The 72089-nt window shown below is 40.4% G+C and overlaps 1 protein-coding gene across 17 annotated transcripts; it reads left to right on the top strand.

The window, feature by feature from the left end:
- Window positions 1-34796: 34796 nt before the first annotated feature.
- Window positions 34797-69982, top strand: ATP2B1 (ATPase plasma membrane Ca2+ transporting 1). 17 transcript variants are annotated; one of them, XM_059817175.1, is made up of 21 exons: window positions 34797-35020; window positions 39954-40151; window positions 41025-41279; window positions 41360-41485; window positions 41855-41998; window positions 44873-44899; window positions 45968-46129; window positions 47755-47969; window positions 49147-49389; window positions 51822-52063; window positions 54923-55160; window positions 56079-56258; window positions 56336-56423; window positions 56731-56837; window positions 58882-59073; window positions 59283-59496; window positions 59631-59842; window positions 61705-61812; window positions 63740-63922; window positions 64241-64327; window positions 68527-69982. In XM_059817175.1, exons 1-21 carry the CDS (start codon window positions 34816-34818, stop codon window positions 68836-68838), a joined length of 3738 nt encoding a protein of 1245 aa, XP_059673158.1. In that variant the 5' UTR covers window positions 34797-34815; the 3' UTR covers window positions 68839-69982. The 17 variants fall into 17 exon arrangements, with proteins under 17 accessions (XP_059673158.1, XP_059673157.1, XP_059673156.1 ...); XM_059817174.1 differs by having other exon boundaries at window positions 44861-44899; XM_059817173.1 differs by having other exon boundaries at window positions 44861-44899; window positions 64241-64354.
- Window positions 69983-72089: the final 2107 nt, after the last annotated feature.

Here is a 72089-nt window from a genome sequence, read left to right as displayed (position 1 = left end):
TAAGATTTACTGTAAATTTAAATTTGAATAGATCTGCAAGCCTTTTATGGGGATTCTTTTTTAAATCCCTTTTAGTAATCCAAGGTATTTTTAGTAACATAGGTGTCAGTTTTAGTAATTATTAAGCATGTGCAGCTCTTGCTGAATCAGTCAGAACTGAAGAAGATTACAAAACTGTCCATGTTTGGATTGCTGTCATGTGCAAAATATTTTTATATCTTTTAATCCTCTTCTGTCCTAAACCAAACTGCCTTTACTGCTGCATAACATGTTGTAGCCTGAAAATAACCTACAGCAGTCCTATTACTAGATGTGCCCATAACATGATATATTTAAACTCTGGTGGTTCAATACAAGCCTACTGTGTTATCCAGTTGACAAAAGGGAACTTTGGCAGAGGAAAATCCTATTGATCTTCTCTACTGGTACACAATAGGAATAGAGTTGATGTCACAAGAACTCAGTTAATTTTCCTAATTTTTATGAACTAACAAGCAATATTCTATACTTTTTTAAAAAGTTTGTTCCTACTCACTTTAATATTTACAGTTGTAGTATTGCCTGATAATAGAGACAATGGCCCAGTCAAGACTTTCCTCTTTTCACTGCCCATAATCTATGCTTAAGTACTCTAAGCATATTTGATTTTATATATACACAAGTATAAACATATTTTGTAATACTTTTACTATAATTTATACTACTATGAAGAGTGATTTATTTTAATGCTTTGATACTAAATATTTTATAACCACACCTTTTCATAGATATCTAAATTTTGATCTTGATAACCTTCAGATTTGCTATTTGTATTCTGGAAATGGTTATTCCTGAAAAAGGCTTGCTAGGCTGAGCCCAGAGTTTTAAACAATCCAAGTGAAATATGTCATTATTAATAGTTTTTAAATGTAATTTTAGGTAGGTGGGATATTTTTCTTAGTATCTTAAAAACAGCCAAGATTATTTCCAGCTCTATCTGATCAACAAAGAAAACAAATGATTTATTCAAGTATGTTCTGGTCATTGTTTATCATTTGAATGATTAATTCTTGATTAAGGTAGTGGGAATAAGATAGATAGTGCATTTTTTCTGATACTTCTCCTTGAAGGAAATGCAGAATGGGAGCTATTAGCTCTAATGACTCTTAAATGTTTCAAAACCATTTTGAACAATTGCCAAGGGGCACAAATGCTAATGTTTGCTGAAGGAACCTAAGGCTTAACTGAATTATCTATTTTCTTATCCAAAGGACTTTGAAGTAGCATTGCTAAAAGACAATTTATTGTTCTCCTCAAGACAATTACCCAGCACTGATGAGAGAGAGGAGGGGCTACATTTACTCTTCCTAAAACTAATTTTTGTTAGTCAGGAGCGTGACTCAGACTGGTCAGTGATGTTGATGTTAGCCTCAGAGAGAGATAGCTTGGTTACCCGTGTTGCTTCTTATCTTGGAGAGGGGAGGAAAAATAAACAAAACCCTTGTCACTTGATCACAGAGGAGCGGATCACAGCATTACAATTTATGAACCAGATATTCGGTCAGCACGAATTGGAACAGGCCCACAAAACCAGGGAAATCAATGAAGCTTCACAAACTAACATCAGCTGATGAGAGGCTCTCAAAGATAAGACCACAACTTCATCAGACAAGTTCAGCAGAGAAGCCTTAAAAAGCAACACATCTAAAAGTACCCACTGTAGCATAAATCAAATGAACTAGCACTTTTTATTTTAATGTGGAATTGCACATACCATGAACCCCCCAAACCCACATTTGTACCTTGCTAATTATAATGGATACTCGCACATTTTGAGTCTTGGGGTGATAAGTAAGCTGCCTGACCAATACATACCCATACCAAGGACAGGCATGGAGAGATGATGGCTAATAGCAGCTTCAGGGAGATGGGCAACAGCAGTGCTATTTTTAACAAACCCTCCTAGTGAACTTGACTGAACTGCTTCCAGGACAGCCTCGCTTGAGACTTTGGCCATCCTTTAGGAATTCAGCAATGAAGTGACAAAGGTCTAGCCATGAGGGAGAAAGTATCAGCTCCAAATTGGGGAAGTGCTACCTAGGAAAAGCCACTTCAGTGAAGGTAGCTGAGTGCTCACTGCATGTATTTTTGAGCCCTACTAGTACGCTATTTGCAGAGTAATAGCACACACTCATTCACCAGTCATTTCTCCCTTTCTAAGAGGCAGCCATGGCCATACTGTCTCATCACATCCATACTTGTTTTTATTTTTTATGTTTTATCATGAAAAGCTTCCCAAACATGTTTTTTTCCTGCTCTTTATAGCAGTAGAAAGTATAGTTATCCTACCCTGCTCTCTTTTTTTCTTCTCCTCTCTCTTGCCTTCTCCAAGTCCTTTAATTGTTCAGATTCTCCATCAATTCCAGGATTTTATGCTTTGTTATTTTTTTCTTTGCATGTAGACATTGCACCTTTGTTCATGAAGTAACTTTCTACTCTTTCATCTGGTCTGAGGCTGCAATGCTGCTGTGCTGTGCTGGCACCTGAAAGGAACATTGAAATATGTTAACATATGAAGTCCAGTGTATTTTTTCTGATATATTTCAAATATAATATATATGAAAAAGTGATTTGTGCAACAACTGTTGCTTCTTACATTCCTTTGTTTATTTCTTTTTTATTTTTCACCTGCCTGATCCTGCAGTATAGCGGTAAAAGAACATAAAACTAAAAGAAAAAAAAAATTGGGGAGGGAAATGGAATAGAGAAAAAAATATTCAAGTATTTTAAATTACTATACATGTTCACGACAGGAAACACATTATGCACAAATCCTGAGCTCCCGAACAGTCAAGAGAATGAATTTTGAGCTGATAAAAATACAAAAGTTTACAGCTAGACCTCTTTCCTGAGGGAGGGGTGGACGATTTCAGGATGAATTGAGTGATATTGTTTCATTTCACAAGGTCATTGCTAGGATGCATGGGTGGATGATAGAGCAATTTGGCCATCATGACACCTACCAGATGAGCAAGAGGTGAATTGTTTACTGATCTAGATGGCTGGCTGGTCTTCTAGGCAACAGATTGATCTGGTACGATGCAGGATATTGGAACCATCATGAGATGCATTCCCCACAGCCCTGCAGAATCGGGGCAGGGGCCCCAGCCAGGAGCACAGGGAACAGGAGTCTTCTCCAGGGTAGTCCATGGAGCAGGTGTTTAAAAAACGTGTAGACGTGGCACTGCGGGACATGGTTTAGTGGGCATGGTGGTGTTGGATTGATGGTTGGACTTGGTCATCTTACAGGTCTTTTCCAACCTTAATGATTCTGTGATTCTGTGATTCTGAGTGGTCAAACAGCAGTACTGGGCTGAGAAAGCTGACTGGGAGAAGTGTAGCTGGTGTGTAAAATGTTTGGTTCTGCAAGCCCCATGGAACCTTTGGACACTCATCTCTCCATGCTCACACACAAATATTCTCCCAACTTCTCACACTTTCTCCATGCTCTTCAGTTTCATCAAATTTAATTCATTGACTGAGCTTGAACAAAATCAGCACTAGCAGGATAGTCAAAAAAACAGTTTCAGAATGAAATAAATTTTAGATCTATGCACAAACTACGAAAAGTCTGTTTCCTACTTTCTCCTCTCAGGTCAAGCCTGACATGCAATTTTGCCTAAAGGCCCCTAGTTCATACAGGATGGTGAAGTGGTCACTTGGCCGCCTTATTCATTTTTGCCCAAACATTGTAATGATCCAAATACTCCAATTCATACTCTTTATGTTAAAAGTCTCATAGTAAGTAGATCAGATTCAGGCAACCCACTTAAATTCTCTGTGACACATTTTCTGCCTCTGTTAAAACATATGATACTTTCGTCATTAGAGTGTTGGTCACAGAATGAGTTGAGCTATTGTCACTGATTTGTCAAGTCTGGCCTTTCCAAATCGTCTACAAAGCATGCTGAATTTTCCTGAAATGGTAATGTTTCCTCAAAAGTTAAATGGAAGATCTCCAGAAATATTCCTTTGTGCATCTTGGTTTTGCTTGCTTTATGCAATTGGTGACCTACATTACATGGAATGTTTTCTGTTAGTCAATTACATGTCCTAACCTTTAGAAACAGGGGAGGTGCCTATTTTCTCACAAAAATCATGAAGACTATTGTAGCTCGAGGATTAATTTGGAAAACATTTTTAAATCCTCGGGGAGAAGATTGTCTAGAGCTAGAAGTAATTTCTTCTTACTTTCAGTCATGTGTTGCATATTTTTATGCTATCCTCGTATATCAGCGCAAGAGGAACATCAAATAATGACGATTTTGTGCCTTGAAAAATGAGAATTCTACCATAACAGTACCTAAAAAAATTAATGTTGATATGTACCCCTTCCACCTTTGCTTCCTTCCTGCGAAGAAAATAGGATATTATTCCCATTTCACAGACAAAGAACTGAAGCTCAACCTACCTACCTTCCCTCAAGACAAAAGGAAGCAGGTACAGACATGTACCCAAACTGCACTGCGTTCAACACATCATCTCCTTCTTAGCTATACCAAAGCTAATTTTGTCTGCCTGAGAGCTAGGAGATAGGACAGAACTGTGCAGAACACATCTGCCAGTCTTGTAAATCTGTATCGAGAAATGCAGTTTCCAAGTGCCTGGGGAAGCCTCACTGAGCTACAGCGATCAGTGCAGAGGAGGGTGCTGAACTGCAGACAGAATGTAATAGAATTTGCTTTATATGTGTTCAGATAGTTTTATATTCTCCTTCTGGGAAGAAATGTAAGAGGTCTCCTCAACAGAACAGTCTGCAGGATCGCTTACCTCAGGATTTTGATTTTTCAATTGACCTCTAGATATGGAGAGGTAAGGTAGTATTTTTAGCAACACCCAAAATGGGCAGGAGCCATTTACTGCTCACAGTCTCTTGATTGCCTCTCTTGAACAAGGAGAAAAATGTTAACAGGCATTCAGGTAAGAAAGAAAGAGACAATGAAGCTCAGGCAAGCCATGATAATAACGTAGTTAGGATGATTTATTTATTTGCCAGTCCTTGTGGGCTGTTTTGTGCTGACTTCATCCTGTTGCTTTAACCCTCTAGGCTCTGCACCACCTCCAGTCTGCAGCAGTAGTGATACATGAGCTTCCCCGTTTCATTTCTTTTGCAGCACTGGCTCTGGCAGCAGTGGGATTTGAACGGTAACAAAGGAGAAGCAGGGTATTTACCGCCGGCTCAAAGAACCTGACAGCCTGTGGCACAGCTGGCCAGACATTCCAGCGAGATGCCCAACAGAGGGGCGGGTAGGATGTCAAAACAAGGCTCGAAAAGACACACAAAGGGGTTATAAAATTACGTATGGTTTATGGATGGGGATTTTTCATTGCGGGCGGGGGCGGGGGTGGGGGGGGGCGTGTGATCTGCTGCATTAGAAGGAGAGGACTGAAATCAGGGACTTTAATTTCCAGTTTCATTCCTAGCCCTGTTATTGACATCCAGCCTCTCCCCGGACAACTCACTCGGGCTCGATCGTTCACAACCCCATTTATTTTTCTTTCTCCAACCGACGAGTCTTCGGCTGGAGACAGGGAGGCGCTGAACACCTGCGGCCCCCACACCTTCCCCGTCCTCCTGCGGGAGCTGCCAGGGCTCCCCGAGAGGCGGGCACGCCTGATGGTAGGCTGGACCCGCTCTTCCCCGGTCCCCGCCACAGGCAGCGAGCGACACGCTCGTTCCTGCCACTCCGGAGCTCAGCGGCCCCGCGCAACAGGGGACCCGACGCCTCCCGCCGCGGCGCGCCTCGGGGCGCCCGACTCATCCCTGCAGCCGCAGCAGAGCCTCGCCCAGGCTCCGCCGTGCTGCCCGCGCCCGCTGATGAGGAGCCGCGAACGCGGCGGTGAGGCCCCCGCAGGCACCGCCCGGACGCTCAGCACCGCCCGGCTGCTCTCGGGAGGGGGGAGGCCGTGAGGCGACACCTCCCCCGGCCCCGGCGGGCACGGCACAGCGTCCCCGCGCCCCCTGGGGCAGGGGAGGACCGCGCCCTGGGCGCGCCGGCGGACCGTTACGGCGGCCCCGCGCGGTCACGCCTCCCCTCACGGCGTCGCCACCGCTTCCCGGGACGGGGACGGCCCCGGCCCCGCGCGCGGCCGCGGCCCCCGCCCACCGCGGCAAGCGACGCGCCCCGGCCCCGCGGACCGGCTCGCTCCCGGCCGCCCCTCCCTCGCGGGACCGCCGCCTCTCCCGCCGCCGGGGGATCCCCAACCCGCCGAGCCAGTCCCCGGCCCTCCTGGCGGCGGCCCGCGCCCCACGGGCGTGGGGACACGCCCCGCCGCCCCGCCCCGCGGGAGCTGCTTGTGGCAAAGTCACCGACCCCCGAAGCCCGCCGGGCTCCATCAAACGCTGCGGCCCCGCCCACCGACGTCATGGAAACAAGCGCGTCAGCCTCCCGCCCGCCAGTGGCGGCGGCGGGGGGGCGGGGAGAGGCGCAGGGTCCCGCCCCCGCAGGCGCCGTGCCTATCGGAGCCCCTCCTCCTCCTCCCCCATTGAAGACGCCGCACGTCGGGACCCCCCTTCCCCGGCCGCGCGAGGGGCCCCGTCACGTGACCGGCGCTCCGCAGGCGGTGAGGGGGGCGGCGGGGACCGGCGGCTGCGGCGCCGGGAGGGGAGGGGGCGGCGGGAGCGAACAAGTGAGTGACCGCGGCGGGCGGGCGGGCGGGCGGAGGAGGGAGGCGGGCGGATCGCTGCGCTCCGCCCCGCCCTGCCCGGCGGCGCCCGGCTCCTGTAGCGGTTGCTCTGCGGCGTTGGGGCTCGGCGGCGCGCTCGGCGCTGCCCGGTGCGTGCGGGGAGAAGGAGGCGGGCGGGCCCCGGGGAGCGGCGGCGGGAGCGCCTGCGAGGAGGACGAATCGCTGGTTCCTGCCGGTGAGGCGACGGGGGCGGGGCGGGCGGTCCGCGCCCCCCCTCCTTCCTCCTCCTCCCCCGGCTCTCCCCGCGCCGGTGCCCCCTCCCTCTCTCCTTCCCTCCCCAATTCGGTCGCCGCTTCCCCCCCGCCTCCTCTCCCGCCCTCCTCCCTCCCCCCGCGGCCGCAGGGCGGGGGCGGCGCGGCGGGGCCGGCCGGCCGTGGGCAGGGCGGGTAGTGCGGGGACCTTGTGCGCTCGGCGAGCGGGCGGCGGCAGGTTCACGGGCGCCTCGTCCCGGCCCCCGGCTGGCGGCTGGGTGGCGGCGGGGTCGGCCCCGCGGCGCCGAGGTAAGCACGGCGGCGGCGGCTCGGGGCGGATCTCCGCCCGGCCGGCCGGGGCGGGCAGCGGCGCGGCGGCAGGTGCAGCGTTGCTCCGCTCCCGCTGCGGGCCGTGACCGGGCTCGGCCGGGGAGGCGGCGGGCGGCGCGGCTGGTGCAGCGGGGTGGCCGCGGCAGCGGGGCCGCCGGGGGGGGCTGGGTGCCGCGCTCCCAGGCTTCCGCCGGTTTTCCGCGCAGGTAATCGGAGCGCGCACCTGGCCGCCGCCGTGCAGCCCGGGCATGGCGTGACCTTGAGGGCAGCGGATGCGGGGCTGAGCCTCCGCGGGAGCGCAGCCGCCGGGCGCGGCGCCGCCACACCGCCGCGGACCCCGCGGCCGGGCAGGGCCGGCTCGCCGCGGCCCCGCAGCCCCCGGCGGGCGGGCGCGCACACGCGGCGGATTAAGGTGGTTCTCAGCCCTCGCCGCCCGCCGGGTTAAGTAGCCGGGATTAACGCGCTGCGGCTGCACGACACCGACATCCCGGGCGCCTCTCCGCCGCCCCGCGGGGGCCGGGAGCCCGGCAGCCGCGCAGCCTCCCCCGCCGCCTCCTCCCTCCCTCCCTCGTCCGCCTGCCTGCCCGCCGCGCCCCCGGGGCGGTGTTTTTGGCCGCGGCGGGGTCGTACACCGCTCTCCGTCGGAGCGGGCGGGCTGTTTTGATTTATCGATGCCTGGCCGGGCTGCTCATCGACCGGCGCGGGCGGGGAAGGGATGCGGCGCCCTTTCGGCAGCCGGCAGCGCGAAGCCCCCGCAGGCGTCGCGCCGCGGGTGAGCGCGGACCCGCGCGGGGCCGCTCCGCGGTGGGAAGCGCCTCTAACGGCGGCGGCGGTGTCATCCTCGTCCCGGCGGTGCGCGCAACCTTTGGATGTGGCACCACGTGAGTTTGGGAGCGGGCTGGAGCCTCCGCCGGGGGATGGCCGGCTGGCTGCTGCCAGGCGCGGGAGGGAGCGCTCGCCGCTCACGGTGGAGCGGAGCGGGGCGGCGGGAGGGCGGGTGTCCGCGCCGCCGCCTGCGCGGGCTGCCCGCTGAGCCCCTCGGGCTGTCGGAAGAGGCCGAGGTCGGAAGGATTTAGCATTTCGGGAGGAAGGTCTCATGGTAAGCTGAGGGGTGGAGGTGGTCGCGTGGTCTTCAGGAGCGTTTCTTTCAGCGCGGCGTCCGGCGGTGCGAGGGGTGGCTGCCGGAGGGGTGGGGGTGTCAGCCTGAGCCCGGAGGAGCGTTTGGAGATCGGGAGCTGTGGGTGAGTCTGTCCCAAGTTTTTCAGCCTGAGGGGCAACCTATTTGCACAGCTGTAATAGGAGTCTTTGCAGTGCTATGCGTGTTCCACACTCGACATAAATCCTTACTAATATTGAAATGATCTTGTCCGTTTCACTTTTTAAAATGTAGGAGAAGGGAGGGGGGAAAGAAAGATGTGCAGTAAAAAAATTCCGGGGGCTTTTTTCTTCTCGTTTTAAGATCCCCAGTACAGAAATCCTTAAATATCTGTTACGTATACAGCATTCTTAAAAATTTAAGTGAAGGTGCTGAGGCTTTCTTCTCAAGGTCTGTTCAAAAGGAACTGGTGATAATGCCTTATTCCTTGTCTTAAACTGTCAATCTGAGCATGTGTTTGCACTGGTATCTAGCTTAACAGTGTTTGAGGGGTGACTAGCTGGGTGAATATTCAAATCGTGCCCCTTAACATGTCCCTCCTGGAAGTCCCAAGCCAAATGCACCTGTGAAACATGGCTTGCATCCTTAGCGGTTTACAATCTTGACTTGCTGGGGGGAGTAGTAGAGTGTGCCTTTGGAAAACCACCACCTCTCCAAAAGCTGCTGCATCTTTAAAACACTTATGGGTCCTAATCAATTTGAGCCAAATTAGTGTTTTACGTGCTTGAAAAGATCTTGGCTAGATAACTTGCCATCTCCTGGGTTCATCACACAGTGTATTCAGAAGGTGGTAACTGTAGCTATAGCCAGTGCCGGTTTTTTTTCCTGTTTGTTGGAGCTTTTCAAGGATTTGTTCCAAACACTACAAATGGTGAATTCCAAGAGAAGTAAACTTGCGTATCTTTAAACCATTGGCTCTTTTGGCAGGAATAGCTTCCAATGTACTAGGACTTTAATACTTATGGCATAATGAATGGAAACTCTCTTGGTGTCAGTGGAAAAAGTGGTCACTGAATTCAGTAAGGAAAAAAACTTGTACACTTCAATGTGAGATTTTTCAGTCTGGAGCAATGTCGTTAGGTTGTTCGGTGTATTGCTGCTCTTTTTGTTCACGCAGGTTGGATTATCTGAAGAAAAAGGGGATCCTGTGCTGTGTACAGACACTTGCAGTTTTTCCTAGTCAATGTTGCTATCTCAGTGCTGAATTGCAACATTACTACTTCAATTCATTAAAAAAAAAATGCTACTTATCATGTAGATAACTAAAATGATACAAATCAAAACTAATTTTAAAGGGAATTGTGGCTGTACTCTATGTATGCACACATACAGTGACTCACTATTGCATATTAAGCAGACGTGTTTGGGAACTTAAAGCAGAAAGCAGACTAGTGTCACATTAGCATTGGGTAAACTGTGTATTGGTTTCTTACAAAGTTGCATTACATACAGGTAATGATGTAAGCAAAGGATCCCCATTTGTGTAATGTACTATCAGCTAATAATCTGTGAGTGATCCTACCAATTAAAATGCTCTGCAGTTTAACGTTGGAATCTCATTTAGAAAGTGACTCTTTCGTGGACAACAATATAGAGAACTTCTGTCAGCTGTTAAAATTGAGAACCTCTAAACCATGTTGTAGAAGCTTAACAGGAAGCTGAGAGGTGTGTAAATGTCCTGCAGCTCACAGTCACGAAGGTCTAGTAATTACCTTTTTTTTTTTTTTTGCTGTTTGAGTTTATTCAGAAAAGAATAATATGAGAAACTGGAGACGGTCGTAAGATGAAGATATTAAGAAGGAAGAAACATAGGTTGGATCTGCTGAAGCCACCTCAAAAACAGATGCTTTGGAAGAATTAACTTTGCCAACATTTAAGATTTTAGATCTGGGAACTCAATATGAACTGACAAGTTCAAAATGGACTTGGCAAAGCAATCAATAATATGCCATAGCAAGCAAGTCTCCCTTGACGTAAGGGTGGACAAGATAACCTAAAGTATCTTCTAACTCAAATTTCTTCCATTAAGGTAGACTAAATATTAATGGCACTGAGCATTCTTTACCGCTGAAATGTGACCTCAGTGATGTCTTTCAGTGTTTGAACTGTTTATTTTAATATATGTTCTCTTCTGCTTTTAAAGGAAAAATAACACTAGTGCAACAATGATGTGTATTTTGCTGAGAGTTGAAGTCAGCTTTCAGTTAGCAAAATTTAATCTAATGCAGAATAATGAACAGACACGATCAGCCCAGGGTATTTAAATGTAAACATCTTTTGAGAAATAAGGAAGACTACTGGAATCTATAGCATGCATTTCTATAACAATCTGCTTAGTTCCCTCCAAAAGGATCAATAAAACTGCAATAATATTCGTAAATTTGTACACTTTAGTATTCTCAACTTGTCTTAAAATGAATAATAATAATAAAACTTGTTAAAAGCTGCTGTTCAGGAGATAATGATCTTTTTCTGTAGAGTATTTTAATTAAAAATTAGATAAAATCTAGGGGTTGCAGTATTGTGTCTAAAAAGCTAAGATTAGCTCTGCCTACTGGCTTGCTATAGCATGTGCAACAGTCTCAAGTAGGCTTTTTTTTTTATTCAAACCTGTTGAATTTTCTCTTGAAGGCATCTTTTTTTTTTCTCCTTGCAAAGTTAACAAGGAGGGCAGTGGACATGAGGTGATACTGTTGCCTGTTTGAAAAAGAGAAGTGAACCTATGATGATTTATGTGGAGGATGGGTGTTTCTCACAAGCATTAAGAATTACTAATCTAACTCAAAATGGCTTGTCTTTAGATTTGGTTTTCTTCACTTTTAAGTAACTGTCATTAATTTTAGTTTTCCCCTAGCTTTGGCTTCAAATTTAGTGGAGAAGACCATGTTCACTAATTGCACAGCACAGTGATAAAAAATAAGGAAGGAAGGGTTTTTTTGTTTGTGAAGCCCCCCAAACGTTTGTATCCCCATGTAAAAACTAAAAATGTATTCAGCATCTTGGATACAGGGCGGTTGCATACAGAGGATGGAAGCAATGATAATAAGCAGTATGGAAGGAAGATTTCTGGGTGGTATACCATGTACAATGAAATCAACAGGCAAAATATCAGACTAACTCATCTTGGAACAGTTGGACTTTTTCACACCGAACGAGGTTTTACACAAGTGCATGGTATCGTCCAGTTTGTCTTTTATTTCTAAATTATCAGGCTTTCAAATACAGTTTATAAAAATGAGTTCTAGTTTTCATGACAGGTTTCACTTGATATGAACAGTAAATTTGAGGGATCTGCCTTTTCAGGCTATTCATATTGCAGTAAACATTTTGAAAGTGATTTCTGCTGCCACTTACAAATCTTATTCTAACTGATAGATGACAGCAGGAGGTGTTATTAGTTTAATTTTGGTGAATTGCAAAGTAGGCATGAGGCTTTCTTGGTTGGTCTTTCAAAGGTCTGGTGGGAGAAGAAATGTAAAGAAAATGTAGGAAGCGTTTAAAAAAAAAAAAAAGCCAGAAATAGCCCTGAAAATAAATCCACATTCTTTTGGTCCAGTAAGAGGTAAGGTGTAAACATCATGTAACAAGACAGACAAAGAACATCTGCCCTGCCTGTGGAGGAGCACAGACTGAAGAAGAGGGTATACCCTCCCCTTACTGCTGTTGGCAACCGTACTGTGCAGTTAAGGAGAGCGTGGGTACATTTTGAGGATGGCAGAGCTGATAAGCTTCGGTGCTGGCCACGAAGTCTGGCTGGTTTTGCCACTTTAAACACGACCGGTGTCTCACACTAGGGGTAGTGCTGGCTTATTGCTGGCTATTTTCTGATACTGCTTCGGAGAAGGAGAGAGCTAGGGAAGTTCCTGCGTGGCCTCCCACTTACGCAAACCACTGAAGTTCACCATGTCTCTTTTTTTTTTTTTTAATATTGCTTAGGAGCTGGATGATGCCTTAATTCCCGGTGAGCACAGGAAACGCTGTATTCTTAAAACACACTTCTGGAGAGCCTATCACTTGTAATCTGCTACCCTTACTTGCGCCCTTATATTCACAGAAAGATAAGGTGGCAGCAGGGAACACAACACTATTGGGTTCTGACCACTTGGTGTACAGTGTCTGGTCTACGAAGAGGAGGCCCGGGATGTACCGTACTCTGCATAGGTGATAGTGACAAACCCCATCTCAAGGCAGACAAGATGATTCGGCTGCTCTTGCTTTAAGCAACTACCTAACTTCCTGGGACTCAACCCAAGGTTCACAGTGGTGTGCTCTTTTTCTGCTTGTCTTCTGTCTTCATTGAAACTCAAACTCTGAAATTAATTTTAAGATTTTTGAATCCAAGATGATCTTAATCACCTTTACAATACATGCAGTGGAAGAAAAATCAACTGCTTTTTTCACTGGAGTGTTACAGATGTGTCCTTACACAGAGATCACACAACCTTTTTTGTACTTGTTATTCGACAAGTGACTGGCGGCTTGTCCACGTGGCTCTTTCAGGATTGCTTCTGTGTCTATGCAAATACACACCTCAAGCAACACAATTTTGTACTTTGGCTTCCTGAACTACTGCAATGAAATGAACTACTTAATGAAATCAAGATGTCTTGGGTCTTACATGATAACAGATTTCAAAAAAACAAAACAAAAACCACCACAACAAAAAAAACCCCCAAAAATACCAAACAAACCACCAAAACCAAACAAACCCTGTGTTTATCTGCAGATCAGATCAGAATATATATCTGGATTTAAAACAAATCCAAACCAACAGGATTTAAAACAAATCAAAAACTACTGATAGCTCTGTGTGGGGAAAGGAGGAGGAAAATTCATTAGCTGTTTGATGGAGTTTTTCCACCATAGAAAGAAACAGCCATAGTGCTATGCTCTTCATTGAAATAAGGAGCTTAGCCACTAGCAGTAAAGAAGTCTTGTAGCTATGGCAGACTTTTTTAAGGAATACTTGTGGAATATTACAAGCAGTTAAGAGGATGGCCGTGACTCTCCAAAGGCTTGGAAAACATTTGGTATTGTATGCTAGGTGTTTCAAGACATGTGAGTCTTTTAAGTCCTGATCAAAAGACTTGCTAGTCACTTCTGTTAATATAAGATGTTTGATTGCTTTTTTAATATTCCAAAGTTATGGCACACTTCTGTCATGGCCTTCTGAAGCCGCTATGTTGATCAGCATAATCCAAGAGACCGTGAGGACGGTGAGACAGCGTCATTTGTACTTGTCTATTTGGCTTGTCACTGTGACTGGGAAGTTTCATGGGGTGGCTGAGGAGGCCTGATAGCTACTTTCATTTCTATCCTCTCCTGGGCTGCTCAATACTCCCCCCTCCTTTGAGCTATCTCCGCTCCTTTGACTGGCTGCCCCAGTAGATGATCTGCGTTACACAATCCTCGTGCACAGACTGGGCTCTGTGAGGCAAGGCTCACGCGAGGGAAGCAGCACGAGCCTTCAGATCAGTGGTGTGGGAACGTTCCTCCTTGCACAGTCATCATCTGAAACCGTTCCCTGGAGAGTATTAACCTTCTCACGTAGAACTTGAAGATACTGTTCTGACAGTAGATTGGAAAGTAGTTTGAGTTCCAGCCTTCAACTAATGGCTTTCCAGAAAAGGTTATTTGGATCTAGCCATAAAGGTCTTTGCACTAAGTAAAATATTAAAGAATATTACAACACATTAGCTATATGCCTAGGTGGTTTCTGGTACTGCAGTGAAGGAAATGAAAAAACTGCTTGTCATATTGTGCGTCCAGACTTGCTTTCTGAAGTTTTTAATCAGATAAGACTGAGGAGATGGTAACAAGAAATGGGCAGAAAAGATGACAGGTATGGTTAGCCCTTAAATTACCTGAGAAAGGGTGGTATTTTTGAACCTCTCCTGTCTATTTAGATATAGTAGAGACTAAAGCAGGATCTTAATATGCATATTGAGCAGGAGTTTTTTCACTTCCGTCTAGGTGCTACTGCTTTCACTGTTGATACTGCATTTTAAATTGTTTCACGTCGCTTGGGTCTGCCAGTTTTTCTTCACTTGGGAATGAAGCTGGTGCAAAACTTCCTGAAGCCTATGGAATACAATGCAAATCAATACTTAAATTAGAGCAGTGTCTAGCAGCCTCACTCTGGTGAGGTTGTGTGAAACATGAAATGATTTAAACTGGTTGGCAGGATCTGTGCCAGATGGCTTTCAAATGTACATAGTTGAGAAGCTGGAGACTGACAGCTGGGGAGGGTGGGGAAGGTGCTCTACCACTGCTACCACAACTGCTTTACTTCTGCTTTATTAACAACTCAGATCACTTCAGCTTGTGTTCACCTGTTTCAGCTCTGAAATCCATGTAGTTAACAGTGACAGTGATTTTCACATTCTGCAATGAGCTTGCTTTGCATAGTGAAATGCCTTAACATCTTCAAAAAGTCTGATTTCAGATGTGTGTGTTTTGGTAATAGGTAGATCTGGCTGTGGTGACTGCATATCTAGGGATTTGTTTCTAAACTGGAGCTGTATTTCTAAGGCGAGTTGAAAGAGATTTGGTAATAAAGCACTGAATTATCTATGATTTGAGAAAAGCATGGTCTCTTGCCTTTTGGATTTTTTTTTTTTTTGCATGTTAGTTTGTTTCTGTTAGTGGAGGCACTCATAGTGGAGCCATCCTTCAGATGGAGACAGCTGCTCACAGAGTATACCAGGTTACAGGAACCTTTTGGAAGACCTTTAGTACAAACACGTACTTTCAAAAATGAAATACCAGCATATAAAGCAGTGGCCCATACTAAGGATATTATCTGCTTGTGAGTGAACAATTCATAAGTGACTTTCTTTTTTCCGTGTTGATCCTAGTGTTGCTGGGCACTGGACAGCAGCATCTCCAACTGCCTTACCAAAACTGTTCAGAAAAGGTTGTCTTGGTTATGCAAAGTCTGACACCCTAAAGCTGTGGTGTAAACTTAAGCTACCTCAAAGCACAGGAAATCAGTTTACCAGATGGAAGAATACAAGGGGTGGATACTTGAGGGGATTACTTTATATTTTCTGGGAAGGTACTGTAGTAAAATTTTGGTAAGTGGACTACTTGCTCCAAAACTGAAACGCTGAATTTGCATAGGCTCGAAGCTTTATATTCTCATTCTATTGTCAAATCTAAAGCTAGAGAAATTAATATGGAGAATAAAGCTATATACATATAACCACGGCCAAAATGCTTTGAGCTGGACAGAGTAAATACATGTTACTTTGAGGCAGTGATCATAAAACAGGTCTGTTTCAAGCTCCTGATGGGAATTGCCAAAGGGCCCTCCTGAGCACTACTGAGCCGGCAAAGTAAAAACACTGCTGAAGGGCTTTCCTCTTCGCTGCGATGGTTGGGAGTAGCTAGAAATGGCAACATGCGTCTGGTGCTGGATTGTGGTGGTAGGGCTGCTGGGTGGTCTAGATCCCGGGGGGGTGAGGGTGAACAGGGAGGCTGGGGCTGCCTTGGCTGCCTGGCGCCTGTCCCCCTGTGGTGGGGCTGGAGCTGGAGGAGGAGGAGGTCTATAGGAAAGGTCTCAGCCACCCTGCTGGGATGGGGGAGCCTGAGCCAGCAGCAGGGTGCTCCTGTGCTGGCGAGGACTAGCCCATGCTGGGCTGCATTAGCAGGAGCATGGCCAGCGGGTTATTGCCCTCCATCGTGCTCCTGAGGCTGCATCCAAAATGGTGTCCTGTTTTGCACCTCTCCTGACAGTGAGAGGCTGGGAGAGGGTCGCTAAGCTGGGTAGGGGCCGTCCTGTGGTTTGTGGGGAGAGGTTGAGTGAGGTGGCTTTGCTTGACCTGAAAAGGAGGAGTCTAAGGAGGGACTCTGGCGACGGTCTTCAGTGGGGCCTCACAGAGAAGGTGCACCCATACTCTTCTTTTTCCCAGGATGAACATAGGGGTGAGGAGAAGAGCTTCCATGATTGACTTGAGCTGATGAGGCCTGCGCCGTGCTGGAAGGGGACGGTCCCAGTCACCCATATAACCTTCAGGAGGAACCGCCAGCATTGCCACTGTCTTCCTTGTCACCAGTTCTCATCTAGGGCTGTCCCCTGACCTTGAGGTCAGGTAAGCGTCAGTGCTGGTGCAGGACTGTACCTTCTGGCAGTAGTGTAGGCTCAGATATTCCTAAACTTAACTGTGGAACCACATTCTTCTTCTTGCATGTACCTGCTCTGACATGGTAGTGCAGCAGCTTGATACGTGAGTTCAGCCCAGCACACTGCACTTAACTTCAGCAGAGCAATCCTGACCACTTACATAAGCATCTTAAACTGAAACTAGTCACTCTGGGCCTCTTCTGTTGTTGAAGACACACAAGCGCATCTAAGATGAGATTCACGTGACTATTTTAGATTGTGTCCTAGGCAGCTAAATTTAATCTTTCAGCAGAGAAGTTATAATTCATCCATTGCCTATTTAAAAAAAAAAAAAAGCCTGAAGTGCCTACCTTAGATATAGGTGTTACCATTCGGTCAGGTGAATCTCACCTGTGATGAGAGGGATGTAAACTTTTAACCTGTGGAATGCAAACAGGCTTCAGAACTTCAGATCTGACCTCCAGGTGGTGAGAGGAGAAGGGGATGGGGAAGAGCACAACTTCAGCATTGGCTTCTAAAAAAGCTCTTGCAATCTCTTACATGCTGTCTGTTACTAATTATTGAAGTACTAAATCTCAGCGAGTGTTTAATACTGGAATCGGTAATTTATCAGCTGTGTACTAAATGTAAGGTCTTCAGCGTTTCAGGTTAAAAACTGAGATAACAAACCTCTGCAGATCCTTAAAGGCAGCTGTAGTAATTTTAAAGTGTAAAATTCTGTGGAATTTGCTGTAGAAATTTATCCAAGAGGAAAGGTGCTCCAAATATGCTCATGTTTCAAGGGGCTTTTCAGTGCTTCCCCCCACCCTACCTATTCCATATAAATGCATCACATGTTTTAACTAGCTGATTAGAAGCCTAATGCCAGTCTCTCAAATGTAAAGGGTATTATAAACATAAGTATTTGGGAGCTTAATGAGGTTCCAGTTGCAGGATGAATTAGAGTTGTGGTATCATACTCAACCAATAAATTGCTATGAGAATTTTTGGCATTCACCTTGCTTATACCACCTGTTGATGACTTCGTAGTCATAAATTCAGTCATGTCTTTTGAAAAATGCATCTTTCCTGCAAGTATGGTTTCACATTTGCTTGACTCAAGCAGGTTCAGTGTAGTTCTGTGCCCTCTTTTGAGTTGGCACTGGTATTGGATTATCTGTGTGGTAAGTCTGGTTAGATAACCAGTCTGCCCAAAGAACAGCATTTTTCCTGTCTGGATCACCTTCTTGTGTATCTGCAGAAACTTCACTGTTGTCACAAGAGACAGCAATAACTTGGGAAAGTGCAGGATGATCAGAGTGGTTGGGATGCATCCTGATACTTGGGCATCACCATGTTTGTGATGGAAGAGGCCGGGCTTTTCCTGCTGTGGTTGCCCTACATAAAAGCATACTGAGCAGCCTGGCTGGAGTCCTGGGAACCAACTAGGCACAGCACGCAAATAGGGAATGCTGCTGGAGCCCTGAATTTCAACAGTAAAACTGTGAGGTGGTCTCATCCTATGGTAGGGGAGAAACTTTAGTCAGCTATACAATATTCAACCATAAGCTCTGTAAGGTGGGAACCAGTTTGGCCCATTTTCACTTACTCATTTAGTGAATCTATTATGCGAAAATGAAGCTGAGAAGTGAACACCACTTTCCTTTGGGAAGTGGGGAGCAGAAGCAGCCATCTAACTTGCCAAAGGGTGGTTCTTTTATTTTCAAAACTTGAAACAAGTGAAGGCTAAATTCCATAGCTACAGGCAGATTCTTCTTCTTGGGTAGGTAGTAATCAAAATCTAATGATTCAAGCTGTCAAAGCTTTTTAAAGTTCATGTGAAGTTTAAGATGATGGAAATTTATCATTTCTTTGAGAGGAGGAGAGTGTTTTGCTGCTCTTCTAGAACTCCTTAGCCTCAAAATTTCCTCATCGCGTTTGTGTGAGCTTTTCATATACAAACTTTTAAATAGCGAAACGTAGAAATATCCACTCAATAAAATCATTTGATAAATGCTTAAGATTGGCAAGAATTTTGTATTAGCTTAGCCTCTTACCAACAAGTTGGGAAATACTGACTTTATTTAAAAAATAAAACCCTGTCAAAATTTTGCAGTCTAAACAAGCAAGGAGTGTCTGTGGAGTTTTTGCCAGGAAGGTATGTTGTCTCATGTCGGCCTAGAGTTTAGCATTCACCTCCAGGAGATGGCAAAAAGCTGTCAATCTGTCTGCTTAAAGCCTCTTCCTCTTTCAAACTGTTTCCACAGCCGCCACTGTTGACAACACCCTTCAGTGTAATTGCCAACTCCAAAGCAGGCTGATCAATGGAAATGCTAAATAAAGCAGCAGAGCTCTTGCCTCAGAGGTTGCGTAAAACCAGATTTGCCAGTAGGTGTGTGCCTCTTAGAACGCCAGCAGAAAGGTTAGCTGTCTGTTACCTTCCAGTCCAACACTGCGCCATTCCTTCCTGGCTCCTTTGCTAGTGGGTCGTCTTGAACTCTTAGTTTCTCAACTTTTCTTCCAGGTGAAGCTGCTTTTTAAGAAATGAACAACCCAAAGGGTTTAGCTTTTCTAAAATTGAGAAACAGCAGAATCCGTAGAAATAAAAACTGTTGACTAGCTTGAACTGTGGCTATGTAATGTCAGGTTTTTTTGACATGTGAAGCATCAGGCTTATGGTAGTTGTTAGTACTGTTAGGGTTGATCCTGCCATTTTTGTCAGATACGAGACTTTGAGATGTGACTGCTGGTTGGGTATCAGAAACAAAACACCAACTCTACTGGCCATTGACATACATGTCTGTGAAAGCCTGAGGACGTTCTTGGCATGCTTTAAACTAACTGCATTATGTTTGCAGGCACAGCTCTTTTAGTGCTTTCTTACAAGGTATCTTTTCCACAGCTGATGAGTAAAATGATGTCTGTACTCCCTCTGCTGGCTCTGCAAAAATAGCTTTCATGAGCTTAAATAGTCGAGTAGCACCTCATACAAATATGCCTGTGTGAAATTCAGAGTTAAGAACATGGAATGGAAGAGAGATTTTCTTGAAAAATGGGTCAACAAATAGTTACTGAAAGCTAATCAGGTGGCTCAGATGCTATCTCCTGCTATAATGGTAAACGCTGGTGTTGTATATACCTTTGTAATTGTAGTCTGGTCTGTTTCTGTGTATCAACAATTGGATGGGGCTATCCAAATTAAGATAACAAATACTTGTACATCCAGTCATACATCTGAGCCTTATTTTTATATGTATTGTGTGCTATATGTACATAAAGAGGTATGATATCTGGAAACCTCCCATGGAGAAAGAGAACTTATATCCTTCCATAAATTACAGTGCTCTGTACATTTATTTGCTTATTCAGAGACTATTGATGCCTTCCTGTGTGAAGAGATATTGGATATAAAAATTCGCAGCCAGAACGGATTAAGTCCAGGCCTTGAATGAGGTCGTGGTATAAATAGATGTTATATCCATAATCAAAACAATTGCTCTTGGAAGTCAACAGGTATCTTTACATGCCAATGCAGTTCATTCTATTTTCTTGTTTTCTGATACTATTACTCTGTTATACTACTATTCTAGTTACTTCTGCTTTCTGGAATTTAGGAATGGTTTAATGGTTTCGGAGGACTGAGAGAATAACCTATCGTGCTATACTGGTCAGTAGATAGTCTGAAGCTGGATAAGTGGAATAACAAGCCAAACTGCCTTTTCAGCATTTGCTAGTTTAGGATATCTCTGAACAAGAACCCCTTGTGATGTGGAGAGCCTGTCTTTTGGTTGCTAAGTCTGAGGATGCTTTCTGGCTTTTCATGCCCGCAAGCTGCATTTCCTGGAAAGCACAGTCTTTTGTACAGACATTTGCTTGTATAATTCATGACTGTCAAATATTTTGGAATGGTAAGACTACTGCGCAAACCCGATTTAAGAATTTGGTGCAGCCAAACACTCTGTTGTTCCTCCTGTTAAGAGTTCTCTTTGGGTATACCTGTGGCAGATGTCTTTACGCATTGCTGTACTGAGAAGGGACTGTTTAGCTGTATAAAAACAGGCAGCTGCCCAGGCATTCACACAAAGGTTAGAACAAGTCTTTCCCTTTGGGCATGCTGTTGTGGATTACGGTCTTGAAGTTTAGCCCTGTGACTTGGATATCCCCCGCTTATGATCAGAATTTAGAGTTTTACTGCCGTGCTCAATAATTTTTGTTTTAATGTCCAAAGTTGTATTTTAATAATGTTCATTTTAGTTGACAAGTAAACCAAAATGTGCAGACCTGCATAATACAGGCCATAAAATTTAGCTTAGCAATGCCTGCCTTGAACCCTCAAATTGTCAAGCAAGAACAGCTGAAGATTCTCAGTGCACAGGGAAATGCTTCCATTTTCTAGGAAAGCCTAGCATATTTTAGAAACCTCCAAGTTAAGGAGTCAGAGATTCCTAATCTTAAAATAGCTTAAAATAATAAAGTAGCTTAAAATAGCTTGGTTTAGGCTTTCTTTGAGCAATTTTGCTATGAGGCAATTGTTTAAATACTTGAAAATATTTGCTCTGTGAAAAATACTTTTTGACAGCTAATGGCTTATTTTAATAATAATAGCTCAACAACAAGGTAGTGTTTTAGTAAGTACCTGCTTTTTGAGTTTTAAGGAAGACAGCTGCCTTGAAAGCTGTTTAGTCTTAATTATGTGCATAAAGTATCATGCCTCAAACTAGATTGCAGTTTTGACAGACAGCTCTGTAACTGCCTAAAATTGTTCCTTGACACCTAGTTTGATTCTGGATTCTGACCATATACTGTTTGATCACATTGCTGAGTTCCTTTAATTAGCTAACTGCTCTAAAGTGTGTTCAAATACCAACAAAATAAGATATGCCACACACACACACCAAAAAAACCCAACCCAAAACCAACAACCAACCACCACCCCAATTTCATGTTGTTTTGGTTAGAGGGGAAGGTTCCAGTAGGAATGGATACATGTGCAAAAATGTGACTCTTGTCGCAGGAGTATAGCACAGCAAGAATCAGTTTGCTATTAATAGTCTAGAGAAAGCTACTAGCTTCTGGTGTTGAGTTTACAAGTGCAAAATACAAAACTACACATAAATGTTCAGTGTAAATGCATGTTTGTTCTGAAGGTGAACTGGAAGCACTGTTTATAAGCTGCGCTGCTATACCTGTGAATGTTAAACATATGAAGGATATTCAGGATTCTGTTGGTATAAATTTCTGCCTATTTTAAAGCATTCCTTTCCTCCAGAAAAGGAGGAAACAGAAAACAGTGTTGTAAAATATTGGAAGTAGAATCATACTAAGAATTTAGCTAAACATAGATTAGAGACCACGGTAGAATTTGCCTGTCAACCTGCTTGACATGGTGTACGGACTTGAATATGCATATAATTTAAATGAGCCAAATTCATAACATGAATTTGAAATTAGGTTTATGGTTGTTTTTCAGTGTGCAGGACTCCTCAGTAAGAAGTTTCATTTCTTCTAACCAGTGTTTGGTATGGTAGCCTGCCTAGAGAGAATTTATGAAGTCTGAAAGTGTGAAAAACAAGTCTGCTGCTTGTTATTAGCAGACTTCATACTTGCACCATTTTTTTCTGAGTCTTGTCTATCTCGGGTAGTTTTTTTGGAAACACTACTAAAGTCATCCTTAATTATAAAGGTTTTCAGATAACTTCTTCCTGTACTTCCCTTGACAAACTAATTGAAATAAGTCATTCTTACTGGGACTGAAGTAATAAGCAGGTTTTGGAGAACAGCCCTAGCACAGCTGCTTCCTAGCAGTCTGCTTTCTCTTCTCCATTAGAAATGGAGACAGACTGCTATGTGTCCTTCAAGCTAAAGAGTCTATTGAAGGTGCTGAGAAACCAGGTGGTGGTATCCTGGGAGGAAGATAGGGATACAGGAGGCTGCTTAGGAAACTGGAGCACTAGGAGGCAGAGGGGAAAACATCTAGCATCTTCCAAAATTACCTCTAGAAAGACTGAGTCCCTAACTGTGGGAGTTTTGGTAATTCATGTTATCTTTTGGTTCATGGTGCTGTGTCACTCTTGTTTCATGATACTCTGATGCTCTTCTCAGTCACTTCCCTCCAATTGGGAAACAGTCATTTCCCTGAGTCTTGCTAACCTCAGACTAGAGGAAGCTTTTGCCTTCTCTATTCTGCATTACCTGTTTGCTGCAGTAAGGGAAATGTGTGAGCTACAGGGGTTAGAGTAAAAATGTAGTTAGCTTCTGACTTACCAGGGCTGGTCTGTGAGCCCCTACTTGGCTGTATGGGTTAAGAAACTCACACTGAGCTGAGGTACACTACAGTCAGACGGGTAATTGCAGTGGGCCTTTGAAAAAGTTTGTTGGAAACCATGAGCTGGACGTAGAAATCTTGGTTCTTAAAAGAGTTTGTGCCTGCAGCAGTGGCCAGTTGGAATTAGACTAACATGCACAAATTCAACAGTTTAGCAGGTTGCTTGAAGTTTTACACTTGAGTCGAGGAGCTGATACTGCCCTTCCCAATTACCTTTCTTCAGAGATACTGTATGCTGTTGCTGAAAACAACCTGGGTGCAGAAGGTTACTATGCACCGCTGTAAAATAAACACTTGTGGCAAGTAGCTTTATGTAGAAGGAACAAAAGAGGTCTGACTTAGCTGAGTCAGAATGGCGATCTGTAGTCTTCATGGATGGGTAGACTCTTGGTCCTGGGGGTCAGCTGCAGCTGAACTAATGACAGTAGGCTCCCAATTCAGATGCCATTTTTAGGAAGGAGGAATATTACCCTTACTGAACTAGCCACTAGGAATTACTGCTGAGGATTCAGAGCTGCCTTAGCAGGAGACCAACACCTCACTATGTATGCCAGTGGTAGTTATGCTCTAGGCACCTGAGTGCCTGCTGGTTTACTGCGTTATTTCTGATAGCCTTGTGCTTTGACTGGGCAGGGGAGTGAGGGAAACAAATACCTGATCCTCAGCACTGAATAGGTCCAGCTTGTTGCTATGAAGTTTTTCAAGGCACAGCCTTTCTCTGCCTAAAGGAATAAGTGTTGTGCCAGAGCTAGAGAGACACCTAGTTCACCTCCTAATTTAAATGCTTGCTGTGTAGACTGGAAGCACAACTATCTACAAATTGCATTAGGATCCACTGATACTAGTGAAGAGTTAGACCTTTGGTTTATGGGAAACTGGGGGAGGGATTTCCTTTACTGGGTGGAATAAGACTTCTAAATATTATTACGGAGCATGGCTCCATTTGCATTCTTTTTCCCAGTCACTTTTTTCTAATGAATTAATCATGCAACTGATGTCTTTGTGCTCTCAGAAATGTAAAGACTTACGCACAGTACAGATCTTCACATGTGAAGACTTTAGAAATAAAGCTGCAATTGTTAATTGCACATAGGCGGTTTGTACAGCAATTATTAAATAGCCTACCAAAACTGAGAAATTAATTAAGTATGCTAAATCTGCTTGAGGTGCCATTTGATGGTCTGGTGAATTTGCTATTCAGTTCAAACGGTGTCTGGCCTTGGCAGTGAAGTGATGTATCCTGCAATTTCTTCAGTGGCATGTCACTTTACCTGAAATAACAGAAGGGAAACGAACCTTTCCTTGAATGGAGATTAATGTTATCTTAAAGGTGGCAGCAACATAGTTCCATGGTGAAGATGCTCCCAGCATTAGCTCAATGTGTGTCCCTTAAGTTGGCATATCCACGTTGCCTTTATGACTTCTACAAATAAATCAGCTATTACGGCATCTTGTGGAAAAACTTCTGGGGAATCTGTTGTGGTAACTTGTTCAGCCAGTAGAAACCCTGATATTTAAGTCTTTTGGCTTTGTTTTGTGGCTGGGGGACACACATGCTTTTTGGATGACTGCTTTCTGCATCAGGCTGCTGCGAGTAGCCCACTCTTAGACTGTAGAGAAGTGAAATGCATGGCTACGGTCACAGCTAGTGGGAGGGTGGAGGTTTGGGAACACGTGTGGTGCTTTCTATCTCCTTAGATCCAACGGGGCAGATTGCAATGCTGTCAAAAAAATGGTCTGTTCTTAAAGATCATGGAAGTTCAGGGAGAAGGCAAGAACAGTGGAAAAAGGATTGGTAAAGGAAGGGGTGTTGAAACTGGTTGGAGTGCTGTGTGTCCCATGAGAGATGGACTTGGAGCAGGACGCAAAACGAAGTGGTGTCTCAGTGGCTGAGGTGCTGTGAAAGAAGAGTATAAAGGCACGCAAGAAGCTACTGTTCTGAGCCCTGGGTTGCCTGTGTGACTGTTGCAACAGCAGGCTTTCACATAGTCTATTACTTCCTTAACACCATTGCCAATTAATGTAGTTGGCTTTTCCCAATGCAAAAGGATAAGGGTGGCAGGTGGAAGTTGCCATGTTGTTAGTGTCAAAAAATGAGAGCTGCTTCAGGACCTCTGTGGGTGGAAGTCTTATGTCTTGACACTGTAGCACAGCCATACCTTTGGTCACCTGAGAATGTGACAGACTTGCTGCTTGCGTTGTTAGACCTTACAAAGTGGTACGATGGTAAACTCAGCTTTGTGCATCCTGTTTACTAGCAGTGCTTACACACTCCCTTTCTGTGTTAAAGAAACAAACTGCCAAGAGAAGAATTTATTACCTTATATTGAATGGTGGACGAGGGATTGTCATGTAACTTGCACTTATCACAAAGCATTTAATTCAACATCATTCTATGGACAGGTACCAATGGCTATATTGCAGTAATGTTTAAATGTATGGGAAAAACCCCAAACCAGCAACCAACCCTGCATAAATGAGAAAGTTCTTTAAAAGGAGTGGCTAAAAGAGCGGGACAGTGCAGGCAGCATGATAACTTAGCCTTTAAGTGGGTGTCAGACTTGAGAAAGACCAGAAAGTATAATCATGAGGAAGGACCAGTTTTGAAACTGGAGATGTGCCCGAAGGATAAAGCAGTATGTAGTCTCACTAAATGGTAAAACATATCAGATGATACTATGAGGCTCAGTTTACTGAAGATACTTCTTATCTTGTACCAGAAAGAGGAAGCCCATTAGAATGGATTAGTGAGCTAAGTTCTCAAAATTTATCAAAAAGAGCTAAAGGGATGCTCAGTATAGCCATAATGAAGAAGCTTGCAAGAGATTCCACACCTATGTTTCTTGCAAAGCCATACAGTGGATTTTCAAATTCAAGTATCAAGGTAAAAAAAAAAAAACAAAAAAACACAACCACAAAACCCCACAAAAAAATGCCTGAACCCCCTCTTCCCACCACCAGCAGGAACAGCAAATGTGTGCAGTAATTCTGAAAGAGCTACTCAAGTGTAGACTAGTTATGATACTTGAATTAAAAAAACTTTGTTTCCTTAAGAATGGATGGCAAACGTAATTGCAGTTTTTGAAAGGGGTTCTCTCAGAATGACTCTTCAGCCGGTTTACTTGGTGTATTTTCTGGCAGGCAGGGTTTAATATGGCATGCAGGGGAAGCTAGCATAGCTTTCAAGTTACATATTTTTCAAGAAGTAAGGCTTTTTTAAGGGTTTGAGGGTAAGGATAAACTGTGTTCTTGTATTTCCGAAAGGCTTTTGAAAAATCTGAAGATGAAGGCTCTTAAACTGGCATATTATGGGCCAAGAGGGAAGATTCTTAAACTTTGGCCACAAGAGAATAGAACAGATGTCCACTTAGCATCATAGCATGTGCTTATTGAGATGGGTGACCAGAGCTGGAGGTTTTGTTTTATTTCTTACACGTTCCAAACCATTGCTTGGCAGGAATGATTTGGAGGATCATATATGGATGATTTACCACATAAATATTTGTATTTATATATTATGTATGTACAGTTCAATGAGCATATAGAATATTTTGTAGTAGTGTTTCTACATAGCAGTAAGCTTGTCCAAGGTAGCAAAAAAACCCTTTAAAACTTACCCTACTAAGCTAATCTTACTGCTCTAATAGAAAGGAGTCAGTCATATGCAGAGTGATTTTATGAAACTAATTAGGCTTAATCGCATTAGACATAAATATTTCCCAGTAGTTTTAAGACTAATTTGAAATTTATCTCAAGGTTTCTGGAATACAAAAAGAATCAGATAGGGATGGACTTTCGCCCTTTGCCTGAAGGCTTCTAGCTTGAAAGAACTTTTGGCACCTCTTTGATACCAGGAAGCATGGTTACAGTCAAAAGCATACTGTTCTGCTTAAATGGCTATTAATAGGAAAGAATACTTTCTAGAAGGAAAAAAGGGGGAGTATTCAAATCAGGATGGGTTGGTAAATGTCTGGTTCTGGCTGAACAGTTACATGCAATTTAACTTGAACATGTTTTAATTTAAATGGGTGCAATGTTCTGAACAAGGTTTCCTGTGTTAAGAACTCCTGAAGCTGACTTGGAGCTTCAGAACAAAGACATTTCCACTAGTGCTACTTACTGTCTAATGACATGGGAAGGGAAGAAAATCATTGCTCAAACTGATTAAAGCAATTTCATTTGTATGCATGTGTAGTATTGTGGGAATGGAAAGATAAAAGTAAAAATAGAGGTAACATCTGAAATGTGTGTTTAGCTCAAACCAGAAGCAGGGTTAAGGACAAGCAGCAAAAGTTAGAGGCTTTGTGGAAAAAAAGGTAAAAAGATTTCTCAAGACAAGTAATATACCTGTAGGAGTAACTGTTACGAGGAAGTCAGCTGCTGGTTTATCACGAGCCGTAAGCATTGTCAGAACTGACCAGCTGGCTGCATTGCTTACAGGCATGTGCTAAGCTTTAAATGCAACAAGTGACTAAAATCCAGGAATCCAATTCCAGCTCTGTTGGATGAAATTTGGTACCATCTCACTTTCTTTTTACGTGAAATTTGGCTGCATATAATGATGTCATATGCCTCATTTAACACATGCCTGACAGGTTTTGTGACTGGAATGCATCTTGTAATTTGGGAATGCAAGAAAACTGTTGTAGTCTAATAATGCATAATTTTAACAAGAAGGGTGTCGCTACCATCTCTTTTACAACACAAAACACTGACCTTTTTGAAACTTTTGCCAATACTGTTTTGATAAATATTGATGAGAAAAGTGTAGTAAGTTGTTCCTGAACTTATTAATGTGAATATTTGCCAATGGATGTCTTTACTGCACCCTCAAAAAAAAAAAAAATCTACTTTTAGGGTTAATACATTAAGTTATTAATATGACAGACCTGTCAATATAACTTGCTTTACACATAATTATCCTGAATAAACAGGATAAAAGCCTGAACTGTGCAGGATTAAGAGACTTAAAATCCTCAGTCATCTGTTTAGAACCCAGTGGATCTTAAGTGAAAGAAAAGATTGATGGGCATTAGGCAAACATTTTTTTCTTGCATTTTAAACACCAGTAGGTGGAGCCTTGTGATATTGCAGGTTTGCCTTCAGCCATCAGCTGCCTTAGTCCAGATTTTGGCAGCTCCACTCATCTCAAGTTTTCTGAGGAAGCTGATGCACACAGTAAATACATCTTAGGTACTTGAACATGCTAGAAATAATGCCAAATGGGACAGAGTAATAGCTAGCGGTTAAAACCTTTTTTCTGGGTTTATAGTCTTAACTTGGAATTACCTTGTATTATAAACGGTTCTATTCAATTCAGCCTTTTTGTTTTAGTTTACAATGTCATAGCAGAGCGAAAAGTAGATGAGCCTGGTAAAAGGAAGTACTGGCAAGGAAGCTTCAGGGCCTGCGAGTGGAGAAGGGAGAAGCTGTCTGAGCACTGAGCTGTCAGAGCTGTGGACTGTAGGAGACCCTTCAAGACATTGCTCTGTTAATGGATATCTGGAATGAGTAACTCCTGCTTCCAGAAAAGTGTTTTAAGTAGTTAAAAACTCACTCTTCTGCATGGGTTTGTGTCTTGAAGTGTTTGGCTTCTAGTGGACAACTCAGCATTGTAATATGAAATAGGAGTATGAAAGCTTAGTATTTTAAATACATGGGACACTTGACGCTTTCCGTAATGATGATTGCATTGGTTTTACTCTCTAGGGCTTTCCAGTATGTTTCAAAATGATGTTCATTGAAAGTGTTCATAGGTTTTTGTGAAGCCCTATTTGTTGGATCCGTCTCTTGTATCTATTTAGTTCTCTCACATTCCAGTTAAAACACATTAAATTCAGAAAGCTAATGATTAGTTTATGCTTTTGTTAAAATAGTTTTTCTACTCCGACTATTCTGTACAGCACTTTCCAGTCTTGTTTCTTAATCCAGCTGTCATTTCAGTCAGAGTTGACTTGCTTCGTGAGTATGGAAAGGCCATGGCTTGGGGAAGGCAGAGCGGTACAGGCCTGCGTGGTTGCTTCACGGTATAAGACAATGTCTGATCGTTTGCTGGGCTCCTTGCAAAGGCTGTGGAGCGGGCTGCTTTGTAAGAGGTCATGTTCTTCATGCCGTGCACAATCATCAATTCGAAGGAAAGCTTCTCAGCTGCTTGATGTATATAGTAAACTGATCCAAATTTGTTGTTATTAATTGCCTAATAACTCACCTTCAAGACTGCTACAATTTTGCCTTGCTGCTACCAAAATAGGAAGGAAATGGTGCGGGAATCCTTTGCATGAACATTGCTTACTTGTACTACTGAATTGACTTCAGACTACTGAAGTCCTAATTTGTTAGCCATCGTTTCAGTAAGAAATAATTTGGAGTCTTCAAGCAAAGAAACTACCATTGGATGAAACTGCTACCGTGATTGATACTTCTGTAGCAGGCAGCACCAATCCTTTAGATCCACTGTGATAAATACCAGTGTTTACATTCACTGCAGTCTAGGAACAGCAGCCAGTTTTTATTTCAGTTAGGCAAGTATATCTGCCTCCCAAGACATTAAGCTTCAGAATGAAGTCAGATTTCTCTTTGAAAACTCAGCAAAACTCGTGACCTTTGAATTTACCATTTATAACACAGGAGTTGCAGTAAGGGAAACGTGTCATTACAACACTGTTGGGCACATTTAATCTACTTGTAATTGTCTCTTCATAAGTCAGGCTCTCTGAGATGCTTGCACTAAAACAACAGCATGCCACTGAACTGATTTAACTCCTAGTTGTTTAGTTAGGCACACTTCAACATAGGGCATAGTGACCTGTAAATGCATACTGGTCTGTATGAACTTTTTGTTTTATTAGCATTCATTCGTATTTCTTGTGAAACAGCTGGTGAGTTTCTGTAGCCTTTCAAGTAGGTATGAGGGTCTGTCTCTTAAAATAAGAAAACTAACCCTCCAGAGCAGATTACCTCAGACTTTTTCAGTGGGATTTCCAGGTCACTTTCTCAGTTACAATTACTTTCCATTATAATACTACTACGGACAACTTTTTTTTTTCCCTAAGGAAAAATGTCATGTGATGGCTTGAAGCTGTGGAACATACCCAGTGTCGTGGATTTCAAACTAAAGTATGCAAAGACCATATTATATTTTTCAGTATCTTAAAAGCTGTTTTTTGAAACAGATTAAAATGGCATGACAACTGAAGCATATGGGGACAGTTTTTATCACTGCAACCTCTTGGTATGTAGATCTGTCCGGTCTTCATTGAACTAATTAGATTAAACGAAGGCTTTCCTGAGATAATCACTTTGCAAGCCTTTTCCTATATTACAGCAACCAGCTTTAGTGTGTCGTTGAAGGTCAAATGCTAGTACCAGCTAGTGCTTTATATCTGAATGCACAGTGTTCAAGCAGATGTATAAATTAAATTTAATGACACAGGATATATAATTGCTGGAGCTTTGACTCTTGAGGTATAAGTTTGCTTAAGTGTTTTAAGATTTAATTTTCTTAATCAATATTAAAATGCATTTCCTGTAGGTTGGTGAAGCAAGTATTAAATGCAAATTCAATAATAGGAAAGGCTTGGATAGGGGTCTAAGGTATGCTATGTCCTGTGCACCTGGGCAACAGTAATTATGCCATGCTTAAACTCTGCTGTTCACATTTGATTATCAGTGTGTGGCCACGGCAGACTGTCACTTCAAGGTAGCCTTAATTTTAATGAATGTAGAACACAGATTATAGCTTTCTTCCAAATAGAGGGAATTACTAAATTACTAATTACTAAATACTTTCACCTATGAAGGACTATTTCTGGAGTCCTTTTTGAAGCATACTTAACATTCAGGGCTGCCTCAATAGTAGCTGCTTTTGGGGGCAGGGCAGGGGATTAACATGGGTTTATATTTAAAGTGTTGTTACAAGAACGCTTCAAGAAACATGTTACAGCTGCTTTTAGCTTCTTCAACACAGTATGTTCTGATGACACTAAATAGAGTTGTAATCTATAGTCTCTTCATGCTTTGGTAAACGTCTCTGCATGTAGACTTCTGTTTAGAGCTTGCCCTTTTTCCAGTCCAACTACAGAGACTCGTGAGGTTGTTGAACTTCTAACACTGGTAAAATTATCTAACCTTTGTTTCATGGGTTATGGTTTTGAATTATTGTCTTTGGTAACAAAGCACACTCATTTAGCAATAAATATTAATTTGATTTGGGTAGGGAATTTAAGATACAGTACTCCTCATAGGCAGCCGTGATGACATGACATCAGTGATGCTATTACAGTCATAGAGCAGCAGGGTCTTTTCAGAGAGATTCGCACAAGTATCTGAATCCTGCCTATGAGAGTACATGCTGCTACTGTAAGGTGCCTCTACAGTACAGGTTTTTTAGTCACTTGAGTGTGACTCAAGTCACACTAGCTCACGATAGCTTTAAAGTTGCTCCTAGTCTCAGTGATGTGTAAACAAAGGATTATCCAAAAGTTGATGTACCTAATGAAAGACAGACTTCTGTTAATCATCTTGTGTGTAGCTTGTTTAAGCTGGACACTAACATAACTTCAACTGAATTAAACTTCAGGCTGGAACTTCAGCAATGGTGGACTTTCAGTTTGATAACTGTTTCTTGAATTCAAAACTTGAGATCTTAGCAGATTGGAAGTTTGAGGTGAGTTGCTTTTAACTATAGAGCTTCAGAGGTCATGCTACTCGAATAACGTATCTCAAATGGCTGCTGCAAGAATTGAGTTGAGAACTGGAACACTGGTCAAAACAAATAAAATATTCCACTAGTTGAAGAGATAAATATTATTAGATGGTCTATGTAGCTTAAAAATATGCTTTCTTTTATGATACTTGAATGTCACTGTTTATAGTTGCATTATGCATTGCCACTTCGTTACAAAAGTGGAGTGTTGAACTTGCTGTAACAGGAAGCAGTTGAATGATGAAAGGTTTGACATCAAAACTGCATTAAGGATATTTCTTAAAGAAATTTGTAGTGGGATTTTTCTGTAGGAATCAGCAAAGAAACTATGTTAAGGTAAGTCCATTCTGTACCCATGTGCAGAGAGGCTTTTGTACTGTCCATTGAAATGCCTGGTAAAAATGGGCTACTGGAGCAGATTCTTTCTGGTCTGGTAACAATTGCTAATGTTTAATCAAGTTTTTATGATTTGGAGAAAAACTGCTCTTGCTCAGTATTCAGAATTTGGAGAGTCTTCACACTGTTCCTCTCAATTTTCCACAGCTGTTTCCTAACATGCATGTGCCAAATAGTCTGTAACACTATTAGAGCTGAACTGCAGAACCGCACTGCTTTTGTAGTGTTAATGTAAGCTTATTGAAGTTGTCTGTGAACGCTAAGGGTCTGTTAGTATGTTAGGACACCATTGAGGTACTTCAGAACATCTGAGAATCCCTTTCAGTATAAACTGTTAGTAATAGCTAATCACTGGACTATTATGTCTTAGCAAAAATGGATCTAGATGCATGGAGATGATAGAACCGGAGTGCAAATCACAGTATGAGCTATGGTTAAGCACTGTTATTGCTCATAAGATTACTTGCAGATGAAAGCAAGTCTTGCCCTGGCCCAGTATTCAGCCTCAAAGCTTTTCAATGCCAAGCGAGCAATGGCTAGAGCTGTAGCTTTTCCTATCCTCATGTCTGTACTTGGGTTGGAGTGTATTTCGGCCTCAAGTGCAGGACTCTTGCTAGAGGCTTGAACAGAGCTTTTCTTAATTAAAATTGAATCAAGTTTGATGTAATTAGTTGTGGGGCATTCTACTTGGTCTATTTTTGCCTAATTAGCAGCTGCAGCATCTTCTCCATAGGTATACAAACTCATTTGCCTGATCGGCTTCTTGTTGTAGTGTCATAGCTTGTGATCAGATGCCAAATGATAAATCCTCCTATGCAACTAGTTGTCCAACAGTATCCAGCTTTTGGGCATTAGATAAAGATGTGGTGTGGCTTTAAAGAGCACTGTTTTGTACATGATTCGCATGAATTTCTTCACTTACAGGATACTCTAGCAGAACATGTTATAGTCAGCTGAAGAATGTGTGTTAATCAAAACTGCATCCTAGCATGCAGGTTAATACCATCGTCATGGACTCTTCAACTGTTGTAGTATTTTTTTTTGCAAGTAACAGAGAAAACAATGAAGATTTAAAATCATATTTTAAATTAAATACCTTGTTGATGTTATAGGATGTTGAAGTTTTATGCACATGAATATTGATTGCTTTATGCTTTTTGTCACTCTGCAGAAAACAGCCATAGATAGTGCTTATCTCAGAATCTCCTAGTGATAGGAAGAGAGGAGTGGTTGTAGTTCTGCTGGAGATGGGACTGTCACTTGTGGTTGGGTGACATCACTTCAGGGTCTTTCAGCATCAGTGTGTTGTCTTCAGTGCAAATGCAGTACTGTGGCACGGTGCTTAAAATTGTAGATTGACTATAGCTGAAGCTGATTGTTTCCAGAGCAGAGAGCTGAGACTTCCCTGGAACCAAGACCTTAAATTTCTGGTAATTCGGTGCTTATACCTGGACCTCAACATACACACGGTGGTTCAGCTGAACAATCCACTAACCTGGCAGGGCAATAGCCAGAAATCTTTTCTTTGCTATTTGACTCTTTGCCTTCATAAAGCAATGCAGTCAGTGGTAACTGTTTGCCTTTGCTACGCATATAACACCTGATGATCTTGTTGACCTGGAAGTGTCCAAGTTATTGTCCATCTGAGCCTGGCAGTCATAATGTTTCATAGGGGAATATATTGTTACTTGTGCTCACCGTGCCCTGTTGATAAAGCTACCTTACACTGTCAGACTTCTGTCTTCTGCACACAGCAGGTCTTTACAGAGGCATGAAGTGTTTGTGTGTTCATTATACTGTTGTGCAGATACATGTGTACATGCAAGATGTGTCAGCTGAGCGGGAATTAAATATAGGGTGCCTGTGCAGCTTAAGAATCCTTATGTATCCTGGGTAGATGTTCATTTCTCGGCTACAGTGCTCTGATGATCAGACAGAAGAGCTCCTCTTAGTCTCCCTATCCCTTCTGTAGGAAGGTGGTCTTGTGCAATTTTCCCCTCTGTTCAAAGAATTAAATGCAGACACTGTGGGAGGCTTGAGTTGTGATGAAATGGGCTGGAGGGGGGCTAAAACTGTTTGGACATGAAAATGCATCAAGACCTAGGTCTGCCTGAAGATACACTCCTACTTGCACCTCAGCAGTACTTCATGTGTGGGCTAACAGTGTTGAAACTGTTTTCCTTGAGGTTTGTACAAATGAATTCATGGGAATGCACAAAAGCCTGCTCATCCCAAACTCGGAGGTGAAAGCTTTGGTGAAAAGTTGGCATTTTTAACTTGAGTATGTTCTTACCCCACGTGACATCAGTGGTGGGTGCTTCAAACACCATCTCCCTGGAAACAGATTTACTTCCGGGTGTTTTTAACCGTTTCTTCTTGATGATGAGCTATATGGATATACCTAGCAAAATGTAAGACTTAAAGGCAACAGCTGTTTTAAGAAGTTAATGATTTAAGAAAGTATAATAACGCAAGTTATTTTGGGATGGAAAACATCCATTTTATGCCTCGGCACTCTTGCCAGCTGAATGCTAACTAAAAATATTATAGGAAATATGAAGAAATTGTCCTTAAGCAGAAATTTGTTCTGTAACCTCAATACGAAGAGTAGGGTTGTCTTGCAATGTATTTCAGTATAGCTGTTATGTAACTGAATGTATATTTATTCTTTCCCTAGATTGTACATGCCATTTGGCTTGGGGAACAGAACGCGCCATGGGACAACCTGAAAGATATCTCTCCAGACGGGGTCTCTTGCTTGGGTGATGTGTCTGCTTTCCTGACTGTCTTCATACCCAAAGGATTTATTTTACTTTTGGAAATATTTTAAGTTGAAATCTTGTTCCTTACTGGAAACTGTCTACGCTGAAGACTGTACGCATCATGGGTGATATGGCAAACAACTCGGTTGCATACAGTGGTGTAAAAAATGCTGTAAAAGAAGCTAATCATGGAGATTTTGGAGTTACTCTTGCAGAGCTCCGTTCTCTTATGGAACTTCGAGCTACAGATGCACTGCATAAAATACAGGAATGTTATGGAGATGTACATGGCATCTGTACAAAATTGAAAACTTCACCAAATGAAGGTAAGTCAATTTTAACACTATTATTGAGGAAACTCCATTTAGAGAAAACCTTAGTCAAGCAAACTACTTCTTTTTTTAATATAACAAAGTTTATAAAAGTATTTCAGTTCCCATAATAAAATATTGCTTCTTACTCCTTTGAGGCAGAGATATTCAGTGGTAATAAGTAAGCGAGAGTTTTTTCAATTGGTCTAACTGCATGTGAGATGTTGGGGTAGTGGTGAATTTGCACTTTGGAATAAAGTTCATTGACATTGGCATCCACATATGAAATAGCAATGCAACATAGCAATGTTTAACTTACTGTGAAAGTGTAAGTTTTGTGAATCGCTCATATGACCTATAGTTCCCAATTCAGATTATGCTGTCGTAGAACTCAAGGTTTTAGTAGTCTAATGCAGGGCTTATTAATGCTTCTGTGTTGCTACCTAATTATCATATTCCCTAATGCAACAATTTTTAGAACTGGTGACAGATGTTTTCTATTTGTACTACATTGAATTCTCAATAGCAGGATCTAGTTTTTAAATCTAGTACTTCTGTGTAGTTTTCATGTGATCTGTACAAAATAACTATCAATACAGCTTTAGTCATGAAGAGATACTGTCACTATTAGTAGAAAGTTTGCAAAGTGATCACACAATCTTATTCTCTAGAAATAAGCACGTTTAAAGAAGTCTTTGCCGTGTTTGACTCAATGGCATTCTGTGAAGTGTGGCTACCTGATACTTTTGCTCTCCAGAGTATTACTCCAAGATAGACTGTACAAATGCGAAGAAGGAAATAAATGTATCAAGTCTCCTTCCTGAGAGCTTCCCAGAAGTTTTCCTTAAGATCTGGCCCTCTGTTACTGCCCCCTTCCAATGTAAATGAAAGCTATAAGCTTTCATTTGTCAAAGAAAGATGCAAGTTATATCACTTAAGATATCTAAACTGTAGCATCCTGTACAAATGTTTTTACGTATTTTTATCTAGTATTACCTCAAACTAAATGTGAAGTCCTGCTGTTGGTAGTGATTGATAAGTACCAAAATCAAGATTTTGGCAAACTGTGGGGTGTCAGTATTTAAGCACTCACATAGCTTTTAACCAATGGGATGTCATGTTGGTGGCAGTGAAGTACCTGCTGTCTTAATCCTGGAGAGTTGTTGCTTTCTGTTCTTCAGAAATGCTATGGAAGGGTTTGTCTCCTTGGATCAAGAACAACCTACTAATGCCGTAAGGTACTTGTGGGTACATCTGCATTTAGCATGTTTTGTCTTGATCTGCTTTTGAAGCCAGATTACTGGTTTTCAGACTCCTGAAATTATTTCAGTACATTAACTGGGTTCCTTTTACCAAACTGAAAGTAACCAGCTGTCATGCTTGACCTGCCAGTGAATGGGAGTAGACCAGTTTTAGGCTGAAGAAGAAATTTGTAAAACATGAGGAGTGCAACCTTCTCTTCCTTGGCATCAATGGACTAGTAAAGTTTAGTGCATGCGCGTGAAGCACTGCTGTGTACAAGCAGTGTAAGATCTCTTAGGTAGGAGCAGCAGTCTCTCCTTACCCTGTTGACTTGTTGCATAGTATTGAAAGGCAGTTTCCTTTCTCAGTGAAAAGGGCTGTCGCTTTCTACAGTTAGGACCTGAACTGCGGGTTGAATCATGTTTTACAATAATCTGCAAGGTTTAAGGCCCATTATTACTGCAAGCTATGTGGCTGTACGATTGTAGACAGCCATGATGCACTAAGCACCAAATACCTGGTATACTGCAGGATTCACTTTACGTCCCTTAATGTAACAAGCAGGTTAACATGTGGGAATGATGAGTGTCAGCGTTCTAGAACTAGCAAGGGTTAGACGCCCTTTCCTGCAGATTGATTCTGCTGTACTGAGGACTGTGTGATCAAGGCCTTTCCTTTTCAAAAGGATTTGACATTTAGATGCACTGTCCTGCAATCAGTTAAATAGAATCACTAACTTGATAAAAGGGTCCCTTTTTTTTTTCCTGAAGTGTGAGAGCAGCTCATAAACACAGCAAGGCCTCAACAGTCAAACATGGTAATTAAAAAGGTTAAGTAAGATGAGTTAGAGCAGTGTCTTCTGCAAGCGTGTCATTTTGGCTCTAAATCACTACCTGAACCTTTAGAGAACCAGCCTCTCTGTCAGGTAAGCTGCTCTAAATTTCTTGGAGGTACTACTGGAGAGCTCTTGTAGAAGTAGAACTAGGTCTTTTTTGTCAAATTCAAGTTGTAAGTATAGAAATGGAGACATTTCTAATGGAGAAAATCTAGGCAAGATCTATGCAGAAAGCTTTTGTGTTACACTAGTTCCAGCTCTCTAAAAATCTCATGTGTACACCTGCAAGGCCCTATGACACTTCTTCCTACTCAGAAGCTTTCTTATGATACGAAATGCTGACTTGCGGAATTACCAGTGGCTCCACAGCAAAAGTACAGGTAGTTCCAAAACGCTTCGCAGTAGATGAGTTCAGCTTGTATAATTTCTTGCTTTGAAGTTGTTGACATTGTAAGGCAATGTCTGTTTTCAGGTGAAATGTGGGTCAGACCTACCTGATTTGAAATGAGAAATGGGAACTGTCCTTTACCAGAATGACAAAAAAAAAGACACTGGGCAGACTTTACTGCTTAGTATTTAGTGTTTATTACGTCCTTTACATGTGTACAAAGGTATACAAATGTGAATAAATGAATGTTTGACATCTGTAGTAGCAAAAGTCCTTCCTATATTCTGGAGAGATGGACCACCATCGATATTTCCACAGGTCTACATAATTTTGATTGTCTAGTAACATCTACTTCTAGAGTTCTAATAAAATTTGTATATGAAGATTTAACTAGTCCCTTCTCTAATATTTTTCAAACTTAACCCCAAATAACATAATTACCCTAGTTAAGATACATAATGAACGATATAATGTCAGTATTTTAGACCTCAGGACTGTAGATTGTGAACTATGAAATTGCCACCCATGTGGTAAATGTAGCAAGTCCAGTAATGGTGCATGGTGTATTATGGCAAATACTAAAAATACAAATCTCTTTGTCTTTGCTAGGCTTATTTACTAATCTTCACTAGGTGGTTCTGATAGTAGCTTGACTTCATACAGCCTTGTTGGAAAACGCTTTTCATTCTTCAAAGACCATTGCTGTATACTGCTGATGTTCTGCATCCTGGTACTCTGTGAAGGGAGGAGGAAAGTAATGCCACTGACATTATGTAAATAAGCTTTCAAACTCTGCCATGCTTAAAAAAAGAGAGAAATGGTATCTCTTGCAAAATAGCAATATGGTCCAGCCTTTTGGCATGGCCAGGCTGTTCTGAGTTTCTCTAGATCCTCTCGTATAGCTTGATTTTTTTAAAATGCAGTGCTCTTTGTGTTGAGAGTGAAAGTAAGCACCTCAAAGCTTGAACTTCAAGAAGTGTAGTGTTACGGCTAACCAGTACAATTGCTCCTTTGTATTAAACCTCCAAAGCCGTGAATTCAAGGTGAATCTAAGAGTGTTAGAATAAATCTAATTTACTATATATACACTAAAAATATGTTTAACTTGTTTCATTTTTGAAAAGATCTGCATGTAATACTTTGCTTTTCAGTTAAGTGGTTACATAGCAGTTGTTAGCATTTAAAACTGAGCTTTGCAGTTCAGTAGTCCTTGCAAAGTGTCTTGCAATATCATGTGATGGTTCTAGGAAATGTCTGTTAGAGGTGTTAAATACCCCACTTATTATGAAAGCCAGTTGCAATGGTTGCTGTTCTTATTGATTACCTAGCATGTTTGCAATGCCCAACTAAGCAGTTGGGTTAACTACAAAAAAACCTGCTACTAGGAAAGTAGTTGCCTTTAAGCAGGTGCTGATCATAACCTTGGAGGCAATATGGTTGAAGTGTTCAGACCTTTGCTCTGAACGTGGCTGCACATTTGGCCATTTTGCTTTGAAAAATGAGCTGGTGGCTTAAATTCTGAATGGCGGGTTAGGCAGCTGGAAATTGAAGGAGTAAACAGGAGGTGTACTTACAGAAGACCTTGAGTGCATGACCTTGCACTGAATATACTTGATATTCCATTATTTTTAAGGACTTGGCTAACTCCTAAAGCATGCAGTGCCTTTTAGTGAAAGCCCCTCACTCCAACTAGTGTCCCTTAAGGATGGTACAAGAGTTGAGACAGAGAAAAGGACTCTGAAAGAAATATGCCATATAAGAAAGAAGATAAGTACAAAACTGAGGTGACAGACCATGCACAGTGCTAAATATGGGTGCTCTCGTGTGTCAGAGGAGATATAAAGTGAAGCTTCAGGAGAGCAAACAACTGCTGTCCAGGTGGAAGCAGCATCGTTAAGTGGTTGCCTCTCTCCACATGATGCCTGGAGAGCTTCACCAGCTTTTTATAGTATTTTATATCATAATTAAATAACACAGAGATATAATATTTATAGTATTTTTATATTACTAATTATATTAAATATTTCATTATAAATGTTACATTAATTGTAGGATCCTAGGACGGTATCTCTGAATACAGAATCCCTACAGTGGGAATCAGAGCTGGCTTCACAGGCCGTGGTCTTGCTAAAGCTGCGTGATGATACTCAGTCTCAATAGTAGTAACTCTACTAATGATCTTGTCTTGCAAACTTGTTTACTTTGTACAAAGGTATGTCTGTTACTATTACTCTGTTGCTATGTCATATTAAGTGCAAGTAGGTAGACCGTCAGCTTTCACAGCAAAGTGTGAATTATATAGCTGGTTTTCTATAGTGGCTCTGACTTAAGGATAATAGTTACGTAACTATATTTGAGATATGGCTTTTCAGTATTGTTACCAAAATATGGAGTGGGACTTCATGAATGGGAGACCTCAGTCACTTCTAATGTGAGGGTGAAATGCAAGTAAGTGTCACTAACTTTGTCTTATTATTAAATAGGTTTAAGTGGAAATCCAGCAGATATAGAAAGGAGAGAAGCAGTTTTTGGGAAGAACTTTATACCTCCTAAAAAGCCAAAAACATTTCTTCAGTTAGTATGGGAAGCACTACAGGATGTTACACTAATTATATTAGAAATTGCAGCCGTAGTATCCTTGGGCCTTTCTTTTTACCAGCCTCCAGGAGGAAATGAATCATGTAAGTAAACTTTTTAAAAAGTAGGTAGCTACCTGTATTATACTACTGACTTTCCTGGTCCAATGTGCCTATGCTGTAAATCTGATGGGAAACAGTAAGCCAGTGGAAAAGCAGCTTATTGTTCCTTATTGAGAGAACACTACTAAAACTCTAGCTTGCCTTAAAAGGGCAACATGAGATTTCCCTGGTCATGATCTGGTATGATTCTGACCAAAATAATGCCAAAGGTAAAGTGCAAGCAGCAGGAACAAGAATTTGTCTTAGATCCAATCATGTTTCTGTGCAAGTGTTTTTTAGCTTTGCCTCAAATATTTAAGCAATTTATAGTTCATGGTCATGTGCTTTCTTTGGGGAGTCAGCAAGCCTTAAATTTTCCTTGATTTGCAATATGACACTGGTAACTTTCCAATTTAAGAAATGAAGCTATCTTTAGATTACTACATGGAAGCTGAAAGGATCTGGCCTTCATTGAACTGAATTTTTGCAATAATATCTGGCTTGTTGAGATAAAGGTAATGTGGGAAATGTTGAGAAAGCAGAAGGTGATTAACTAATTGTCTAGTCTGGCATTCTTATGCTGTCATTTAATGAGATAATAAGGACAGGTAACATTCTATATCAACTTCTCTTATGTTCAGATAAGCAGGGATGTAAATTCTAGGTGGTTTAACTTCCTTGAGCTGCTCTAGCTTTTAGGTTCTTTAGCTTCTTTCTGTGTTACCCTTACTGAAAATAAATCTAAAATTGCAAAGAAGGCTAGCACAGAAAATGTTTAGCAACTATTAGTAATTTCTTCTGTTTGGAAAAACTTTTTTTGTTGTTGAGATAACTATCTGTGTGAACTTTCTTAAATCTAAAACCTGTTTTCTGCAGTATGTGGATCAGTAAATGTTGGTGAAGAAGAGGAGGAATCTGAAGCAGGTTGGATTGAAGGAGCAGCAATCCTCCTATCTGTAGTTTGTGTGGTATTAGTAACAGCTTTCAATGACTGGAGTAAAGAGAAACAATTTCGGGGATTGCAGAGCCGTATTGAACAAGAACAGAAATTCACAGTCATCAGAGGTGGCCAAGTCATCCAAATACCAGTAGCTGACATAATTGTTGGAGATATTGCACAAGTGAAATATGGTAAACATATTTTTAAAGTTGAACTTTCTTTTATTTTTAAAAAAGGAACTGCAGTCAACATACCCAGTGATCTCTCGTAGGTGATCTTTTACCGGCTGATGGTGTACTCATTCAAGGAAATGATCTCAAAATTGATGAAAGCTCACTGACTGGAGAATCTGATCATGTTAAGAAATCTCTGGACAGAGATCCTATGCTGCTGTCAGGTGTGTAACATTTGACAGTTCTTGAATAAAATGGTTTGTTTCTGGGGGTAAACTGATAACTTAAAATTTTGAGTTTAAAGTCTGGCAAACTGGACCTTATCTAGACTGACTCCTGAAAGTACCCAAAAACAGTGCAACTAGTACAAAACTTTGTCAAAGTGAGCAGACTCTTAAAAATGACAAACTTTTTGTGTAGTTGCTTATAGTTTTATTTTCCAGACAGTTTTGGCGATTAAAACTGTAGGGGAACACAGTGGTATATGTACATGTCTTACGGTTTCATGAATGTGAAGTTTGAGAACTCATTTCCTTTGTGCTCTGCCATGTAACTGCTCAAGTCTCAGTGGAAAACCTGATTCAATCTTTCAGGTACACATGTGATGGAAGGCTCTGGAAGAATGGTAGTTACTGCTGTAGGTGTGAACTCTCAGACTGGAATCATCTTTACCTTACTTGGGGCTGGAGGAGATGAAGAGGAGAAGGAGAAGGAAAAAGAGAAGAAGGACAAGAAAAGTAGGCATAATAATCTTAAATCCCTGGGTAGAGATGGGTGAACTCATGAATTTTACTGGGTAAAAATATGTTCTAGTCATCTGGAGCCAGAAATCTTTTTTTGAACCTCATACTTTCGGTAGGTTTCACAGGAGAAAAACCTCAGGTCCAGTGACCTGAGAGTACAGCAGTACTAATAACTCTTGTCATGTGGATTTTTAATTAATCTTGAGATCCCATTGATCAATTAGAGGTTGGAAAGTTTACAACTCCTAACCAGCCATACCATGTATAAATTGTTAAATTGCCATCTTGTGTAACTTTAAAGTACATTTATGTCTAATAGTAAATATTTGTTTATGGCAAACAGGTTATTACCAATTACTCAACCTAATAAGTATGTCGTTCTGCTTTTGGCAGATAGAAAATGTCCTGTATAGGGGAGTTCTTCTATGACACTTGAAGGGGAAAAGCTTGTAACATTGATACTGCTGAGTTTGTGGATATCTTAAGCATATATAAGACTGATTTTGATAAAGATGAGCAGACAGCTTCTTCTGCCACTTCTTTTCTTCCAGAACTGAAACTTTGAATGCTCCGTGATACGCACAAGGCAGATCCCTAGAGGCACTTTTCTGTAAACTTCATTTTTGGAGGGATGAGGGGCTTGTAACCCAGAGCATTTTGGAGTCCTTCTGTGACATGTGAAATGGGCTGTCTTCCTTATTCAGAAGGACTTGCTCAGTAGCTGTAATTATAAGGTCACTTACATAAGCCATAGCCTTTATCCTGAGAATCAAAGCTTAGAAATGTTAACCAGTAATGTTTTGATACTAGCTCTCACAAGGCATGTTCAGGACTGAGCTTCACCACAGCGAAAATTTTTCTAGAAACTGTTGTGAGGTCTGCTGGATGGGACTGAGTCTGGGGATTCTTGGCAGAAAAATACACTTTTTCATCAGAGGAATAGGAAACAGTAATGGAAAGCCATATAGAAATGTGCTTAGGAATCTCAGTGGCCTTCAAACTAAAGAGGCAATTGTTGAAATGTGTGCTCTGTGCAGGAATTAGGATTGAACTGTGTGAAGAATTGAAAGTTCAAAATTCGTTTCAGACTCAAGCGTGGTAGTGAAGAGTAAAAGTTGACCTGCAGCACTTCCAGGGATTAGTGTGGAACAGTTTCCATCCTTTGCTCTTTCCCTTACAGAGGAAGGAGAAGGAAGCAAGCAACAGTACCAGCTGCTACAGGAGATCTGGAGAAGATTATAGCTTTTATTAATATTCTGCCAGTGTTTATTATTCTATAAGCAGAAGTCTTTTTGACAAGTAGTGTTTTGGTGTGTCCTAGGGCCTGAACACTTATGGGTTGTTTTTTTTCTCCTAAGATAGACAACTTCCTCTTTCCCTTAAGTTAGGTGCACGATAAGATTCTCCTTTGTAAAACTCAGGTTAAACTAAAATAGCTTCTCTGTGAATGTTAAGGAGATTAAAGTAGTTATTTTTAGTTCGCTGTGTACGGCTTTGGTTCAGAGTGAAAGCAAATGTTATGTACAAGGAGTTAGAAGTAACTGAAGCGTAGAACTTTGCTCTTGTAAACGGAAAGGGGAACTAGGAAAGAACAAATACTAAATTAGGAGACGATGATGAGTTCTTAAGAAGTCCAAAGTGTCATCTCCTGGAGAAGGTGAACATGCTTTTCTTTTCTCCTCATCTGTTCTGAGGTTGCTTGGGGGGAAATCTTATGTGTAAAAATCAGACTATGTCTACAGTAGTAACATAGTGGAGGTATTGAATGTCATGCCAGACAGGCTGCTTGATAATTTGGTTTTCTTCTACCTGAGTACTCTCATACATTTTGTTCTACATAACCTAAGGCCTAAGACTTAATGAATTACCAGTGATACAGAAAAATTCTGGGTTTTGTTCCAAATGCCTCAATATTGTGCTTTCATTTCAGGTTATTGCAAATAGTGACTATAACCCTTGCTTTCTCTACTTAGGAGAAAAGTTTGTCATTTGCTAAGGTAGTATCTAAACCTTTTTACCTGAAAACCCAAACAAAAAAGCTAGTGTGCCCCCCCCCCCCCGCACCAATAAGCTACATATGATGTGTCAGTCTTCTAGTTACCTTTAATGTTTCACTCATTAATTTCTTTCATTATTTCACTGTCCTTCTTTGTGATCTCTTGTTGAACTCCATTTCTGAACAGAGGTAGGAGGGGTATTTTATTATGAACTTGAACTATTCTCTTAGTGGTGTAAAACTGGTATGTTGCCAACAGATTATGTTCATGCTTGTGTAAATAGGGTTAGCATAGATCCAGTAATCCAGCACTGTAGCTCCATTAAGCTTTGGTGTGGATTTATAAATGTTTTAAACTACAGTAGCTTCTACAATGTTGTACAAAAGCACTGATTCTGGAAGTGAGATCCTACAGTTCACTTACAGTAGTAGTCAGATACAGTTGCCAAGTGTTGGAAGAACAGAGAGCAAGACTGAGGCCACCAGAATCACTTTAATGTCACAAATTTCTTTCCTAGAAAAACATTTAGGCAAGCCTTTTAAAAGCTTTCCTCACAAGTAACAAATGTCTGTACCAGTAATTTGTGCAAACTTAACTATGGTAGCATAAGACTGCAGCAGTCTTGTATGGGAAACATAAAGTCCAAAAAAACCTGATGTGAGCTGTTTCTGTGAGTTGACTTATACTTTTAAAGCCTCAGTTATGTCAGCCCTCTGTCTCCAGTTTGTTCTACACTTTTTTTTTAAAATGCAGTTTCTTGTTTCAGCATATGGTAATGTATACATTATATCTAAACATAAACACTGAAATGAACTCTGCACAGCCAATTTAAAACACAACTTGTTCCCCTCTCCAACAGGTAAAAAGCAAGATGGAGCTGTTGAAAACCGTAACAAAGGTAAATGCAGGTTCTCTGATGCTTTCTTGCAAATCCCTATTTTCTGAGAGTGAATGTAATGCATACTCTCCTATGAAAATGAATATTGAATGCTTACATCCAAAATGCTTATGCTAAAGATGGCGTAAGTGAATCTGCTGAAAACAAATGCTTAAATGAACTTGGTAGTCTCAACATAGCTAGATACTACGAAAGTAAACTTTATCAATGATTTTCAAGCTATCTTGTTGAGGTGGGTTAACCTTGGCTGGCTGCCAGCTGCCCACCCAGCTGCTCTCTCACTCCCCCTCATCAGCAGGATGGGGCAGAAAATAGGATGAAAAGTTTGTGAGTTGAGATAAGGGCAGGGAGATCACTTACTAATTATTTTCACGGGCAAAACACTCAACTTGGGAAGCTTAATTTATTGCCAATTAAAAATAGAGTGGGATGGTGACAAACAAAAACAACAAAAACACCTTCCCCCCAACCCGCCTTCCTTCCAGGCTCAACTTCCCTCCTGACTCCTCTACCTCCTCCCTCTGAGGAGCGCAGGGGGACGGGGAATAGGGTTTGTTGGTCAGTTCATAATGCTTGTCTCTGCTCCTTCATCCTCACGCTCTTCCCCTGCTCCATCGTGGTGTCCTTCCCACAGGATACAGTCTTTCTGTGAACTTCTCCAATGTGAGTCCTTCCCCCAAAGTACAGTCCTTCAGGAACAGACTGCACAAGCGTGGGTCTCCCATGGGCCACAGCTCCTCCCAGGAGCCTGCTCCGGCATGGGCCCTTCACAGGCTGAAGCTTCCTCCAGGGCACATCAGCCTGCTGCGGCATTGGGTCCTCCATGGGCTGCAGGGGCGCAACCTGCCCTACCCTGGTCTTATCCACTGGCTGCAGCTCCCCTGCTGCCAGCGCGTGGGCACCTACACTCAATACACTTGTTTAAACATTCACCTGTAGTATGGCATGTCTGGATACAACGTACTACGCAGTACTGGTGTTCGGTGGAGCCTGGTATTAAGCTTTTTAAGTATCATTGATTTTTGGGGACTTCCCAATGGCTAAACTTTATTTGATCTTAACTTCTAGCTAAAGCTCAGGATGGTGCAGCCATGGAAATGCAGCCACTGAAGAGTGAGGATGGTGGGGATGGAGATGAGAAAGACAAGAAGAGATCAAATTTGCCAAAGAAAGAAAAGTCGGTTCTTCAGGGCAAACTTACAAAGCTTGCAGTTCAGATTGGCAAAGCAGGTATGGTGTATCGGTACCTTCCTTATGTTGATTTCACATGTTTGAATAAAGTTGAAACATGCATAGTTTGTGAGGGGATAACTTAAGTAGCTAGCCTTGACCAGTTTGATTATTTTAAGTACAAAATCCAATGCATGCATGTATGCCATTGTGCCTGAGTGTGCTGATGGCTTCTCAGACTGTGTCATGTGGATGGCTTTTATTTTTCCTTGATTTAAATAGATTCAGGCTTTAGAGTGTCAGCTTCTGGGAGAGAAAATTCCAACTTCATAACATTGGACAATTGTTATGAAAGATGTTTTTAGATAAGCTATGGCATTTAGTGATGTATCTAGAGAAATATAAATTGAGTGAAGTCTGGAAAATGCGGTAGGGTTGACCAGGTTATCTCTAGTACTTCCAGAGACTTAGGAATTTCCACCTAACATATGCCTTGCTGATATGTAACATTTTTATTGACTTTCTACTATACTTTAGCTTCTGTTACTCTTCTATCAGCTAATAATTCAGCTGTCTTGTCAAAACGTTTCGTAAACTGTTGCTTCTTGAAAGTAGGCTAAAACAACAATGAAGTTCAGTGTAAATTTTAGGCTATATTATTTAGTATGTAGAGGTTTAATTCAAATATTTCAGTATTTATTCTGATCCATGTGGAATTGTTGAAAGATTTAGGCTAGAAGGAACTTCTAGAAGTCTTGTAGCCCAGCCCACAGCTCAAGAAGCATCTATGTCGTAAGACAGTTATTGTGTGAGGACAAAGCAATTAAACTTCTAGCTTTAGCACTCCATAGTTATGTATAACAATTTTAATTTTCAGAGAAACTTGTACTAACAAATGTTGAATAAAGCTTTCATGGTATGTTTAGTGTAAAATACTGTTCTTATCAAACAATTTTTTCACATCTTTCATAAGTAAGAGCTCTTGTTTTCCTTTATGCACCTTTTGACCCATTGTAATTCCCCACGCACCCTTAATGCTCATCTACTTCATGCATGCATTTTTCTGTCCTGCTTTGGGGCGGTGCACCCACTGAAGCATCTTCTTACAAAGAGCTGACACTTCAGTGACTTCTGTTCCTTTTATTCCAGCCAGGTCCATTTTCCATCACTGTTTTTGTGTGGTGTCTTAAGTGTGCCGCTCAGCTTGCTAGCAGCAGTTCTGATTTGTGTTCCCAGTTACTCCCAGTTCATTGAACGCTGTGCTTAGCTGTCATATTTAATCCCACCTTCAGCAGGAAGCAGGGTACAGACTGCCAGCAGCTTTCTCCACTGAATGAGTCAGCAGTACAATCTTTGAAGGCCTGCTGAATTATTTCAATTCTTATTCTGCTTAGTCAATTGACTTGTCTCTCCTGTTTGTAATTAGATCTACACTTTTCAATTGAAATGTGAAGGAAGGAAAAAGATTTTGGAACTTTCTAGGTGAAATGCATGAGGAGATACTTGCATTGGAAGTTGGAACACCTTTGAGAAGTACCTCAACGTTTCCTGTCTTGCCCATTTAAAATCTTAGCTATAAACTGACTTCTATAAAGGCAGAAGTATTTGCACTTGACTTATCCACAGTCTGTATTGCCAAATATTTGAGATAATTTCTGAAAACTGTTTATTCTCTTTTTAACAAGGTTTATTGATGTCTGCAATCACAGTCATTATCCTTGTGTTATATTTTGTAATTGATACCTTCTGGGTTCAGAAGAGACCTTGGCTTGCTGAATGTACACCAATTTATATTCAGTATTTTGTGAAGTTCTTCATTATTGGAGTTACAGTCCTGGTGGTGGCAGTACCAGAAGGTCTTCCACTTGCAGTCACTATATCTCTGGCTTACTCTGTTAAGGTAGGTGGATAGATGGGGAACAGATCTTAAAGGTAGGTGGGTGTATTCATCAGCTGTAAAATCTCAGTTGAGCTATGCTGCATCACATATATGTAACAGATTGGGGAGAAACTTTTCTTGTTTCCCTGAACTGCGTAAGAAATCTGCCCCAGTATTTTTAATCTCTGAATATACACTAATATGAAGAGTGAGCAGTGACAGCCTGTTGTCACCAACTAAAGATGAATGGGTTTAGCTCATAACATTGTAGCACTTGCTTAAAATAAATAGCTGTGTTAGAATTTGTAAATAACAAACTCTTCTGTAAACCTGAACTTCTACCTAACTCATGTGTTAAGCAACTGCTACAAAAGTTTCTAGATTGATTCTCCTTGAGGACTGAATATTGTAGAACATATAGCGTTCTATTTATTATACAGCATGGTTTTTAGCTCGTGCTGTTTGTTATCTTAATTTTCTTATTGCTTCAGCATACTGGGACTGGTTATTGACCTGAAATCTAATTGTAAAGACAATGGCTGTTCAGGCTGTGTTCTAAAATTTACAGTACTAACTAGTAGTGGCCTTAGTATTGTATCATTTGATGTTATTCTGCCTCTTCAAGGTTAAAATACTATCCAAACCTGTTAAGTAAAGAATTTAAAGCGATGTTTGACCTATGAAATTTGTGTAGTCCTCACTATCGTAGCTGAAACATCAGGCTCACAGACTGTATTTGATTTTAAGTCCGACTCTAACATCTTTGAAGTATCTATCATCTGATGTTCGGATAAGTCTATAACATAGCTTACTTGATCTTTCTTGTAAGCAGAAAGACTTTTTTAATGTTCTATCTGGTAAAGCTCAGTCTGTACCTCTCCTCTATTTCTAAATAGCATCATGAACTATTTGCTCGTAACAGTCTGACTAGTATCAGTAGTCAACATCACATGTAGATACAGGAGATTAAGACTGTATTTATGAACTTTGTTCAAAATGAAGTTTACTGTGACATTATAGGGTTAAAGGAATCCTTACAGAATGTGGCAGCTACAAATTCTTTCTCTGTTAGATGCCAGATAACTTAAAGGCTGAGTGTCTTCTGAAACTGCTGTGTAAGACTGGACACCCTAAATGAGAATTTCTGAAATGTGAAGTAATGGTCATAGCTAGCTGCTGACTGCTTTTATTTCCTTAGAAAATGATGAAAGATAATAACTTGGTGAGACATCTGGATGCATGTGAAACAATGGGCAATGCAACAGCTATTTGCTCAGATAAAACGGGAACATTGACGATGAATAGAATGACAGTGGTCCAAGCCTACATCAATGAAAAACATTATAAAAAAATTCCAGAACCAGAAGCTATTCCAGAGAAAACTATGGCTTACCTTGTGACAGGAATTTCTGTTAATTGTGCTTATACTTCCAAAATACTGGTAAGTGGATTTCTTCATTCTATTCAAGGTAGCTAAACAAATTCCTCAAAAGATGCAAATTGTCTGGTGGCCACATGGTAGGCAGTTAAGTGTACGTGTGTGGCAAAATGCAGTATACCTGCTATTTTGTACCTTCTGTAAATTACTCAACTGTTCATTTGGGACTAAACTTCAAAAACAGCTTATTTCAGTTAGAACTGGTAATTCAAAGATACAATCTCAGAAAGATAATTTCCTTTAAGTTCACAGTGGTGTCTAATTTGTTTTTATTAGTGGGGCTGCTTATCTTACTTGAGAAGCATCTTGGCTCGATTTGAGTGGTACTTCAAAGTAAACATGTAAGAGTAGCATGACATTAGCTAGAATGTAATGAGAAAATGCAAGTACAGATGAGGATTTGATGGATTTTTTTTTTTCCAGATACTGTTGTATGAGTTTGTAGGCTTTAGAATTGTAACATCTTTGCTCATACCTTGTTTGAGACTTCCAAAATATTTTGAAATAAAAAGAATAATGGACTGTTACACATTATAGAATACTGGACTATTTAGCACTCTTGTGTGCATCATTGTCTGCAACTTCAAACATAGCTTCCTTGCTGTAGTTACTCCAACATGTTGCATAATATATTCTTTAAGGCAGCAAAAATAATAATTAGGATTTAGCTTTCAAAAATAAATTAATTAGTACTTCAAGACTTAGTAGAAGCCTCCACTATGAATGCTTTGTACAGGAATAGCAGTAAAACCCCAGTCCAAAAGCTACTTTTCAGCCAATAAAGATGGTACCTCTGCAAGAATTTCCTCAATAGCAGTACTTGAGGCGGCACATCACCAGCACTGATTTCTCTGAAACAAGATTGAAATACTACTAATGAATTATAGCATGTGAGGAGTTTCACAGTCTATTTTCTAAAGATCTTTTTATAGAAAGAAAATAAGTAGCTCCATGTAAACTGACCAGGTGCCTTACTACTATTTTAATCAAATTACAGTTACAATTTTAATGAAATTATATTCAATGCAGTCAGAGTTAGTCTGTTTTACAGAATCTCAGAGGGCTGAAAAGGACCTCTTGAGATCCTCTGGTCCAAGTCCCCTGCTCAAAGCAGGGTCAGACAGAGCATGTTGCTCAGGGCTATGTCCAGTCAGGTTTTAAGAATCTCAAAGGATGGGGACTCTGCAACCTCTGGGCAATCTGGTCAAGTACGTGACCACCCTTAGAATAAAAAGGTGTTTCCTTATGTTCAAACGGAATTTCGTGGTTTCAGTTTGTACCCATTGCCTGTCCTTCTCTCACTGGATACCACTAAGAAGTCTGGCTTGGCAGTCTTTACCGTCATTCCACCCGCCTGCCCCATTCAGTCATTTAATACACACTGATAAGTTTCTTTGCCAGAGCCTTCTCTTCTCCAGGCTGAACAGTCCCAGCTCTCTCTGCCTCTCCTCGTACGCCAGGTGCTCCAGTCTCTTTGTCATCTTTGTGGCCCATGGCTGGATGCCATTGTCTCTTGTACTGGGGAGTCCAGAACTGGACATCATAAACTGCACATTAAAGTCAATATTTTGAAAGTGTGAATATTCAGTACAGCCAAATCCAAGATCTTGCAGCTCTGAACAATGAAAATGGATCACTAACTTACAATTAATACAGTTCAGCCCTAGCTGTTTGAGGCATGTCAGGCTGAGTAAGTGCTTCTGCCTTTTTTGCTACAATCTACACTGCAATGTTACAGCTATACAAGCACAGAAATACCTTGAGAGAAATACTCATTTACTTATAGCACTAGTACGTGCATATTCCCCATTGCTGAGATAAGAAACTTGTTCGGGTATTAAAGGGTTGGAAACTTGTTTCTGAACTCTTCCCAGTTAAATAGGCCATGGCCTGGGAAACGGAATGTGTAGTAAGATTTAAGAAGCTTAAAGACTTAGTTTATTCAGTAGAAGGCTAACAGGTGATGTGATCATAGTCTAAGTCATTGAGGAGGAGTTATTACAGGAGGGGATACTTTAATTTAGCAGAAATAATGTCATTTATCTTGCTTAAATCAGTTTAAGTAAACTTACCTGTACTTTTAAAATGCAAAATAATTATTCAGGGACTACACTCAATTGATCAGATGGATATTTCAAGCAATGGAAAATGCCTTTTAGAAGAGTCATGTTGGTATTTGTTACAAACTTAATGGGTGATTTTTGAGTCTGAGAAAGGGACTGAAAGATCCTAACCAGGTACAGAAATTACTTACAAAAGCCAGCAGTATGAATTTGGCTCATGACTCATAGGAATTGATACAGTAATCATTGCAAAAGTGAAACTTCCCCATCCCAGAGCTAAGCTTAGTCTTAGCTTCCTTATTTTCTAAATGCTGTACTTCAATGGTTCATAAGTTAACCTCCTAATCAGCAAAGTTCTTGTTCTTCTTGCAGCCTCCTGAAAAAGAAGGTGGCCTACCACGTCATGTTGGAAATAAAACTGAATGTGCCTTGCTGGGATTGCTTTTGGATTTAAAACGTGATTATCAGGATGTAAGAAATGAGATACCAGAAGAGGATTTGTACAAAGTGTACACCTTCAACTCTGTTAGAAAATCCATGAGTACTGTGTTAAAAAACTCTGATGGCAGTTTCCGGATATTCAGTAAAGGTGCCTCTGAGATAGTTCTTAAAAAGTAAGAACAACTACTATTGTACTTCAGCACTTAAATTTGGCTAAATGTGATAGGTGAGGAGACTGAAGTGCTAAACAACATTGTGCCATAGCTTTAAAAGTGTTTCTGTCGCCCTATTCACAAACAAGTGCAGCAGTCCTATACCTTTGTGATTGCAGCCAGCTTCCCAGCTTGTCTCCCTCAGTTGTTTGACTTTTTACAGTAAGATGGGCAATTAGCATTTCAGTTACTTCAATTCTCACACCCCACCCTCCAAAAAAAAGAGCTGCTCATGATTAATTTTAACTTGTGAACTCTGCTCTGATACAGGAAAGTATCTATGAATTGATCTATTCTCTAGTTAAACTATTATAGTTTTAGGTGTGGTTGGTCAAAATGCTCACCCGTCTTCCAGTAAAGTCCCAACAGCTGATACACCTAAATTCCAGGAAGGACTTGTGCCTTTGAAAAATGATTACTTGTAAGATTACTTTCAGCTTCAAAAAGCTGTGCAAGTTGGTGTCCAAGTTGATCATTTCAACAGGATGTTGAACTTGGCCAATGGAGAAACTTCAGGGTTTTTAATGTGACAAAGCAAATTGCTTCCTTATGCATCTGCCCATCGATGGAGGATTTATTAGAATGAGATTAGACTATTAGCGAGAGATTAGTCATCACTGGGACAAACCTTTAGGTGTGAAGAAGGCTGTGGTAACTCCTAAGTAGGTGAAGTCAAGCATGTGCGCATCATGTTCTCTAGGAACAGCAGTTGTAGCCAGTCTGGTTTTGGTACTAACGTCAGATTATTTCTAGTCTGAGTAGCACATAGATCATGTTCATCAGTTCAGTTTACCTTTTTGCTTGCTACTAGCCCCCCAAATCATTATTTAGGAAAGTACTAATTCAGTAAAGAAAAAAAGATGAAATCTTCCTTCTCCTCTGGTTAGTGCAATCCAGGATTCCTCTGGTTAGTTCAGTCTGGTTAGGTCAATCTTTAAAGGGCTGTTGTTCCATTTGATACGGAACTTAAATTTAGATATGAATTTTTTCATAGCTAGATTTTAAGCCAAGTCTCATCAGTGAGTAAGTATGCCTATATTTGTGTTACTTCTACCTTCAGAAGTATATTGTACCTTACTATCTCATTGTACCTTACTATCTCATTGAGCAATTGAACTGTAGAAGTTGCTAAAACTCATTCAGCCCAGACTCATGTGGTCCACTTGGCTTCATAACTGAGATATGAAAATAAATAATAAGGACGTTTGGCAAAAAACAAGAAAACCTAGGCTGATTTGGATACTATTGGAATAGTTGTAATTCCAAAGCTATTTCAGAGCATGCACAGACTGGGAAAAAAAACTTAGCATCATAAGCTTCTTTCTTTACCCACTACCTATGCAGTGCCAGAAATTAATCTCAGAGCTTGTAACCTGGTTTGTCAGTTGTGCTGCTCATTCTTTATTACTACATGCATGACTGTTCTTGAGCACTGAAAGCTTAAACATGAATATTTATAAGATACAAATTAGTCACTAATAATTGTAGAAGAAATATCGCAAACTTTTTCAAGCAGAGCAGTTTTATTCTTTCCTTACCATCAAGTCAAGTATTTGAAGTGAGTTTCAATGAAATCTTTACGTAAACGTTATTGGCTTCCATTTAGTCATCTTGGAATGCTTTGAATTTATCACAAGCCCTATGATTGCAGGTAACACAAGATATCCTTAGTGGTTGCTGACATCTGAACAGATAACCAAAATCAGGAAATTCAGATAGACTTCAAATTTCAGTTATGATGATTACTATGAAGCTTTAACGGATTGCTTTGTTTCCATTTCCTGGCTGAGGTGGAAACTTTTTTATATGTATTGCACCTCGGAATTCCCTAAACCCTTTGACTAAACTCTTAAATGTAACAGTAGTCATCTTAGCACATCTGCCAGGTCTGAACTTGATATTTTAAAAAAAGCCATAAATTGTTATATGTTCTTCAGGGCCACGTTAATACTAATTTGTAAAACAAATGCTTAGGGCAGTGCTTTAAGGCAAAATTTTGCTAAGGATGCGGATGAACAAGACTAAATTAATTGTTCAAAATATTTGGTAGTGTTACATTCATGGCATCAATATTGGTAAAGTATGTATGCTGTCTGTGAAAGTAGTGGCATCTTTGGCATGAAGAACCATAAGTAAAAGAGCATGTGTTGAAATGCTAGAATACATAGTGTCGAATGTGGTCTCTTATACAAACATTTAAGTCAGATTTAAGTATTTGTTTTTAATTTAATACTTCACATTAAGAACTCTATGCCAGATGCTCTCTGAATTCTCTGCATTTAGATTGGGATGGGGGGTGCAAACCTTACTACTCTTAAGGATAGCAGTACCAGAGTTTGCTTTTAGTGCTGTAAGTTTAGTGCTTACAGCTGTTTAAGCACCAGCTGTTTAACGTGCATGTTCTGGAAGTGTACTGTACTTCTGAGACTTGTATAACTGTTAACAAGGTGGGATTATTTTGTTCAACTTGAAACTGGATTGACTGACTCAACCAGCGCATACACTAGTCTGTTTACATACAATGGAGAAATGGATGCTTCTGGGAGGTGACTGATGTTTGTGTCCTGAATTCATTGGGCATTATTTTCATCCTAGGACGACTGGCTCAGTTAACTTTCTACAGCTAGTATGTTTTGCAGTTGGGAAGAGATTAAGTGCATACAGAGAAGATTATCTTAGAGATCTGCTACTGGCTCTTTTTGTGTGTGTGAGTCTAGTGAAAACAAAGCTTGTGGAAACTGACTGGAGTTGACTGATGAGCCATTGAATGGGCTGAACTTCTGGTTAAAATTTGGTAACTCTTTAAACCTTCCTTTTCAGGTGCTTCAAAATACTGAGTGCTAACGGAGAACCAAAGGTATTTAGACCTAGGGACCGCGATGATATTGTGAAAACTGTAATTGAGCCAATGGCTTCTGAAGGGCTCAGAACCATCTGCCTGGCATTCAGAGACTTTCCAGCAGGGGAACCTGAGCCAGAATGGGACAATGAAAATGATATTGTTACTGGTCTGACATGCATTGCTGTTGTTGGGATTGAAGATCCTGTGAGACCTGAGGTAGGGTCACTGACTAAACTGCAGTGATTCTGTTACAACGGATCCTGATTCATGTTGTTGTTCATCATGCAGAGAGTAAAAGAAACTGAATTGCTATTGTATGCCTTAAGCATAGTTGATAAATGAAAATCTAATTTCTTGGAGGGGAAAGTTAATGGAGCTATAAAAGCAGATTAAAACTTCTTAATGTCACTTATGCTGTGTTACTGAAGCTCTGTACTAACTAATGACTTAAGGCGCTTACTGTGCAGGGTCTCAGTAGATGGAACAACTTGTCATATTTTTTTTTTGCCACTTGGAATATTAGGAGTATTGTTTAGGATAATATTAGCCATTGTCCTTGTTGCCAGCTTCTCATGGGGAATGGTGGAGAGGAGGGTTTGTCACCTGAGAACTGAGGTAAGGAGTCTGGCTTGTGGTTGAGGTCGAAGGAGGGCAGTATTTTTCAATAGTGAATTCTTTTATGCCATGTGTAAGTGGAACTCCAGTCTGATCTGCACTATCATCACTTCACACTAAGTCATGGTGAAGTGGTGGAGTGTGAGCTGTAGTTTATTTCATATAATCGTAAATGAAAAGCCAGTACTCAGTACCTTTGAATACTACAGCCTAATATGTCATGTGGATTTTTGTGGTATTTTTGAATACGGCAGTATTTAAAAAATTAAGGGGAGGGAGGGAGGGGACATGACATAACAACAACAAAGCCCCTTTGCCAGAATTGCCATTTGTGTGTTTTTCAGGAAAATTATTGTGGTAAGCTACTTAATTTTTTAAAATGTTCAATAATAATAGTCCTGATTTTAAAATAATTGTTACCCTGGATTGAGCAGAAAACAGTCCTTTCACTCATATGTCTAGATTTATTCAGCTACAGTCTCTGAGCCTGTGGGGTTTGTTTGGGTTTTTTGCTTACAGGTACCTGATGCAATAAAAAAGTGTCAACGTGCAGGCATAACAGTACGTATGGTCACTGGCGATAACATTAACACTGCTCGTGCTATTGCATTAAAATGTGGTATTCTGAATCCTGGTGAAGACTTCCTGTGTTTAGAGGGCAAAGACTTTAACAGGAGAATACGCAATGAAAAAGGAGAGGTAAGCATACTGGCTATGTAAAGTAGATCAGCAGATAGTCTCCTAACTGTAAAATATAACCAATGCTCATTTTGCAGATAGAGCAAGAGCGCATAGATAAAATTTGGCCAAAGCTTCGTGTTCTTGCAAGATCTTCTCCCACTGACAAACACACTCTCGTAAAAGGTAAGTAAAAACTATCTGAGCTTCCAAGGAAAGCTAGATTACTTTTTTCCTGCTTCTAGAAAAAAATCTAGGACTGAGCAGTGGGAAATGTCTATGAGAGTGTCTTTATTTGCCAACTGTTTTTCTGGGGGTGTTTGTTGTTTTTTTTTTTTCCCTGCTTGAGAAACGGACCCAACTAGAACTATCTGTTGTAGTTTTGGGATTTTTATGACTCTGAGAAAGACAAAAACTGTGTTTCTCTTTCAGGTTTGATCTGTGCTGTATTGTCAATTTTGAACTGTAACACCGAGATATCATTTTATTTTAGGTATAATTGACAGCACTGTGTTTGAACAGAGGCAAGTTGTAGCAGTAACTGGTGATGGTACCAATGATGGTCCAGCCCTGAAGAAGGCAGATGTTGGATTTGCTATGGTATGATTATTTTTTTTTTTTTAGTCTTTAGTATTTGGGGACCTGTTTTGATAAAAACAACCTTGTTTGTTTCATGAGCCTAATATACAACTAAGTTAATGGAGTCAACATTTCGCACACTTAATACTAATTACTTTTTCCTCTTTCCTCAGTCTTCCAACTTAACCATGGTTTTTATTCGATGGAAAATGTCCTTGTGGCATTTGCCATTGAATGAAACAAAAAAACACAGATCCCCAGTCACTTGCAAATTAAAACCTTTTTACACAAAGGCTTGTTGCAAAATGTAGGAACCGAATTACTGATACTGTAGATTTCTGAAAATGAGATCTGTTCACCGTATGACAAAATGACTTTAGGTGTAAATAGCATACTATGCTGACTTTCAGTAAAGCTAATATGCAATATGGAATGAGCTTATTCATCTGTTTCTCATGAAATGATGCATAGGCATAGGGAGACTACAGTGAGAGAGACTGCCAGTTGATGTTTAAAATGGAGGCTATACTAAGAGATGTCTTTAGTACAACTGAAGTAAGAGCCTTTTATGACAATCTAGGATCTGCATTTGTCTGAATGTTTCCTTAGATTACTTGGCTTTCTCAACTTAAATTCTCAAACACCCTTTCAGATGGTAGCCAAACCAAGTCTTGGACAGAACCCATGAAAACTAACTGCTGGGGGTAGAACTTCTTAGCCTGGAATTACCTTGTGTTAAGCACTAATTTATTGCAGGCTCTCAATTAAAACAAACTTTTCTTTAAGTGCTAATACTAGATAGATTCATGCCTGAAGTGTGTAGGCTTCAGCTTTCTTCTGTCTCTTTCAAAACACTGTAAGATAGCTTCCTCTTGCCTCAAGATTCCTCCTCAAGTCTTAGGCTGAAAAGGTACAGTTTGGTGCTAGTAGGTTACTTTAGTCTTTAAAAACTCCTTATTAAGCATTTGAAGGAAAAAAGAAGACCTCACTCTTCCTACACCACATGCAGATGCACTGACTCAGATGCTAATCTTGAAGGAAAAAATGAGAAGAGGAAGAGCTTTTGTGTCATTCTGAAGGAGCATTTTTCAAAAGCATAATTTACAAATTTGACAGCTACACATGAAAAGTTCTCTGGACTGTAACAGTCTTGTTTTAAGAAGTATCTGTTTTCTGCTGTTGTATAGCTGCTGTAGTTGGCACTGTCAGGGGCAGATTTATTTTCATCTTCCAGAATATAAATGTTTCCTGCAGTTGCCGTCTATGTTCATCTGTGAAAGAAACTAATTTCTCTAACTGTTTATCTGAATAGCATTTAACACATACCATCTAGTATATGATATTTAAAGGTACCTTTTAAGGTGTACACATAGCTGTGCAGGTGACTCATGTCCTTGGCAAAATAACGTATCAAGAATAAGGATCATTAAATTTGCTATTGAGTTAGTGTTTCTGAAATGCCAAAAAGCAAAATAAATATCCTTGAAGTAGGTATTACACAGAACTCAGCTTAACTGTTTGGATACTGTAGGAGACTCCAGGTGCTTAAAACTTAAGAATATAATATTGCATTGTAATGTCATATGCAATGACATTGCATATTCTACTGTTTAATGCCAATGCTATTCTGCAAAAGATTTTGGGTAACGTGTATCTTTCTGCTGTGTTAGGAACACATGCATTGCCCTGCTGCTGGAATCCATTAACAAACTCATTAGGACATAGACTAAACTATAGTATTTGCACCATCTGGTGGCCTTTAACTCAAACAAGGTTCAGTAACATTTCTTTGGGAGAACTTAGAGTCTTTGTTGTCAAGTTGAGGATCGTTATTATTAAGGTCTGTCTTTTAAAGACAACATTACCTTTTTTGTTCATGTTTTCCCGTGCTCGAGTAGAACTTATAAGCAGAACTTGATTCAGTAGAACTTTAGGTGCTTACATTAAAGTAGTCCTTCAGGCATTGTGCATCAAAGTGAATGCTGACCAAGGATATAATAATAGTTTCTGTTACAAAAGCTAGTGCATCCTGTTATATTTCACAGTGGTTTTCTTTTTCTACCAGGGCATTGCTGGAACAGACGTAGCTAAAGAAGCTTCTGATATTATCCTTACAGACGACAACTTCACGAGTATTGTTAAAGCAGTTATGTGGGGACGCAATGTGTATGACAGCATCTCCAAATTTCTTCAGTTCCAGCTTACTGTCAATGTAGTAGCAGTAATTGTTGCTTTTACAGGAGCGTGCATAACACAAGTACGTATTGGTGGTGGATTGTTTCAGCTAATGAAGGTTGAAAATGTCATGACTGATTAACTCTTGAATTCAAACATTCAAACTTTCAGTTAAATACTAGTTCAAAGAACATAATGCTCTTCAGAACATGTCCATGTTATATAATAAACACTTTTAATAGCTGCAATTTGGTCACTTATATTGGAGGGTTTATGTATCTATCTTTATAGGATTCTCCACTTAAAGCTGTGCAGATGCTGTGGGTGAATCTCATAATGGACACATTAGCTTCTCTTGCCCTGGCAACAGAACCACCCACTGAAGCTCTTCTGTTGCGAAAGCCTTATGGTAGAAACAAACCTTTGATTTCTCGTACAATGATGAAGAACATTTTGGGTCATGCATTCTATCAACTCGTAGTGGTCTTCACACTCCTGTTTGCTGGTAAGAATACTGAGGCTTTACAAAGTTATTATAAAAGTTGTACAGAGATGTGATTTTAAAACTAGTTTTTATTGTAGTTTGTGTGTGTAAAGACACCAATTAAGCTGCTGATGATAAATGCCTTTTATACACAGGTGAGAGAATTTTTGATATCGATAGTGGAAGAAATGCACCTCTGCATGCTCCTCCTTCAGAGCATTATACTATTGTATTTAATACATTTGTGATGATGCAGCTTTTTAATGAAATTAATGCCCGAAAAATTCATGGTGAAAGAAACGTTTTTGAAGGAATCTTTAACAACGCTATCTTCTGTTCTATTGTTCTGGGGACATTTGTTGTGCAGGTAAGTAACTTCTTGAGGGGTGGGGGAAAAATGCACTTAGTATACTGATGTACTTGCTCACCTTGGAAATGCTAATCAGCTAGTGCCAGGCATTTAATTTCTGCAATGTGAAAAACCTTCAGTGTCAAACACGCTATAAATCACTTGGAAGTGCTGCTTGACAGGGTTTTCAGGTATGACCTCTTTGAAATCGGCAAAATTGGAATGTAGAATTACTTGTATTTACCTTTTTGAATTTTCTAGACTTTCAGTTTGATCTTAGTGTTCTACTCTCTTGACAAAATGTGAAGAAGTTGTATGTTCCTCCTAGTCAGAACTCTTCCTCATAGTGTCTGACTGTGGATCTGAATGAAAGCCCATTTAATCAGTTATAGAAAAGTTACAACTTCTTATATGTTCTTAAGGAGATTAAGACATAAATAAGCTTTAGAAACTTAAGTATCAGGTTTTATCTTCCTGATGCAGAAATCCGTTACCTGTATAGATGCCCCTGGTTTAGGTGTTACTTTGATGTGAAGAACACTGATGTCTAGGGACCTTCTGTTGGTGCATCTAGGCAGATTTGTAAAAGCTAGTTAGTTAACTCAGTATATGCTAACAAATGAAACTATTTGAAATTGATTGGGTTAACACACTGGTGTTGAGAAACATCAAGTCAAAATTAAATCTCAAGAAAATAGTTTACAAGAAATAATTTCACCTTCTAAATGGCCTTAACGTAACCAACAAATCAGCATACTACTTTTTTTTCCAAAACTCTCTTTCATTTTGACTTAAGTTATTTCGGACTTAAGATACAACCCATGCCTTAAGCTTCTCCTTAGACTTGGGATTCCATGAAGCTGACCAAATTCATAGTGGTTCAGGAAATGCAAATGTATGCACTTTGGCTTCGCATAAAGTTAGTTGACTTATTCTCCCATGTTTAGGTTTCTTTAGATAACACTTCTTCAGAAGCTACTCTTATTTTTAGGGTTGCATATTCAGCAGACTGACTGTTATTGTGCAACAACGCCAAATATGTAGAAATTACTCCTGACTGCAACTGTGTTCCCTTTATAAAATTGGCGGACTAAATGGCTTCCCAAATAAGTAACTCCTGAGTTGTCGTCTCAGTGTGTTAATAAAAGAAGATACTCTTGGGCTGTCAGGTGTCCTACTTAATGGTCAATACTGTCTCCTTTTCATGCTTGCCCTGCTACTTGAATTGTTGATTCTCCAGGGCAGACTTCCATGCATGTAATTCCTATGCATAGGGATACCTTGCTCATTAGGGCCTGTACAGCTTCTTGTAATAGGTAAGTCAGTAGGAGCTCATTTAATTTAGCTTTTGAGATCTCTGCCCCCTACCCCCAAGACTTACTACATACGTGTCACACCATGATGATTTAAAGTTTGATGTTTAACACTGGGATAGACAGTAATATTCCGTTGAATTTTTTCTGAAATGTTTCATGTCTTGTGGATCTATGACTTGTGTTAATAGAAGTTTATTAACTTGGTTCTGAGATGGGTGTTCATATGATAAATAATCACTGTAAATTTGTAGCATCGAACACATGCTGTAAATGTGAAATGAAGGAGAAGAACTGCAAGCACAAAGAAGTAGTCAGCAGGTTTTTGTGAATGTAACATTTGAAGAAGAACTAAATGGGTAGTTCTTGAAATACTGAAAAGCAAGAGAAAATATGGCTTAGGTTTGGAAACTTGTTCAAACTGCTGAGGCAGTGGAAGTGTATGCTTAATAAGATGGGAAATCCTGTGTTCTAATGCAGAGTTGTCTGTAGTGATCTTGAAGCATTAGGGAATTTTCTAGTAACATGTCACTGATACGTATTGTTTAATGATGTTGCTTTTCACAGATAATTATTGTGCAGTTTGGTGGAAAGCCTTTCAGTTGCTCAGAACTCTCAATTGAACAGTGGCTGTGGTCCATTTTCCTGGGCATGGGAACACTACTCTGGGGCCAGGTAAACTAGCTTTTTCAAAATGCCAAATATCTACTTGCATTAGAATATTTTACATGGAAAATACAAATGCAGTATCTTAAGCATTAAGATCTTTCAAATGGACTATATGAATATATGGACATTAACAATCAATACTGATTAAAATTGACTAGTTCAATAGCTAGAAACTCCTTACTTGGATATTCCTTACTCTGACTTGGTCAATTAGTTACATTTCATAACTAGATGCTATGACTGGTGTATGTTTAGTAACCTTTAACTAGAAGCAGCTATAGTTACCTTTTAAATATGAAATTATCTCTTTAGCCAGATATGTACTAGAAGAAGGTCTGTAAGAATACAGATGCAATGAACATGTTAATGTTGAAATATATTTAACTTGGTGTTGAATGGTTTTCTTAAAAAATCAGAATTGTTAAAGTTGCTAGTATTTTCTTGATTTAAAAACTTCCTGGAGTAGCAAGAAATGCAGCAAAACTCAAACCAACTTTCTCTTTAATCTTCATTTGCATAATTATGAAATAATAGGTGGGAGAACTTTCCAATTAAGCTATTGCATTTTGATTTTTATTTTCCTCCCCCCCTTAGGGTTTCATTAGTATTGCATGCACAACAGTGCTTGTAAGCAGCAAGCTTATTTACATGAAACTTTAGAGCTACAGAGTTTTCCATTATTTAATGACATAGTTGTCTAAACTTTTCATACCGCATGAGGAGTTTTCCGTTACAGTTTCTTTCCTTTCATTTTGTAAAGGACACTTCTGGTTTCAGTATAAAATTGGTAGGGTGAATTTTAGTTGTAAATACATACATAGACACATATTCTAAAAGTGGGTATAAGCTTTTTAATAAGGTTCTCTGAAAAATGAATTATTTTAAAAAAATCAAATAGAGTCACTCTGAGGTTTAAAAGTAGCCTAGAAGAGAATCAAGATGGCTTGAAATACCTTTGACCCAAAGTGTCTTGCAAGGGCAAAGCTTTCCTGCTACAGTTCATGCTGCTCTAGCATCTCATTAAAGTCAAAGAGCTTCTGACTTTCTGACAATAGTAGAAACTGAAGTGTGAACTGGGAGCATTTACAGTAGCAATTTCAGCATAAAGGGCTGTTTATCTTGCTTTCGGAGCAGTCTTTTTCCTCTGCAGCTGCTGAAATGGTCTTCTAGGTTTGTGATGATCAAGGAAAGCAGTCTTGGAACTGATCTGGATCTGCTAGATGGGACGTATCAAAAGATGACTCCCGTTAACTACATAGTCCACCAGAATAGCCCTGAAGGTGGGAATGAAAAGGAAAGCTGGAATAGCCATATGTAGCTTTTGTTTAGTTTAAGATAGATGAACTAGTGTACACCAAATAGCAAAGTAACAGTTTGGGATAAGGATTTTGGAAACATCACTCATCTTGCAAATGGATTGATACCTTCCAGGTCACAAAAGAATGCATGTCTGTTCTGTGTTTCTGAATTAACTATGGCTACTTTAATTAAATTATGTAGTTCTCACTTGAAGTGAGATCATGCTCATCAAACTGATGGAGCTCTGAAAGCTCTAGATACAAGCACAGTCTACAAAATTAATGACTCTTGTAGCTTCAGTACCACTCCTTCCAGGCACAGTCAAGTAATGTTAAAGTGAAATTCATTGCCACTAGCAAGCATGTTTTCTTTTCTAGGTTTGTAGGCCAAGTTTAATTTCACACCTCAGTTGAGGGTGATAAAGATATTCACAGCTTTGCAGCTATTCAGCTGGAGTGATTGCTCTACATTGATGCGCTCATCCCGTTTACATAACTTGTTTTTTCAACTTTGCTAATTATATGCAGGATATTATGTTAAGCCTCAAGTCTGGTATTACGTTTTTGGTTGTTTGTTTTTTTTTTTTGAAAAAAAAAAGAATAATCTTGTTTCATATTTTTTCATTCACTGTTAGTTGATTTCAACAATTCCAACCAGCCGTCTGAAATTCCTTAAAGAAGCTGGTCATGGAACACAAAAGGAAGAGATTCCTGAAGAAGAGCTAGCCGAAGATGTAGAGGAGATCGATCATGCTGAGAGAGAATTACGTCGTGGTCAGATCTTGTGGTTTAGGGGCCTAAACAGGATACAAACTCAGGTATGGTCTTGAAAAAGGTAGGATGCAGTGGGTGTTATGAAGGAAATCTCTCCTCTCCATCTCCAGTCCTTTGACTAAGGTGGCAGTTCTAACTGGTGTGACTGAGACTGTCAAAAGGGGGTGTGGATGGATGTGTAATCCCTCAGAGTCCTTGGTTTTCTTCAGCTCTAAATGCAACTCTTGCCTGTGTTATCAGCTCTATTAAAAAAAAGTGCCTTTTTTCTTTACTTTTTGTGTGTTATAGATGAGATGGTCCTTTCTCTTGTTTTCTCTCTCTCTCTTGCTGAGCAAGCTGTCACAATCTCTGATTCCTTGCAGATGGATGTAGTGAATGCTTTCCAGAGTGGAAGTACCATTCAGGGGGCTCTAAGGCGGCAACCCTCCATCGCCAGCCAGCACCATGATGTAACAAATATTTCTACCCCTACACATGTAGTGTTTTCCTCTACTACTGCTTCTACTACTGTGGGGTGTGAGTGTGTGTTCCTAAAGTGCATGAAATTAACATTTCCTAATTCACGTACCTAACGTTTCTCATTTTCTCCTTAGTACTTAAAATCATCGTTCAGGCTTTTATAGAGCTCTTCCACAAAGTGGAGTCCTCAAGACTTTTTTTTCTTAGAGGGCTGAGAACAGGTGGAACAGTTTCAACAAAGACTTTAATGTGAAAGCTGTGAGCCTGCACATCCTGTGCCTTCATCCATTCGTGTACAGAGGGATGTTTAAGATAAAACGGGAAAACTGTTGTAAATTTTCGAGTATATGCCTCTTAGGGTGACTTACACTGAATAAGTGAATTAATTGTATAATCATGGACCCAGGTTAACAAAAACAGATGTCTTGCACTGCAGCACAAATGATACTTCAGGTAAACAAGCTGATGGGAAAGCAAATGGTATGTTAAAAATATGAATGTAGTTAGAACATGGAGCACTAAATGCATTTTCTTTGTAGCCTGTAAGGAACTTCTGAATCTCTGCTTTTGTTGGACTTTTTTTACTGAATAACACAACTTTCTTAACATCAGGATTCAGGTGGCGAAACAAGGCTTCTAAAATGCATAGAAGTCGGAAGAAACATTTAATTAGCTAATATAAAAAAAAAAAAAGGTTTAAGCATTGAATGGTGAAACTTCCATTTAAATATGAAGGATTTTTTCCTCTCTAGGTTCTTCTGGCAGCAGTTCATAAGCCATCAGTGAAAGTAATGTTTGTCTCACCTTAATTCTGCCCTCTTTATATTGTGCTCTAAGTGGCATTTCAGTTTCAGCCTTCCTCTCTGTAGAGGCTAGATTTAATTACTCGTGTATGTAGGCTTAAACTCTGGATCCTGAAGATGCATAACAGTTGTAGTTGAATACTGATAGCTAATATCTGTTGTTGAAAGAGTTTTCCATCTTAATTACACATTACATGTTTAATTTCCTTCTTTAACTTCCTAGAGAATGGTTAAATAATTGTTTTTTAAAATATCTCTGAGAGGGCTTCTTCCCCACCCGCCACCCTACCCCACCCCACCCTGCTTTTTAAACTTTCAGATTACCAGGTGGATGAAGACCCTTAATTTCAGGAGCTGTCTTAAATGAAATGTTCTCTTCTAATTTTTTTGGCTTGGCTAGAATTCCTGTGTGAGCTTGCACAAGTATTTACCTCTGTACTTGTTCTCCATTGGCAAGTCAGGTATTTCCCTACCTTGCAGTAGTATTGAGAAGCTCAGCTCACAAATTCTCATGCCTCAAGAACACAAAATGAAAAGTAGATTTAACAGTAAGGATGCACAGGATTGCATCTCTTAGTTAAAATGCTAATTAGTAACCTGTATCCCTAACTACTCTCAAAAACATTTAATTAGACATTCAGAATTCTCTAGAGAGCAACTTCATGCCATGCTGCCATTTTAGCAGAATCTAATGGGCACTGCAGCATCTCATTGCATCAAATGACCAATGCAGATATGAAGCTACAATTGCAGACAACTAGTTTTTCATCCTCACTAAGCCTTCTGCTAAACCCTCCAGGAGAACAACTTGTGATAATTAATATGTATTATGGGAAGCAGATGTGTTATTTCATTGTGTCTCTTTCAGAGCTGTTTGTTGGAAAATAGTTCAGCTGTTCCTATGAAGTGAGGTTGCAACTCTTAAGCAGCCATCTGGCTAGGAGGATTTGGAGTGCTTACTGCATTCCTTGCTATTCTGGTACTAATATGAGGAAGGCCTGATGACAGTATAAATTGCACATAACAAATTGTCTTGTTTGCTCCTCACTTATGCAATTTATTTATAGTTACCTCTCTTGCTTAATTATCTTGAGTAGTTGGAAATAAAGCCTTCAAAACACTAGATTTTCTCTTTTTAAGTATAACTTAAAATGCTGATAATCTGATTTCTGCCTTCATGGCTGGACTCTTTTAGGGTCATGGGTTTATAGGAGTGTCCAGACCGCTTGTTCTGTATGCATTCTGCATGGCAATCGAGCATTTATTGTGGGTACGCTTATATTCCTATGATAATTACAGCTGTCCTGTTAAGCCAAAAATTGTTTTCCATTACTGCTTGTGTTCTAACTTACCATCTGTAAGCAATGAAAAACCAGTCCCACAAGGCAGTCATATTTCATTTTGCCACATAAATCAGTGGCACAGTGAGATGCAACATGTCAAATAAACACATTGCAAACTTTCAGTCTGGCATTGTCACTGATGATTTTCTTGGTAAGTGCCAACGAAGTTTATGCAGCTTGCTGGACTTGTTTAAAGCTCATGTAACATGCCAACTCCTTAACAGCGTGCTCGATTTTTTTTCACGTGATGAACAGTAAAGTACTAGCTGCTGTTGTAATACTTTACTTCTCAAGCACATTCATGCTATTTCCTGTCCTCCCTTTATTGGTAGTTATGTCTTCCCCCTTGTGTGCTCCTCCCCCCACCCCCCATGGTTTCCATGGTTAATGGGGCTCAGCCATGTGTAAAAATGGCCACATAATAGCTTTTGGGTAAAATTCTTTGTGCAAATACTCTGAGGGAGTAAGGGTGGGGGAACAACGCTATTTCTAGAGGTCAAAGAACATAGTCAGGACCTAAGACTTTATCACATGCAGTGATTCTGTGTTAAATTTGATAATGCATTGCTTTTGGGGACCCCTTCTCTGTGTTTACAGTGAGGTTGTTTGGTGTATCTTAGCTGTTTTGACGTCTGTGCTCTTGATCTGCTTGACCTTCCAGCTTCATTCCTTCACCTGGAAGTCACTTTATTTTTACTATCAAGGAACTCTGCGGAAGCACTAGTCATGACATATTTCTCAGCTTGAAACAAGTCATCTTGGATGTGCTAAAAAGAAATGTTTAAATTTGACTTACTGGTTGTAACAGTAAGTTCTTGTTTACTGCGGAGTTGCTCTGCTGCTTACTATACTTCAGCATTGAAACTGTGCTTTGCTGGAGACTTACTCAGAGTAGAGATGTTGAGAATTGAACAGGAAGCTAACAGAAGGGGGAAACTGTATCTTGACAAAAGTGTTGGACAAAGGGCTCACTGACTTCTGCCTAACCTTACTTGTTTTATCAGTTCAAGAATGAATCCTGAATTTCTGTAGCTGGTCAGGGAAATGTGTGAGGCATGGGAGGAGAAGTGGGCAGCGGGCAGGTGGTTCATCATGCAAATTACAATTTGGAAAGCTTAAATTCAAGTCAACCTGGGCATGCACAATTTACAAAATGAAGCTGTACTTTATTCTATCTAATTTCACTCTGAAATGATTGTTTATGAATTCTGTACACTTAGCATTCTGATTTGAAAAATGTTAGTTAAACAATGAAAGGACTTGAAATAATACTCAGCCTAGGAATTTTGTCCATGAATTAAATGTAAATTGAAGGCTCAAGCAAAGGCTGATGATCTGCTTTTCTCATACTTTGTGCTACTTGAACAGTCTTTTCAAACTTAGAACCTGTTGTGGTTACTTAATTGTACAATGCAATATTCAGTTTCCTAGTTCTGGTCTTAAGTTTCCAAAGCACTATTCAGTAAGGAACTTTGTTTAGTGTCGTAAATGGGTATATACTCGAATATTTACAGCTGTTACAGTGGTATCCTTTTTTGCATGACTCTTTGTAAATGTCTGGTCATTGTGACATTGGCTTACACTTGCTTGGCTTCTTCATAGTCAGTTGACATCCAAATTCCTAGCATGAGAATTAGTAACCCTTTTATCCTCTAACTTATTTTCAGACTCTCCCCACCCCCCTGCCCCCGGTATGCAATAAAACACTCATTGAGATTTATTTAACTTGTGAATAAGTAAATAATTGTTGGCCTCACTTCTGAAAAATGCTTAGCCCGTGTAAAATAATTGAACAATTCTAGTGCCATGTCTGAATCTTTAGGCCCTTCAGCTTTTTGCAGTATTTTTACAATTTTATTCCTACTGTGTAGACTGGCAGTGCTCTACTGAAATGCTCTTCATTTTTTACAGTTTATTGCAAGTTCTGCTGCATCACATACAAATCACATACATGTCTAGCTGTTTGTGGATTCAAACTCATAAGAACCATGCCATTACCAGTAAATCTGCAGCATTTTAACAACCTTTTTTCTTTGTTTACAGATCCGAGTGGTGAATGCATTTCGTAGCTCCTTGTATGAGGGGCTAGAGAAACCTGAGACACGAAGTTCAATTCACAATTTTATGACGCATCCTGAGTTTAGAATAGAAGACTCTGAGCCTCATATTCCCCTTATTGATGATACTGATGCTGAAGATGATGCTCCAACAAAACGCAACTCTACTCCCCCACCCTCTCCCAATAAAAATAACAATGCGGTTGACAGTGGAATTCACCTTACAACAGACATGAACAAGTCTGCTACCTCTTCATCCCCAGGGAGCCCGCTACATAGTTTGGAAACATCACTCTGATTGTAAGCTGAATGTTAACACACTTAGCTGCATTGTAAAGAAATTGAAACTGGGTCTCTTCACACATTATGATGGACAAGATGATATTCTTGTCTTGGACTTCAACAGAAGACACACTTGTACGAATGTAGATTTATTTTTTTAAAAAAAGCTTTCTGCCAGACTGGAGGGTGCTTTTCTGGGGGTGGGAGTAATAATGAACTCTGACAGATAAACAGTAACTCAGCGTAAGTGACCTGTGGATCATCTGTTGTACTTAAGAATGGTCCTGAAGAGTGTGTTAGCAGAGCTTTAGTTTATCATGGTCCTTGTCTGAGGGGAAGGCTGGGAAGGGCGAGGAGGCCCTGGATCATTGAATTGATACTTTAATTTCTGCTGTTGGCTGTTAATAATTTGGATTATTTATGTTTATAAATGATACAGATCTGTTTACAAGGTTTGTAGATACTTTTTTGTTCCTGTTCATAGATGGGAAGCTTCCTTATAAATGATGCAGAGGAAAAAAAAAAAAATGAGAAAAAAACTAGTCCTTCAAATACTGCTGTATTTTCAGGAAAAGGGTGTTTCTATTGAAACTGTACTAAATTTTGCCTGCAATTTACCTTGTTAAATATTGTAGATAAATTGCTAATACTAATAGCCAAATAGATAACACTAATGCTTTGTAAAAACATGAGCAGTGGTGTTCTAATGAAGTTATGGCCTCTGTCCTAATTAGTTTCTTAAATACATTTACTACTTAATGGTTTTGAAACAACTGTTTAATTTTTAAAAATTTTGAGAAATTTACTGAATAACTTTTGTTCAGAACTTAGTAGGATTGTTTAATGCAGGACATCAATATGTGATGGAACTTGCTTGAAATATTTCTGTTATCGGGCAAAATGGATTAAATCAAAATACATCAGAATCTTAGTCCTTTGTTTTTGTCTAAACATGTTAGTTTAGTGCTGTCTTGGTGAACTGTGAGTGGAACTGTGATTTTTATTTTTTTTTTTCTAATCTATAGAATCCTTCATGCAGCATGAGGGCTGTTGGCATTTTGAAAGGTTGTTAGTGGGTAGCATACATGTTCTCCTTTTTTGTTTTTGAAACTTGTTTGTAAACATGAATAAATCTGCCCTTTTGTTAAAATAAAATTGCAGCAATGGTTTCTTAAAGATTTTTTTCTTAGCTCCTTCACTGGAAACACTGAAAAGTATTCTTTTGTATTACTGGTTAAGTTTAAACTGCAATTTCAAGATGGTAACAGCCCCACTAAAAATAGTACTTTGGGTAAATGGAATTATGGTGGCTGCCTCCAGAATGAATGTAAGCTAAGGTACTCAAAAGTCTTCACCGAGCCAAAAGGATACTCCTTGGGAATGAATAGGTCTGCCTGAAATTCCGAGACTTACTGTGAGTACTGCATAATAAATGTATCCCTGACCACTTAAGTGAGGGGAAACTGAGAACTGACACATAGCATGGGTGAAAATACATTTTTCAGTTGATTAATATCTTATGCACCAAAACTGACCTGCTAGCGATTGACTGAAGAAGTTATGGTCTGCCTCGACTGTATTGTTTAAACAGCGAAGGATGATGGGACAGTACTTGATCTGGTAATTCCTCCTGTTTTCTAGGTCCAATACTGCTTAGAAGAACAATCGAAGAGATATGTTGTAAACTCTTTTTTTCTTTCTTTTTCCAGCTCTGTGTTCTTTAAAATAGTGAGTGAACTTTTTTGCCAAATAATCCAGAATTTTGGAGATTTTTTAAAGGGGTCCCTTCAAAGGAGTGCAGGAATTAAGTTGATAATGAGGGAGGAGATAATACTAGAGCAAACAGCAGAAATGAGCAGTTAGGAAGCTCAAGCATGTATCCCACCACAAGGGAAAGACATGCATGCTTGGGTTTGTCCTTTAGTGGCTAATGTTCAACCTATAGCACTGTATCCTACTGTCAACCACTCCTGAATTCGGTCTTTTCTATTGTACCTAAGTAAATACCCTGAATTCTAGGCAAGGAGGGTTTGCACTTGACACTTTGTATAGTAATTTCTCCCACATTTTTCTAGCACTTCCCTTATGTCATAGTTCTTACCTAGAGTGCTTGGTAGGGGGATCAGTTTTTGGGTAAGCTGTTTTCTCCCTACTACAAAAGTCGGACAAGCATTGGCTTAAAATGAGCAGAGTTTCTTTACCCATGAAGTATGCTGCCATGTAAGAAAGTATCTTCATTTAACTTCATTAACACATCATAACTTGACTTCATTTGAAAACAGACTTTAATTTTTCCCTCTCTTCTAGCTGTGATCATGACTGCGTGTTATCTTTTTTGGAATAAAGTCTACACTTAAGCATTTTGAGGTGGGTGGGAGGGTGAATGTAGGCTTTGTACATCATCGGTCCCTCTTGATTCTGTTAACAACAGTATGCTGTTCTTACAGGAAATTTCCTTACAGAAATAAAAAGTTGTTTAAGAGGGGGTATGCTTTCTTTGTGATCTCAAGAAATCTTAACATGTTGCCTGGGTTATGAAATGGTTATCACTAAGCTCATGAGGCCTTCATTGCCTTTCTGGTTGTAAGGTTTACTTGTCTTTCTTCTTGTAACTGAAATAAATAAAAGTGCTGTTCATCTCAGTCTGTATGGGGACTGAAATTCTTGAATGTCAGTACGGTACTGATTTAAACCTGAAATGCATGCCAATTCTGTAAAATAGCTCTTGCTATGACTTTAAGCTCATTACCTTTCAAGAGGTCATGGTGTACATGGTATTATGATCAAGCAATAGTAACTTTTAACATAAAGGCAGTTCTAGGCTGACTACTGTTTGAAGTGGCTTAAAATTCAGTATCCTGGGTAGGATGTCTACTATACTTGTGTATAAGACAAATGTTAGGACACTGAATCTTTGCTTTGAGGGAGGGGTGAAAATTCTTTTATATAAGAGGACTCATTTTTTCTGTATTGGTCTTAACAGGAAGAGGAAAATGCTGCATCACGGAGTAGCCTGGAGAGAATAATGGAAACAAATGCCTTAATGCCAAACCAATGGGTAAATGCAGGGGTCTGTAGGAAGTGTAAGCAGCCAAAAAATATGAACTAACGCTCTCGGAGACTGACTTAGAAAAACAGGGAGTTTTCCAATGTGTTTCGAAGTAAGGAAGCAAATGCAGTATTCATGGAAGGATAACTCATGTATGGCTGACTGTATTGGGAAGTTATTCCAAAGGCCTGATAAGTTCAGTTTCTACTGCCACTAGT

The sequence above is a fragment of the Gavia stellata genome, chromosome 4 (genome assembly GCF_030936135.1).
Source record: "Gavia stellata isolate bGavSte3 chromosome 4, bGavSte3.hap2, whole genome shotgun sequence".
NCBI lineage: Eukaryota > Metazoa > Chordata > Aves > Gaviiformes > Gaviidae > Gavia > Gavia stellata.
This window is presented reverse-complemented; position numbering and strand designations above follow the sequence as displayed.

Bases quoted from the DNA above. Each gene is read 5' to 3' on its own strand.
- ATP2B1 (XM_059817173.1), top strand. From the start codon at position 34,816: ATGGGTGATATGGCAAACAACTCGGTTGCATACAGTGGTGTAAAAAAT. The intron at 41,999-44,860 runs GTAGGCATAATA...CCTCTCCAACAG, and splicing joins AGAGAAGAAGGACAAGAAAA to GTAAAAAGCAAGATGGAGCT. The intron at 59,074-59,282 runs GTACGTATTGGT...CTATCTTTATAG, and splicing joins CAGGAGCGTGCATAACACAA to GATTCTCCACTTAAAGCTGT.